At 51.0% G+C, this 69,930-nt stretch overlaps 3 protein-coding genes across 3 annotated transcripts in view; 2 read left to right on the top strand and 1 right to left on the bottom strand.

Moving 5' to 3' along the window:
- Positions 1 to 935: 935 nt before the first annotated feature.
- On the top strand, positions 936 to 51,193 carry VEPH1 (ventricular zone expressed PH domain containing 1; the record flags this gene model as incomplete). The annotated part of the gene is made up of 13 exons (XM_084212317.1): positions 936 to 1,073; positions 1,624 to 1,839; positions 4,108 to 4,282; positions 18,290 to 18,456; positions 19,492 to 19,701; positions 23,415 to 23,635; positions 28,603 to 28,812; positions 29,776 to 30,161; positions 37,785 to 37,924; positions 39,678 to 39,812; positions 44,414 to 44,531; positions 49,874 to 50,010; positions 50,957 to 51,193. The coding sequence occupies 13 exons, from the start codon at positions 936 to 938 to the stop codon at positions 51,191 to 51,193; spliced, it is 2,490 nt and encodes an 829-aa protein (XP_084068443.1).
- PTX3 (pentraxin 3) lies at positions 8,123 to 13,032 on the bottom strand (the record flags this gene model as incomplete). The annotated part of the gene is made up of 3 exons (XM_084212318.1): positions 8,123 to 8,736; positions 11,886 to 12,407; positions 12,885 to 13,032. 3 exons carry the CDS (start codon positions 13,030 to 13,032, stop codon positions 8,123 to 8,125), a joined length of 1,284 nt encoding a protein of 427 aa, XP_084068444.1.
- A 16,227-nt stretch (positions 51,194 to 67,420) lies between the features above and the next one.
- CCNL1 (cyclin L1) overlaps positions 67,421 to 69,930 on the top strand; it is a 12,653-nt gene continuing 10,143 nt past the window's right edge. Inside the window, exons 1-3 of the mRNA XM_084212681.1 lie at positions 67,421 to 67,724; positions 67,915 to 67,989; positions 68,150 to 68,259. Coding sequence (XP_084068807.1) covers positions 67,467 to 67,724; positions 67,915 to 67,989; positions 68,150 to 68,259 — 443 coding nt within the window. The 5' untranslated portion in view covers positions 67,421 to 67,466. The remainder of the gene's footprint in view (positions 67,725 to 67,914; positions 67,990 to 68,149; positions 68,260 to 69,930) is intronic.

Raw genomic sequence — 69,930 nt, forward strand, 5'->3', positions numbered from 1 at the left:
GGCTGGCACTGGATGGGCTTTAAGGTCCCTCCCAATTCTTTAACGTTCTTTGAGTCTGTGGTTATATTTGACTTTTTTTTTTTTCTGAAAAAGATCATAAAATAGGGATTAAGGGTACTCCATATCTCAAATAGTAAGTGATGTATCTTGTGGCTTTGTCAACTCCAGAGAAGAATCCAGAGGAACTGACACCCAGAGTGAATCCACGTGGGACCTAAGCAGAGTTTTGGGACGCAAGTGCAGGACATTTCCCAAAGTGTGAGCCTGGCTCAGCCTCTGCTCCACTCCTCAGCCAAGGAGAAGAGCAGAGTTTCACCTCAGCCAAGGCTTTGTTTTACAGGAGTTTAAAAGACCCTAGGGATCATTTTAACAACAAAAGTGGCATTTTTTTCCTAAACAAAGCTCGCTATCTTCTCAGTCTTGCTAGTAATGTTTTCCTGGAGTCAAGACACAACAACCCAGGAAAGAAAGGAAAGGCTTCACACTCCTCTTCCTGGAGCTCTGCTCCTGACCAGGGAAGGGGTTTGGAACCCTACAGACATCAGCCTGCTCAGGTAACATGCACAGAAAGGAAGAAAACCTTGGGTTCAGTTATTATGTATTTTTAAATCTAATTTTAAGCTACTTAGTGTTTGAAGATAAAAATTCACATAAAAAGTTCATGAATGTGCTTAAAGATGTGCCTGGCTCAGGGGTCCTGTCTGATGCTTTCACACACATTTAAAAATCTTTGCTAAACTGGAATATGGCAATCAATGCATTTGCTAATTTTATTTATTTTTTAACTGTATTCTTTAAGACTGGGGCCAAGGAAGCCTTGAAATACAGCCCAGATTTATCCTTCATATGAACCTGATTGCTCCTGGCCGGGACTGTCCCCGTTTTGTGCCCAGCTGAGTGCCCATGCTGCCTGCAGAGGGCGGCTGAGCAGGGCCATGCATCACCTCTTCGGGCTGGTTTTGGCACAGAAGGACCTGTCCCGGGCGGGGGATCTCTTCTCCCTGGAGGATGCTGAGATCGAAGGAAGCCTCTCCGAAGCCCTTGAACAGATCAGAATCATTAGTTCAGCTGCAGTGAGTGAAACATTGTCCTTAATAAATTTTTAATGAGATTATATTGTCTAAATAAGGGGTGGTATATAAACAATTTAAATTTCTGATAAGACTTGAAGAGCAAATATTTTAAGTGTATTTATAAATTTATACAGATTTTAAATTTTATTAATATGTATATAAAATATATAAATGTAATAAATTGTATTGTCTATATATATTTTTATATATCTATTTAAATATTAATATTTTAAATATTTAAAAATATTTTTAAACGTGCTGACAAAATCCAGTTTCCACCAGCTTCAAAGATATTTCAAGTTCATCTTCCTAACAGCTTTTATTCAATAGTTATTTAAAGCATATTAAAGATTATATGAGATTACAGGGGTCCATACCTTCCCAGTAATGAGAATTAAGACCTATGGGATGACAAATGCTGGAGGTTTATCACGCTGAACATTTGTTGTAAAGGTGGACGTGGAAAAATGGACACTGGACTGCTACAAAACCTGAATTTGGTGGGGTCCTGGCAGCCCATTTCACTGCAGGTGTGTTTTGCTTGCCCCAGGACTACCAGACCAACGACAACGACCAGGCCGTGGTGGAGATCTGCATCACACGGATCACCACGGCCATCAGGGAGACTGCCTCCATCGAGAGGCACGGCAGGGCCCTGGTGGCTCTCTGGGAGTCCTGCCTGGAGCACAACCTGACCCCCTCTGGCAAGGATGAGGATGCCCCACATGCCAAAATTGCATCTGACATCATGAGCTGCATCCTGCAGGTAGGGCTGGCCTGAGAGCAGCAGTGCTGTGATCTCAGTGCCAATTTTTTTGGTTTTACTCTTTAAAATGCTTTTGTAACTCTCTTTTTGGGTGCTTGTGAGTGGTGATGTTTAAAACTCAGAGCTTGGGGAATTGCACTGCTCTGATTCCTCTTGAAATCACAGAGGCAACTCACAGAATCCAGGAATGGCTGGGTTGGAGGGACCTCAAAGCCCACCCAGTGCCACCCTTGCCATGGCAGGGACACCACCCACTGTCCCAGGCTGCTCCAAGCCCTGTCCAGCCTGGCCTTGGGCACTGCCAGGGATCCAGGGGCAGCCCCAGCTGAGTTATAAAAGTACATTTGCTGCTCCCAAAACCAGAGCTTTTATTGGCAAATTCCTTTGCATTAAAACAAAGAGGTATAAACTGAGGTTTTCCAGCAGATGTGGGGGACAGTTGGAACAATAATGAATATCTGCCAGCTGGGCTGGATCTCAGGCAGGTCTCTGTTGATATCAGCAGCAGGGAGGTCCCCAAGGTTTGCAAACATCACTGTTTCACTTTATTGAAATCTGCTCTTCATTGTCACCTCCACATCTTCTGAGTTTGCCTTCCTGCCCTGATGTTTATCATGGAACAAATGAAACCTTTCTGCTTCCCTCTGAATTCAAGCCTTTTCTTAACTAAGGATTTTATCTTTATTGTAAGGGGGGGGGGGGGGGAAGAAAATTCCAAAGAACAATTCTTTCTTAGATCTTTTAAATCCTAGTCAGAGAGCCAAGCCTTATCTTCCCATTCTTTGTGTGGAGTAGCAGAGCAATAACTTGGAGCAGCATTTGGCTCCTGCTCTGTGGTGTCTCAGCCAAACATAACAAGGCATTATGTTGATTTAAACATGCTGCTGCAGAAAGCTCCATTTATTTGAAGGTCTTTTCTCATTAAAGATGCAGCTTTTGGTCATATGGCAGCTGCCAGGATGATCTGTCCTGACACCCAGGGGTGGCTGCAGCCCCTTCATCCTCAGGGGTCTCTGGGAGGTAGTGTCCCCTGCTTGGCAAGTCTCTGCTCTGAGGGAAAATCCTCAGAGCCACTCAAGCTCTGTGGAATAACAGATTTGGGGTTTCTCAGTCTAAATTTATTCTAGTCAGAGCTGCTCCAGAATGAAAGTCCAGAAAATCTGCTCTGCCTTCCTTCACACTGTTCTGTTGCTGTCTCAAACATCTGGGTTCCAGGTTTGCCTGGGACTTCAGCTGCTAATTAGACATGATCACACTGCAGGATTATTTTCAGAACAGGGATATGCTCCAGTTTCAAAGATCTGAGTGGAGAGGAGAGCACAGCACTGGTTAAGGAGGCTCCAGAGGAATGTGGGTGCTCAGTGACACACAAATGTGTCCTGCTGCTGTGGGAATTCAGCAGGCAATGGATCTGTGTGCTTTGTACACACAATTTTCTGTATAAGCAATAGCAGCAAACCTTTCCTGACCTTGATTCAAAACCCTGGTGCATACTCAGGGACCCTGAGATTCCAAAAGCTTGGAGCCATTTTAGTAAGAAGAGTTTGCACTCCTGAAATATCTCAGTGTTCAGAGGAATTGGCTGGAGGTTCCCAGAGCAGCTGTGGCTGCCCCTGGATCCCTGGCAGTGCCCAAGGCCAGGCTGGACACTGGGGCTGGGAGCACCTGGGACAGTGGGAGGTGTCCCTGCCATGGCAGGGGTGGCACTCGGGGGGCTTTAAGGACCCTTCCAACCCAAACCATTCTGGAATTCTGTGAGTTTAAATTAAAAAATAAAATCTTAATGATTACAGAATAATTAATGATCAATACTAGAGCTGTTACACTGTGAGCAAGTGTCCAGTGCAGCTTCAGGGAGTGGCTGCTCCAAGGTGTTTCCTGTGCTTTGGGATGATGGATTCAGCCTCTGTATTTCCAGGGAACACCAAACACAGAATGTCTCATTAGAAATGTTAGCAGGTAGTTAGTACACTTCATATCTTCTATATTTTATTTATATTGATTTTTGTTTATGCACCACATATTTTGTTAGTACCCTTCTGCTTCCTCTAGCAGAAGACAAAAATAGAACTATTCTTAACTTTTCCTGCTGCAGTAGTTTGAAATTTCTGTATTTGCTCTTTCTTTGACTCCTGCCTTCAGTGGTGGTACCAAAACATGACCTTTCTTGACAAGTTTTTTTCTTTTTTCCCCCTGTTGCTTTGACTTTGGTTTCCCTACTCTGCCTAGCACTAGACTTTTTATATAATTTTTTTCCTGTTTTTGCAGAATTACAACCAGCCTCCAGTGATGGCCTTGGCTGTGCCAGTGGCAGTGAAATTCCTGCAGAGGGGCAACAAGGAGCTGTGCAGGAACATGTCCAGCTACCTGTCCTTGGCTGCCATTGCCAAGGCTGAGCTGCTGGCTGAGCACACAGAAACCATCGTCAGGAGTGTCCTGCAAGGTAGGCCCAGCCCTGAGCTGGGGTTTAATCCACTTGTGTGACCAGATCAGGCTGTGCTAGGCAGGTACAGAACCATGATCTTACAGAATCAATCAATCATCAGGGTGGGAAAGACTCCAGGATCAATCCAACCATTCACCAAATCGTATGAGCTGTATAAAGCAGATCTATGGAAATATCCATAAATGTGATCAAATGTATTAATCACACTCTAACAACAGGCTTTCTCAAGGAATATGTGAATTTACTGCGCCTCTGCAGGTTTTGGTATGGATTGGCTGACCCACAGGGCAGGAAATACATCTGTACTCGTTAATATTCCCTGCTAATGGACTCCAAATTATCAGCCCTGATATGAGGCACCAGCCATGGAGCTCTTAGCCTTCCTCTTAGTGTCACTGGCAAGGCTCCAAAAGAGAAATGGGGATGAAATTAATCCCATTCTGTGGTGGAACAGTCAGATGGAAGATATAAAAGCTCTGTAGTGGTTCTTTCATTTTGCCTACGTTATTAGCTTTATATAGAACAATGTTGCTAATCTCTTTACATTTTATCTTTTGTGGTTTAAAAAGCCAAAAATATTCATTCCTCTATAAAAGGAGGTCCAATTGAATTGGAGTAATAAAGTTCACACTGTTTGTTGCAACACAGTGCTACTGCAGTGGTAAAATCAGTGTTCTCCTTCGAGTAGAGGTAATAATAGCAGTAACTAGCAATAACTAATTATTGAAAGAACGTTGTTATGAAGGTGTTATGCCCTCAAATTAAATTCTGCATCCTGCATTTATTAATTTATAAATTAATTTATAAATTTATTCGTTTAAGACTTACTAATGTCCTAACGTTATGTGTTGCCACTTGGAAATGTTGGGTAGTAACAGAAAGAAATACTGACTGTATTAATGGTTTTGGGAAAAGTGGTGCACACCACAACGGAAGGTTTCAGCAGGGCTGAGCTGTGTATTTATGTTCTTCCACCAGCAGATGTTGCTGTGGATATCAGGTTTGGGACTCCCAGCCTGGAAGGGGCCGTTCCGAACAGGCAGAACGATTTGTTTCGCGTAGTGACTTAATTACCCTGCACATATTTGGTGTTTGGGGCTGGGTTTGCAGCAGGCTGCGAACTGAGAGCTGCCCTGAGAGTGTTTGCTGAAGGGAGCAGGAGGCTTGGCTGCTGAGGATGGATTTCCAAGGCAGTTCTTGGAGACAAAGCCGTGTTGTGGGGCTGCACAGACGGGGCTCAGCCTCGTGGCACCAGGCTCAGCAAACTTTGGCCCCTTGCCTGCAAATGCTGGAGAGGAACTGGAGTTTTTCATTACTTGGGGCAACTCTTTGGCTGCACAAGCAGGTTCTTATCTCATTAGCTAAAAAAGAGCTCTTTGGGAAGGGTTTGACTGCTCTGCCCCATTGAGCGTGGGCTCTGAGCTCCGTGCTGACACCGCCCGTCAGCGCCGGGGTCACACGGATTTATTCCCGTTTATTCCCGAGGGACAGCAGCAGCTCTGCCCTGTAATCCGAGAGTCCCGCGGCTGCTCCTCCTTCCAGGGCAGCTCAGGCATCCTGCGGTGCTGTGGCTCAGCCTCGCTCCCCCCTCTGTGTTGGCAGCGCAGGGCTGCAGAGGCTTTTTCATAGCTGCAGCCCGAATTCCCAAAAATGCTATTTCCTCCAAACTGCTGACAAAGGAAGGCGCAGCTGAGCGAGGAAGGAAGGAGAGAAGTGTGCTGGAGGAGGTGGGCTGTGGTGCTGGGCTGGGGGAGAGCTCTGCTGGTGCTGGGGGTGATGAAGGAAGAGCAGAGCACTCTGGAAAAGGGAAGTGTTCCAGCTGAGTCAGTGAGGATGGAAGGCCTGGCTTAGCCTTTGGTCCTCTGCCAAACCTGAGCTGAGACAGGAGAAGGCTCCTTCCAAGACAAAGCATTTCAGGTATGAGCTGCAGTAAGAGGAGCAGCCAGGAAGGATTTCTGGAGATCTTTTTGAGGATTTTCCTTTTCCTGCTGCATTTCAGGGACATTTGTTTTCACTTAGTGGAGGGCACTGAGCAGAGGGAGGATTTGAGAGTGGTTTTGCCCTTGCACAATGGTGGGACCCTGAGTGTTTTTGTTACTCTGAAGATGTGGGTTTTGGCTGCCAGAGATGAACAGAGGTAATATTTCATTGTTCTCTAGCTAAGGTTATTTGCAGATATTACTTAGTGAGGGATTTTTGTCAAGTTTACTGCCAAGCATTTGTAATGTAGATACATTTTTATTGCAGCGTAACAGGAGAAATCCCAGCAATCAGAGCAATTCTTTTCCCTTAAATAAGCAGTGCTGCCAAAACTTTGGAGCAGGTCTCGTATAACTTTAGGTATGAAGCACAACCCTCTTGAATGGCACAGGAAAGTGGAATTTACCTTTTTTTTACTACTTTTGTACCAGGCAGCAAGGATCTGTCATAGTCAGGAGGAAGCGTAGCAGCAACATGTCAAGAAATTTGTCAAAGTTTGCTCTCAGGACATCTGTAGAGAACGAGAGAGACAGGGAAACATGGGACTAGACAAGAAGGATGGGCTGCTTCCAGGGGAAATAGGAATTGTTTGAATAAGACATTCCTCATGATAACTTCTTCAGAGGCTTCAACAGGTAGCAAGTAATGGTTCTTGTTATAAATGGTTACATACTCATCATTCTCTGCTTGTGCTCTGTGTTCTACATGAGAATCATGAGCAGTTCCTTGGCTCTCTGCAGCTGCTGCTGTGCTCTGTATCCAGCCCTAGGCTTTTAGGGGATTTGGGATAAGTTTTTGTGAGAGAGAAGAGAATCACCGGCACTGAGCAGCAATTCTATCTTGTAAAGACCCCCTGAAGACAGCAGATAAGTCCAAATGTACCTCAAAACCTGGCCCCAGAAGGCCAGGATTGTGCATGGGGTCCCTGCTCCTGTGAGATGTTGCTATTTGTGTTTTCTCTATCAGTAGCTAAAACTACGTGGTTCAAAATGTGGGAAAAGCCCCGCTTGGGACTTGGTTCAGAATTGTGGTTTATGAGAAGAGTGGAGAGTTTTAGTCTAGTAAAGTATCTTTATTTACAAAACAACTTTACAAAAATAATTTCAATAAAATTATCACAAAGTCAATGTACAATATAATACAGCTGCATTTCCTCCCAATGTCATGTCAGATTATGATGGGGAATATTATTTTTATATCAATCCGTGGCAAAAATAATGCTTTAAACAAGGAACTAGCTTTCTTAGAGTCTACACATTACTAACAAGGACTAATAGACAACATTTCTTGATTTGGGTGGTTCCTCTGTAAAATTCACATTAACACTAGAGAACCCAAGGACTGGAGGGAGCCTGGAATGGTTTGGGTTGGAATGGACCTTAAAGCTTTTCCAGTGCCACCCCTGCCATGGCAGGGACACTTTCCACTGTCCCAGGTGCTCCAAGCTCCAGTGTCCAGCCCGGCCTTGGGCACTGCCAGGGACCCAGGGGCAGCCACAGCTGCTCTGTTTTGCAGAGCCAGGTCAGATTTTCCTCATCAGGGATGCTGGGAGCTGCATTTGGCTCCCGAATGTCCATGGTGACCCTCACTTTGTACATCAGAAACCCTGCACTGGAGAGACAGAGCTGCCCTTCCCCAGGAACAGCTTTCCCAGTGCCATGCCTTGGTGTGTGGCTGTGTTTTCAGGGTTTCTCCAGGACAGCAGGCAGAGATCCATCCCATCTCCACAGTGCCTCCTTCTGTGGACTTGCAGGGCTGCTGTTCCTTGGGAATTCCAGAGGCAGGGGCTGCTGCACTCTGGCTGTTGCAGTGTTGAGGTTCAGCTCTGTGCAATCCATTCCCGTGCAGCCCCGGGCTTTAGGACACGTACTGGGCCCCTCCGTAGGGCAGCACCTCGGTCACCCCCCAGCCCACCACGTTGCCCCTGGTGCCACAGGTGTCCCCCGTGCTCTGGGCTGTCACCTCGGCGGGGCTGAGCACTCGGTCCCACAGGTTAAAGCCGGTCAGCTTCCCCGAGAAGGCCAGAGCTTCATCAAACCCCCCTCCCACGCAGCAGCCATTCTTCTCCTGGCCCAGCTGCAGGATGCCCCCGTCGGGGATGGTGTGAGCCCCAGCCACGTGCCAGGCGCTGGCTGCCAGCTCCCCCTGCGCCCACAGGGATGCAGATCCGTTCTCCGAGCTCCAGGAGCCGCACAGGTGGAGCCACTTGCCGGGAACAACCACGTTGGTGGCCGCCAGCTTGTGCTGGGCGCCGCCCACGGCGAGCACGGCCGAGGCCCGGCTCAGGTACAGCTGGATCTCGTAGGGGTTGAACCTGGTTCCGTAGGAGAAGACGATGGTTTTGTCCAAGGCCTCGGTCACCTTGAGCCAGATGCAGGCAGTGAAGGAGCTCAGGGTCATTCCAGAGGTCGGGTGCACGCTCCCAAAGATCTTCCTCGAGCGCATGGGGAACAGAATTGCGGTTTCACAGCCTGGAAGGGTTTAGAAGAGCGTCAGGTAAATAAGAACTGGGTTATTTGTACGTGCACAGCTGGGACCTTTGACATTGCATGGCATCATTAAGGTTGGAAAAGAACCTCTGTGATCACCAATTGTGGCTGCCCCGTCCCATCCCTGGCAGTGTCCAAGGCCAGGCTGGACACTGAGGCTTGGAGCAACCTGGGACAGGGAAAGGTGTCCCTGCCATGGCAGGTGGGATTGGAACAAGGTGATCTTTAAAGATCCCTTCATCCCAAATCATTCCGTGATTCTGTGAACTGCCAGCCCAGCACCACCATGTTCACCACTCAACCAGCCCCTCAAGTGCCACATCCACCCATTTTTGAGCTCTTCCAGGGATGGGGACTCCATCACTCCTCTGGGCAGCCTGTCCCAATGCCTGATCCAGTGCTCACTTCCAGGTTTCCCAAAGGGGGCTGAGAGCTCAGCTCATCCAGTAGGATGCAGGAACGCACCCCAGGAGGATTGGAAGGAGCTGTCACAGCTGGTGGAGGAATTGCTGGACACTATGGCAAGGGATAATCCGGCTGCAGGAATCTCTGGGCTCTTCCCTGCCTGCACAGGGGGCACTGTGCAGTCCTGGGACATCCAAAGGGTTAATGCAGCCTGTCTGCCCTGCTGCTTCCTTTGGGCAGCTCTGAATGGAGCACCACCCCTGGGAGAGGGACTCTGTCAGCCCCTGGAACTGGGTAATTCTGCCAGGTAATTGGGTAACCCTCCCTCGGCGCCACTGGAGTGTTGTTTTATCCTCTAAGTCTGGAGCAGTGAAAATACCAACGTTGTGCTGAGGGAAGGGGTCAGGGATCCCCTCAAACAGCAGGCTTGGCATTCCCAGGAGAGGGGGGAGGCTGTGCCTGGAGAAGGGAACTGCTGGGAGGCTGTGCCATGGATAATGGGCATCAGGGCACAGGAGCTGCTGAGAGCAGAAAATGTTGGCAGGAACATGCTGAGATGGGCTTGCTTCCTTAATTTACATGATTCCCTTTCCTGGCCCTGCCTTTAGGATTTTTTGCTCAGGAATTTTTATGGGCACTGGTTAAATGGGGGAAATTATGAGACAAATGATACTTTTTAACCAGCTGTTCTCTCATGTCCCATTAATCAAAGTGTTGATAATAGAAATTAGATTAGTTAAAACCACTAATAGAAATTTATGCAACTTGGGAAAGTAACTGGTGATCAGTAAAGCCAAGACATTTCTGGTGGTTTCTGTGCTGCTCCCTGGTTGCCCCTAAGTTAATATCCAAGGTGACAGGAGGGAACAAGCAGCCCCTTCTCCAATTAAGCTGCTTCATTTCCTGTTTAAAGAAGCTGGAGGATCCGAAATGTCTAAAACGTGTGTGGAAATTTCTGCTCTGGGGAATGAAGGTCTCTTTGTGCCCTCCAGGACTGAGCTGCTGTGGTATTTCATGGGCTGCTTCCCTCCAGCTTTGAGCAGATTTTACATCTCCCATTGACCCTTTTGTGGAGGGGCAGGGTCAGTGAGTAACTGCTGGGGATTCTCCTTAAAATGCTACTTAGGAGCACTATTGTGAAAAATATTTTAATTAGCAGGCTTTCAGGCTGTATTATCAAAGCCTAAACAAAATTAAAACCAGCCTCAGTGAAGAACAAAAAAGTGTGATTAGAAAATCCCTCAAGAGTATGGCTGGCAGTAAGTCAAGATGTGAGAAATTAAAGTCAGTTGCTAAAAATTCCCTTGGAAAAAAAATCCAGAGAGATACTCTGGAAGTACTTAAAATATAGCCTTTAAATTTACAAGTATGGTTGTTTTATGTAAAATCATGTAGGAAGCAGTGGAAATAAACTGAATTTCCACTGATGATCCTCAATGAAGATCGAGTTTGTTGCTCTCACCTAGGGCAGAGTAGCTGCTGAGGCTGGCTGGGGGACAGGGAGATAAGGAATGAGATCATGCTCTCTGCAAGGTTTGTGTTTGGGGAAAGAGGAATATGCTCCAAGACCTCCTCCCATCCCACAAAGATTTCTGAGGAGGTGTGATAAAGCAATGAAAACAATTTACTTCTAAAGCTGAGCCTGCCCTGCATGAAGGGATGGGCTCAGGTTAGGCTGTAAAGGCTTTGATGTGAACAATTCTGTGGCTTTTGTTGCCTTTGCTGCAGCAATTACTGCTCCTCTCTGCTCCCTGGTGTGAGAGTTCCCTCTGGAGATGCTGCACTCCCTCCTTCCTAGGCACCCACCCTGCGGGGGTAGATTTTGGGAGGGTTTAGGTGGCAATAATTCATATTTGTGGAAAACAGAGCCATTACCCAGCAGTTAGAAGCCTGGCAGTGACAGCTCGCTGGTGGGCAGGGTGATTTCAGTGCAGTTTATCGTGCACATGGTGATTCTGCACCCACATTTAAACAAATGAGGGGCTGCTCTGCCACACCCAAGCTGCTGCTGCCTTTTTGGGTGTCTCGTTGCCCTGCACAGAAAAACTGAGTTGGGATTTGAGGAATGAGCCCACCTTTCTACAGCCACCCCACTGATCAGTGCAAATGTTTTGGAAAAGGAAAAATCCCCCAAACAACAGCAGCACGGGTCACTGATTTCTCTGTGCCAGTGGGAATATTCGGGGCACAACATTCCCGCTGGCATGCAGGGAATGTGCCCTCCCTGCCCTGGAAGCTGCTTGGCTGGCTGGCAGCAGCATGGCCAGCTCTTGGGCACTGGGATGGTGAGGAGATGTTCATGGAGGAAGAGGAGGGAGTGGGAACATGCAGGAGAACAGGAGAGCTCTGTGACTGCTGCAAACGCACACGAGTCACCAGCTGGGAAGGCAAAAGGTGAGAGAACATAATCTGGATGTCTAAAATACATTTAACTGCTCTCTGACAATGGCTTTGATCTGGGAGAGCCTGGAGGAGGTAGGATCCTGGCTGGCTCTGCCCTGCACGAGGATTTTGATGAAACCTTTCTTTGATCCCACGTTTGAAAAGCTCAGTGCCTCTGTTTCCACCAGTTCTGGGGTTCCCCCCTTCACACAGAGCCTGTTCAAAGCTCTCCTGCTGCTCCTGGGGCTGCTCTGGAGCCGCTGCAGAAGGAGTTGTCTGGGAGGGGGTTTGTGGATCCCTGTTAGTCTGGAGTGGCCTCCCCAGAGCTCTCAGGCTGGCCTTACCTGCTGGCAGCAGGTGCTGAGCTGCCCATTGCTGTGATGCCCTCAGCTCAGCCCGGGTCTGCTGCAGCTCCTTCCACAGCGAGCTCAGGATGGGGCTGTCCCCCGTGCTGCCGTCCCGTCTGTCCTGCTGCAGGGCTGTTTGCTGCGCCTGCTCCTCGGCCCTGCGGCGCCAGGCGCTCTCCAGCCAGCCCAGCCTCACCGACACGTTGTGGCTCAGCTGCAGGACGTGCTCCAGAACCTTCCCTTGCTCCGACTCCTGCAGCCTCCTGGCCTCCTCAGCCTGGTCCCTGCTCCTCAGCAGCCCCTGCTCCACCTGGGACACCACGCGGGAGGTGACGGTGGTGAAGGTGCCCGCCAGGCTGCTGGCCAGCTGGCTCAGCTCTGCCTTCAGGGTCTGCAGCTCCACCCTGGGCAGCTCATCCAGAGCCTGCAGCATCATGTTCTCCTTCATCTGCGAGTTCTCCAGCATGATGAACAGCTTGTCCCACTTGCTGTGCTCCCGCTGGCAGTCGCACGAAGCAGCTGGAAGGGAACGTACAGATGTTGCTGTTCCTTTGTACCGAGTTTTACACGGCAGCGTTTGGCAAAACCTGGCTCTGTGCAAGGCTCCTGTCCTCCAGACTGTCACTGAGCCGTGGACTCAGACTGGTTTGGGCTGGAAGGAGCCTTACAGACAATCTGGTTCCAACCCCCTGCCGTGGGGGCCAGCGCCTTTCCCTCTGTATCACCACAGAACAGTGCAGGGGTGTGATTACAGAGATCCTAAACCCCTGGGACAGCAGCAGCCTTTTGCAGGAAAACTGAGAAATCAAGAGCCTAAAGCACAGCCCAAGGCACCCCATCCCAGGGCTTTACCTTTACTGCCCATAATAACCCACTGCTACGAGCACGAGCTTCCCCCTCTGGAAAAAGTAAATTATGCTTGCAGTAATAACTCTTAGGAGAACTAGGCAGCACCGCAGGCAGTTCTGCACTTAAACTCAGTTTAAACTTACTCACCTTCCTCAGTCGCAGGGGCTGGACCTTCGATTTCATTATCCAGGTTCACGTACATGAGCTCGTAGTCATCGTCTTCATCCACCACAGAGCCAGAAGCCCTGAAAGCACAGAGCAGCGTGAGCAGGGACAGGAGCTCTCGGGGCAGCATTCTCCTGGCGATCCCGGGGCTGTGCAGGAGCTGCGGGGCTGCAGCGGTGCGGGGGCTGTGCAGGAGCTGCGGGGCTGCAGCGGTCCCGGGGCTGTGCAGGAGCTGCGGGGCTGTGCAGGAGCTGCGGGGCTGCAGCGGTCCCGGGCTGTGCAGGAGCTGCGGGGGCTGTGCGGGAGCTGCGGGGGCTGTGCAGGAGCTGCGGGGCTGCAGCGGTCCCGGGCTGTGCAGGAGCTGCGGGGCTGCAGCGGTCCCGGGGCTGTGCAGGAGCTGCGGGGGCTGCAGCGGTCCCGGGGCTGTGCAGGAGCTGCGGGGCTGCAGCGGAGCCGCGAGTGAGCGCTGGCAGCGCCCGAGCCCAATGAATGAGCGAGCGCTCCCGGCTGCGCCTTTTGGCCGGCAGGGGAAGGAAGGGAAGGGAAGGGGAGGCGAGGGGGCGGGCGGCTCGCTCAATCCCAGCCCTCCAGGTTGGCCGGGGGGATGCTCGGAGCGGCCAAGGGGAGAGCCGGGCTCGCCCCCGGGCGGATTGGGACGTGCGGACTGCGCGGGTTGGGTTGTTTTGTGTCGTTTGTGCAAAAGAAAGTGTTCCGTGCGCGTTCAGTTTGTGGTCGGTGTGTGCCAGGGCTCTGGAGGGGATCGGTAGAAAAATAAACATACCTGGAGTTGGTTTGGGTACACGTGTCTGGTTTAGCTAAATAGTGCAGTTTTTTTGGAGGGTTAAGACGCTGCTGTATAATAAATTCTATTATATACCAACAGTTTGTTGCTTTAAGCAATAAAGGAGAGCTCTTAAGGAGTTCTAACAGCTTGTTAGGGTCCTGCTTTTCCAGCCCTAATTAGCACTTACACCCCCGTTACTCCGTGGATAATCAGTTAGTGCTGTATCCTGTTTTGGGAACTGTAAATCTGTGGCTGCACAATCAGACTTGTGTCTGTTACCTTTGAAAAAGCAAAACAAGGTGCTTTTGGATGAAACATTAATTTAGTCCAAGTCTTATTGGTATTAATCTGGTTTAAATTCTGTAATCCTATTGGTTCAACAGACCATTAATCATGTCAGAGATGCTTTGCTTAGGTGAGATGAGGGGTGATCTCATACAAATTGTGTATAGGCTATGAAACATCCAGAGAATAGCAAAAAACCCCTGCTGTAATTACATCTGACTTGGAATCTGTGCTCTCTTTCCATTTGTGTCTCTGGTTTTGCTTATACAAACATGCACTACCTGTGCCTTGGATACTGGGGAGGAATTCCTCCCTGGGAGAGTGGTAGGGATGGGGCACAGGTTGGACTCTGATCCTGGAGGTCCTTTCCCACCTAAATGATTCCATGACTTTCCAGCAGGTATGTGCCAAACCTGAGTCATCCTGGGGGAAAAATTAGTCTTGGTGCTTGAGTTTTGCCTTTAGAAACTCCCTTTGGAGTGAAAATCCATCTGCCCACGGGACGCTGCAATGTGCTCCAGGGCCCTCGTTCTTCCCGAGCTCTCTGTGCTGCTGGGATGGGCAGAGCTGGAGCTCAGGGCAGCCTTTTCCAGGAGTGGGTGCAGGGCTGGCACCACCCCACCACGCCCCTGGGGTCCCTCCATGGAGTGTCCCCAGCTGTAGGACACTGTGTGCTGGAATTGTGTCATTCCCAGCGTGTGGTCTGCTTGGGAAGGGTGAGGAAATCTAATCTGGAAAGCATTGGGGGTCAGGGTGGCAGGGAAGGAACAGGGAAGGAAGGCATTTAGGGAGTTGGGTGGGATGTTTTTCCATTCTCACACAACAAACATTTTCTTAGTTTAGACTGAGGCAGCTGAAGCAAGATTGGGAACGAGTGAATTATTCAGAGTTCCCAATATCACCTCTGGCTGTCGGAGCTCTGGGAATTTGGTGGTTGGGGAGCTGGGTGTGCATAAATCCCCTGGGAGCCCATAAAGATGTGACAAACAGCTCTGAGTGTCTCTTGCTACCTCAAACACAAAAAGAGCAGAAAATGGCCAACTGGGTTGTGCCTGCTGACCTTTCTTGAGGTCTCTGAAGAACAGACCCAAACTGGGATATCTGGGATTATTTACGTGTGTGCACACAGGTTCTTCACTTAAAAGCAATTCCATGTCTGTGAGGTCACTTCAATCTCACTGCAGAGGAGGGGATTGCTCTGATTGCCTTTGCTTTCCATTTATCTTGGTTAGGGAATATCAGCCCAGCAGTGTTTGCTGCAGGAAGCTGCCCAAAGCTGTGCTAGCACAAAGTATTTTTTGTTAGAGAGGCTTGGTGGCTGCAGTCCATCATCTGTGATTGCATCACTCCTCTGATACACCCCACACTCCAAACGCTCCTTTGCCAGACTAAATAATCAGTCTTCCCTTCCAGATCCCTTCCTATCCCTGACATCCCAGCTTAGGCAATAGCATGGCTCAGGTTGGTGTCTTTCCTTGCTTAAAGCTGTTATTTTTGTTTCTGCCTCTTGGATTCCTTCCCATCACGCTTCTATAGCTGCGAGGAAATTTGCCTGTCCAGGAATAAGGGAATTTCATCTTTTGCAATCATTGCTGAAATTTGACTGGAGCTTAAGGGCTCTGCTCCATGTGGGCAGAAAACTCCCAGTGCAAAGTAAGCAAGGGCCAGTGCAAAGAAAGGACTTAGTGCTGGAAGCACGGTGTCATCTGGAGAGAAAATAATGTTTGGTGTATTTGGTACAAAATGTTTCCATTTCAAGCTATGACATGAGTCTATGAAAGTTCCAGTGAATCCATCCTCATCCTGGGTTGGAAAGGACCCACAAGGATGCTCCAATGATCCTCCCCTGGCCCTGCCCAGATTCCCCAACAATCCCAGCCTGGGCATCCCTGGCAGCCTCGGGGCTGTGCCCCTCCCTGGGGCACTGGGCAGTGCCAGCACCCTCTGGGGGAAGAACCTTTCCCTGATCTCCAGGTTCTCCTCTGGGGGAATTGGTTCTAGGCATCAATCCCATGGAATGTTAGTGGTGACATTTTTATCCAGATCCAGTGGGAAGACCCAGGGAACATGGTTAGAAAATGGCCAGAGTGGAGCAGTTTGTGCCTCTTCTCAGGGTGATTCATCAGCAAATCTCTTTCCTTTGCCCCTGGTCTTTGTGGCTGTGTAGAACAGACCAAGATAAATTTGCTGTGTCCGTGGGGTGGGAGTGGGGTCTGGCCTGGCCTTTGGCACTGCTGGGGCTGCACGGGGGGCTCGGAGCAGCCCCTGGGAAGCAGCCAGGGATTCTCCAAGCAGGACAAGGTGCAGAAGTGTGGCTGGCTGGAGTGGAGAGCCACTCCTGTGAAGGATGGGGACCCTCAGGGATCATTATGAGCTGTTGGGCTCAGAGCTGTCTGAACCTGCCCTGAGTTATGTGCTCGTTTCTTGGCTCAGGGGGAGGTTGTGAGACCCAGCCGTGTCCTGGGGTGCATTTTCTGTATCTGGCAAGAGCCCCACGTGCTCCAGCCTGAACCCAAATATCCTTTTCCTACCATCCATGAACAGATCTGCTTATCTTCCAAAGTTATCCGGCTCAGATGTAAATGGGAGGAAAAGCAGCAGGCCAGAGAGCTGATTCCTCTTGGAAACCAAATCCAAAGAGGCTGTGAGGACTTCCAAGGGTTTACAGAAAGAGCCATACTAGGTTGCAATAGGCAGATGTTTTCCATATGTTGCTCAAGTGAAACTTAAATCCATTGAGGCAGGCATGTACTGCGATGTGAAGTTATATATTTTGGTATGAGCCTGGGCTTCAAATTGAATTATGCACAGACATCTTAAGAAAATGTGTGAGAGAGGGTTTAGCATATCTCTGTCTGTCTGCAGTTGGCTTTCTCTGGCTCCTTCTATTCCTGGAAATGGCATCCTTAACTATTTCTGTTCAAATGCATGTTTAGCTCTCTGTTCATCAGCTATTCCTTCCATATGATGCTTATTTAATTTGAAAATCTGAATCTCAGCAAAGGAGAATTGTAGTTTTTGTCTTTTGTTGTTTTTGTTGTTTCTTTGTCATTTCTCTCCTTCTTTCTTGTCTTGTTTCTTTGTTAATTGAAATCACACTTAGTTTGGCATAGGACTCAACAGAGCATCATCCAAAACTGAAAGCTCATTAAGCAGCGTTCTCATGATATTCAGAAATAAAATTATAATTAATAGGAATTAATGTTTTTTTTTTTTTACACAATGTTGTTACGCCTACAAATATTTGCTCTATTTTGAGAATTTATTTGGTTTCTTGGCCCAATGTATAATTTTCTACAGTTTTATGCCTACCTGGTTTTGTACTGATGATCCTTCCAGGCCAGGTTGGAGCAGCCTGGTGGAAGGTTCCCAGGGGAGGGGTGGAAGGAGATGAGCTTTAACATCTCTCTGACCCAAATGTTCTGTGATTGTTAACCTGCCGTCTCCAGGAGTGTGCTGGTGCTGTGGGACTCTGCCCACTGCTGGGCACTGACTGACAGCTGGTCCCTGTCTGTCTGTCTGGGTTTGGAAAGACAGGAGTCTGCTAAGGAAGGCAGGAGCCTCCCCTGAAATGGAAAATGCAAACCCCCTCCCTCTGAATTATGATTTTGAAATTAAGGGGCTCTCAGGCAAAGATATGGGACTAGGAATAACAGTTCTTTACTAGGAAAATTAAAAATACAAAAGTACAAAAAAGAAAACAAACCTCTGCCAGAGTGAGAGCAGTCCCTGTCCTCTGTGTGTCAGGGTGGGGGCACAGCCCCATCCCAGGGGGGCTCAGCCCTCCTGCAGTGCCAGCTGTGGCTCTGCTGCAGCGGGATCCTGCACAAGGGGGGAGTTTTCCTCTGCAGCTCCAGGGCTGCTGGAGATGGGCCTGCTCTCCCTCTGGGAATGCAGGGCAGGAGAAAGCTGCTCCTCTGGGAATGCAGGGGGCAAAGGCTGCTGTGCTGTTCCAGGGCAGATTGTATCCAGGTAGGAATGTGTGAAATCTCAGATTGTATCCAGGTAGGAATGTGTGAAATCTCAGATTGTATCCAGGTAGGAATGTGTGAAATCTCAGATTGTATCCAGGTAGGAATGCTTGGCTCCTGCCCTGGGCACAGCATCTCCCCATGGGATGGTGGAATTTGATCAGCCCTGCAGGGACACTCACTGGCCATGGACAGCAGAGATCTCCTGGAGGGACGATGGGCTGTGGAAGGGATAAATAAAACTGCCCATGGACAGCAGAGAGCTGCCCCAGCTCTGACAGATGGTAAATAGGATACACCCCCAGCACAGCTGCCGGGCTGAGCCGCTGTCCCCGCTGTGTCCCCAGGGAACTGGATGCTGCTGCGCGTGCTGCCCGCGCTCTACGAGAAGCAGCCGCGGCCGATCCGCGCCCGCCTGCCCGAGCTGGTGGCACCCATGGCCCAGCTGGACCCACCTGAGCAGCTCCACCTCCTCAGGCTCCTGCACACCGTGGCCAGGAAGAGAGAACTGGGGGTAAACCACAGCGGGAACCTGCCCCTCCTTTGGGGGGTTGTGTCTCAGGCTTGGTGAGGGAGGAATGGCACCATGCAGGGCAGTGCCTTCCCATGCTAATTCCCTGTCAATTCTCTAATTCCATCCCAAGTTCTCCACCTAGACATAAGGAGAACAGAGCAAAGACTCTGCTGGACTAAAAGGTTTGGGATAAACCATTTGTCTCCAATGTTTTTGGCTCTTCCTCTGTCATCTGAGTGTGAATTCCCCTAACTGTGTTTCTGTCAGTGTACATGAGCTGTATCAAAATCCATGTCAAGCACAATTAAAATGATTTAGGAAGTGATGAGAACTGATAATCCCCCCCAGAAAAGAACAAAAGAAAGGGTTGTTTTGTACCCCATGTCTGTGTCTGAATGTCTTTTCCACAGCTGCAGCAGTTTCCCTGAATCCAGGGTGCATTAGTGTGCCTGTGTACCCTGAATTAATCCCTCAGTACACAACTGCATCCTGTTTGGCAGGTGGCTTCGAGGACTACACCCTCAGTCTCCCGAAAATTGGATTCTTACAAGAAATGACAACTTACCTACAGCACATTTATTATGCAGTGAGGGTCTTGCCCACTGTTTTTCCCTCTATTCCAGCTCCTGACCTTGTCACATTGTTTAGTTTCTGGAGAAGCCCAAAAATTTCTACAAGTACTTTAATTTAGGAAGGCTGAGTCTTATGTTGTTCTAATCAATAAAACATAGACTGGCCTGGAGCAGGGAAAATATTTAGTAAAGGTGGTTTTTGGTATTTTTTTTAATTGGGCATTGCCTTACTTATTTATGCATAACTGCCATATTTTAAAGCAGAGCTTACCCTTATTCCATATGTTCAGTTGAACTTGGATTGACCTCAGTGATAGCTCTATGCAAAGGTCACCAAGGGTGGAAAACTTCTATTAACTCAGTCTGGTGGCTTATTTTTATCACTCTGGTGGTTGTATCTCCTCTGGTTATATGTGTTCACAATTCAAAACAGAGATCCAATTTGTTTCTGATTTTTTAACAGGTGCTGAGAGAGTGTTTGCCATTTTTATTTGCACACCTGAGGGACCCCAACCACAGCGAGGTGATTCTAAACATCCTTCTGGAAATATCCAGCTACGAACCTGAAGCCTTGGCCCCTTTCCTTCCCACGCTGAGGGAAACTGGGGAGAGTTTTCCCAGTTTGATTGGGCAGACAGCAAAGATCTTTGGAGCTGTTGGACATCTCGATGAGGTAAGGTGGGAAACAAGAAGACTTGCTTGGGATTGGGGTTGCTTTTATTCTTGTATAAAGTAACACATCCACGTATTTCTTATCTAGTAACCCGACTGCCCTGCCACGCAATCATGGAATGGTTTGGGTTGGGAGGGACCTAAAGATGATCTTATTCCAGTCCTTCCCCCTTTGGCAATTAATTTGGGTGTGTATTGGCTGGGCTCGTGTGTCTGAGCAGCACAGGAAGACACCATCCTCGCTGTTTCTACTGATCTGGAGCTTTACATTCATGTAAAATTAAATTTATCTCAGAAGAATCAAAACCAGATTTGGTTTGGCTTCATAAATCTTATTTCTGTTGTGTGGAAAGAGGAGCCAAAATCCCATTAAGGCCTGGGAGCCAAATGAAGTTTTTTGTTCTCTCCTTGTTTACTTCCATCCCCCAGCAAGTTTTACTTTTATAAGACCTGCAGGTGACCACATTTAATTCTGTGTTTAGTATCTGAGTGTCAGCATTTTCTAGAAACTTTACGGTTACTAACCAGCCAATCCTCAGCTGAGCACAGCTGGGCTCAGAACTGAAGGATTTCATTTGGATTCTGTGTTTTGGGGTGTTGAACCAGCTCTCCCCATCTGGGTGTCTCTGAGGCTCCATTTCCGCTGAGTTCTGCTACTTCAAAGGGCCTGAATTTATTTATTTTGCCTTTTGTTGCTGTGATTGTTTTATACCAAGCTAAGACTAAGCGAGGAACCAACTGGCCCTGTTGGATTCCATGTGCTGCTGGAAATTGCACACTAGAGTAAACTTTACAAAGACATGATTCAAAGAATATTTTCCCCTCGTAATTTTAACCTGTTGGTTTGTGTGGCTACACCAATCTACTGAGTGGAGCACACAGAGCCTGCACTGAATAACTCCAATCTCCCTGGAGTAAATGCTGAGAAAGCTCTCACCATGTCCTGTGCCACGAGTCTGGTTTTTTGGGAAGCTGCTGACTCAGCAGCATCCCAGCCCGTGGGGAGGACACATTTGTCATTTGTTTGCTGTGTTTGTCACTGACATCCAGGGACCCTGTGCTCCAGACTCAAAAACAGGGATAAAGACAACACACAGAGGGTGGCAGAGGTGAATGTTCCTCCAGGAGATCAACGGCCCCTCTCTTCTTTTGCTCTCTAAAAGGTTAGGAAGTGTGAATAGTTCTGAATTATGGAAGATCTTAGAATGACAGGGTGGTTTGGGTTGGAAGGGATCTTGAAGCTCATGCCATTCCCCTGCCTTGGGCAGGGATGCTTCCACTAACCCAGGCTGCTCCAAACCCTGTCTAAGCTGGTCTTACAAAAATAGTCACCTCACCTAAGAGGGAAAGGAAATGCCTCCATGGCTGATTCCTGAGCAGAGGTGAGATCATGGAGTCATAAAATCTGCCAGGCTGGAAAAGTCCTCCAGGACCATCGAGTCCAGCCACCAACCCAGGTGTGCCTCTGACAGCCTCATCTCACAGCCCCCTGTGTCAGGGCCTTCCCAAACCCTCCCTGATCCCTTGTCCCCCTCTCCCCTGTCCTGACACGAGCGTGCTGTGGATGTTCTGTCACTTCTCAGACAGGAATCGGCGTCCCCTGCCCAGCCAAGCAAAACAAGCAGGCAAGGAGACATCAATGGCAGTGCTGGAACTTTATTTGTTGATGTTTTATTTCACTGGAAGGCTTGCCTGGGGAAAAGAGGTGGCAAGGATTGAGGCTTGGCCCTCGATGGTCGAGACTGTGGATCTGAGCACCAAATCCTTTCTGGCTCCTAGAAAAAGCCTCCTGTGCTTCCAGGGACCCCGGGAGAGAGGAGAGCTCTGGATTTGAAAGGTTGCCCCTTGTTTACACACACCACTTCTGCTGGTGTCAGCGACACTCTTGGGGGCAAGCTGGAGTCAGAACTTGTCCCTTAACCATAAACTTGTGCAAATGAAAAACCATCTTGGGGCTCAGGGCAGTCGGACACTTTATTTTTTCCCCTATGTTTTGAACCACCTGGGAGTTGGAGTTATTTCTGAAAGCCTTGTGATCTTTTTGTAGTCTCCTGAACCTGTTTTTAAGAAAAAAGCACAGTTTGCCACACCTCATTGCTTGTGCTTCAGCTCTTCACCTTCTGGCAGATGTAATGCCATAAAATGCAAGGGCTGCTTACGAGAAAATACACGAATACATCAAACAGGCATTGCTGAAATAACAAGGGGTTACGTGCATCCAAATAGGCTTTGTGAAACATTTTGGATAAGAACTGTGGCAGGGATAACGGCTGCTTTCATGTTGAGCTGTTTTGCTGTAATTTTGTTTTGTATAACAGTTACATATTATATTACTCAGGCGAGTTTATTGTTCTTTTACCTCACTCCAGGCGAGTAGCAGCATTTCAGCATGGCTGGAGACTCTCCAGCTGGATCAAAGTGACAGGAAAATGGTCAAAACTGCTCCTCCATTTAGTCTGCTGCACAGTTTGTTTAGAAAACAAAAATGTGTTTTAAATGTTAATTGAGCCTCTGTTTATCTCTTGGAGGAAGGATCGGCTTTCAAATAAATGAGTAACTGTGCACCAAAGAGTCAGCCTCATCCAAGCCATTGAGGAAAAGCCTTGGTCACATCAGCCCAGCCCAGGGTGTAGCTGGAGCTTTCCCCCATATGGCTGGAGGGGTGCAGTTTGTCTGATCCACTCCTGCCATTTGTCTCTGTCGTGGCACGGCACAGCAGAGCTGCTTTTCCTTGAATTACGTTGGTTTGCTCTTCAAAAAAAGTCTCACCCGTGATGCAGGGCCATGTCCTGCCAAAGCCTCCCGGGTATTTTTATAGCCCAGCTGGGTCTGGAATCAACCTTTCAGCAGATTTTGCTCTCTGGTTACGAGGTCCCAGAAGAGAGGAGGAAATGGTGCTGGGACCCTGCAGAGCCCAGAGCACGTGCGTGGCACATGAGCTCCCTGCTGGCCCTTGGGAAGAAGAAAGCTGTTTGTTTTTGCCTTTGTTTGTGTTTCAGCACAGGCTGAAATCCAAACATCTCCCAATTTCTCCATCAAGGACTGAGGACCAAGTGGGCTTCCCTGAGTAAAAGGATTCCCCCAGTGAAGGATCTGATAGGAGTTCCTGAGTTAATTGCTGGTTTTTGCACTGCTTTTCCCACTTGGGTGTTTTTAGGACTATGAAACCCAATCTAATTAGGACAGCTCTAACAGAGGAACCCTAATCTGGAGATGTTCAGGTCCAGGCTGGATGTTCCCCATTCCTGGAGGTGTTGGTGGGGCTTGGAGCAACCTGTGGAAGGTGTCTCTGCCCATGGCAGGGATGGGACTGGGTGGTCTCTCAGGTCCCTTCTCTGGTTTTATGAAGTAGCTGAGCCAGACTCATTAGAGGCAAAAGGGGAGCTTGGTGCTGCTGGGGCCCTGATCACTGAGCCAGGCTGATCCACCAACCCAGAAGGATGCAGGGCCCTTAAAGAGCCTTCAGGGATCTGGCTCTAGGTCTGAGGAGGAGACAAGATGTCCTGAGTTAGGCTGGGTTAGGTAACACCAAGAGGAACAAAAGTCACTTCAGCGTAACCACAAATAAACTGTGTTTGAGGCAGCTGCCTGTGTCGTGGTGGGGCAGCCACTCTTGCCCAGGGACGTGACTCAGCCCCAGCACAGAAACCCCTGAGAGCAGCAAACAATGAATTCGTGTGTTCAGCCCTGTTCTTATCTCCCCACGCTGCCCAGGAGCGAGCCAGAACCTCCCTGCTGTATCTGGTGAACCAGCTGGCCAACATGGAGCACTCCTTTCACCACCTCCTGCTGCTGGAGATCAAGAGCCTCACCGACAGCTTCTCGAGCATCCTGGGCTCCCAGAGCAGGGACATTTACCGCATGAGCAACAGCTTCTCTGCCATCGCCCGGCTGCTGGCGCGGCAGCTCGGCTCCGACGGCGCGGCCGCAGCCAGGTACTGCTGCTCTCACACAGCCTCTGCTCAGGCCTGCAGCTTGGCTTTCACGGTTTCCAGATGCTGTACTGCCCTAGTGTGTGACTCTGAACTCCATACACAGTGTCAGCAGTTCCCTTGTCCAGCCCCAGAGCCAAGGACAGCGCTGCAGCTTCAGCCCAGAAAGTGCAAACAGCAGGGGATGGAGGAGAGCAGCTGGGAGGGTGGGACTGCACAGCCTGGGCTGGAACTGGGCAATGAACCCAGCATGGAAAGGGACCAAAACCTGTAAAAGGGTGAAAACTGCTGACCCAGGGTCCATCCTGGGTGGAGCCTCACCAGGCTCTTGTACTGCCCAAGTTCCTTTGAAGGCATTTTAATAAATCCCTACTTTATTCCTTTAACACTGCCCAGCCTCTGTTCCAGGTGACCTCTCCAGGCATCACTGTGAGGCACCAAAATTCCCATTAAATATGCTCCCATTGCCATGAAGAAAGCCATGCCCCAGATAAGTAGATTTTAAGCAAGCTAAAAAAGTCTCGGTTAAAAATAAATCAGTGAAGTCAGGCCTCACAATTATCAGTGAGTTTATTCTAGAAAATGCCCACTGAGGGTGAGGAGAACAATGGCTGGCATAGCTCCCTGAAGAAGATTTGCCCAAAAAATAGTCTGAAAAGAATTTCTGAAGCATCCACAGCGAGATGTTCTGCTTGCTCAGCTGCTTCTGGCTGTGCATCCTAAGGTTGAAGCGTTGTGATGTTTGTCACAGTGAGGATAGGAATGTTATTTAAATACAGGGTGGCAGTCACTTCTAATTACTGAGAGACTGAGAATTCGAGTTGTGTGTGCTGCAGTAGGTCAGGGGGGCACACAGGAGTAGTGATTCTTTGGAAAAATGGAACGCAGGTGTCAGAAAACTCCTGACTGTGAAGGCCAGCCCTGGAGCCAGACTGGGAGCAGTGCAGCCAAAACACTGAGGTCAGTGGAGAAACAAATAATTGGTGTCCTGGAGAGAGGTAAAAATGAGAAAAGAGAGGAACCCAGATAGAGCCCCTCATCTGACTACAGGGCTGTGAGACATGTCCAAGCCTCACCTGGTGGCAGAACCTCAGCAGAAACCAGCCCTTGGCATTCCCAACCCATCATGGTCCCTCCATTTATGGTTAAAAATTACTTTGTTCGTTAAAATACTGTGATATTTCTATTCCTTATTATATTCTGGGCTTAACATTTATCTCTAGAGCTGCTAAGAAAACCCAGTTAAAAACAAGGTTTTCATCAAAATCTGGCTGTTTGTAGCTAAAATTCTCTTTGTTAAGGACTGGCTGAAGCTTCATTGTCTGTGTGAGTGTGGTTACAGATGATTTTCTCTCTCTGCTCCTTGATTTTATTTATTTCTTTATTTATTTTAAATTTCATTCCCTCCCCAACCCTCTGTGTCCTCATTATCTCAATATGGCTGTGAGAGATCACAGCAAACTGCTGTTTTTTTCACAGTTTTTAGCTATTTGGTTTTACATTTCACGCAGAGTGTCAGCTAAATCAGACAAGGCTGAACGAGAGCTCTCTGCTGATTTAAGCAGAGCTGGTTTCCACTCCTGCTTGGGGAGTGGGACCAGTCCAGATGTGAAGGTGGAAGTGCCCCCCCAGCTCTGGAGCTGCTGCAGTCACTGAGCTCAAGAGCAGCAATCCAGGGTGTTTGTGCTGCGAAGGGAAAGCAGGATTTTAAACTGTGGGCCTGGATTATGGCCATTCCTTCCAAAACTCCTGTGTTTACATAAGGAGAAGCTGATTTCTTCAGAGCCACGGCTGGCCCGGCGTCGTTTGACACAGGGAATTTTACATGCAGGGACTGGGGAGCGTAATTAAAGCCAGGCCATGCCCTGCTGCTCCTTACTGTCCCAAAATTGCAAGTTATTCAGTCCCAGAGGGGCTTTTAAAGAACATATGCAGGGTTTTAATGGACTTATCCAACCTAGAGGGGCAGTGTAGTCAATTAAAGGGGAAGAAAGCTTCAAAGTCCTTGCTCTGGGTAAGAGCTGAGCTTTTGGGGCTGCACCAGTGCTGCTCCTGCCCGTGCTGTGGCTGCTTGGAATTGTTTGACGCTGGCACAGGAGAGATTTAGGTTAAATACGAGGAAGTTCTTTACTCAGAGGGTGCCAGGCCCTGGCACAGAGCAGCTGTGGCTGCCCCTGGATCCCTGCAGTGCCCAAGGCCAGGCTGGACAGGGCTTGGAGCACCTGGGACAGTGGAAAGGTCCAGTGTAAGGGAGGGAATGGTTTGGTCCCTCCAGCCCAAACCAGTCTGGGATTCTGCTGACAATTCCATTATTTTTCCTCCACCACTTGCCTTCGTCAGACTTTCTTGTCCATCCTGTTTGAGGAGGTGATTTTCTCTCCCTCAACAAACCAGGAACACCTGACCCATCCTTGTGACCTCCATGGGCACAGAGGTGGGGCCCTGGCCACGACCCCAGGTGTATTTTCATCCATCTCCCTTTGGGATGCTCTTTTCCCCACCGTGAGCACCCCACTGCTGTCTGGAGAGATGCCCTTTGTGTTCCTGCATCACCTGGGCACTGAGGTGCATTTGCCCAGAGGATTTAAAGCATGAAGCCATCAGCAGCCTGGCACTATTTTTGGCATGATGGTTTCCCCATGAGCTTGTTGTGCACCCTCCTCCTCCTCCTCCTCCTGCAAACAGCTTTGGTGTAAACTGATCCTGCTCCAGCAGCCTCAGCAGTGCCTCTTGCCAAGACTGCAGACAATGGCTGGTCTGAGAGGAGCTGGAAGGGGAGCCCAGCAGGAAGGGCTGCCAGGGCTCCCAGTGGGGTGGGATGAGCCCTCTCTGAGGGTTTTGTGGGGGTTTGTGCTTTTGGCTTCCCAAGGAACTGATGTGGGCACAGGGCTGGTGCACAGGAGAGCTCCTGGGCACTCGGAGAGCCTCTGCTTCCCACTTGGGAATCCTGGAACCAGCAGGGGCAGCAATGGGATGGTGGCTTGAGGAGCCCACCCTCCACACCCTAGGAGTGACTTTTTTCTGCTCTACATACAGGAAATAGGATTCACCCACGTTTCTTTTCCAACCACAACGATTTTGTGGTTCTCTTCCTTGCAGTCCCCTCACAAAGCCACGGGGGCTCAGCAGGAGAAGGCTGGACAAAGAGGTGCTGTTTGAAAGGCCATTTTTAATGCCAAACATCACCAAGGCTCCCTGGCTGGGGTCTGTCACTCCCAAGGCCCATCAGTCCATCAATCCCCTCTCTGTGCCCCGAGGCTTTGCCCGTATTTACACAGGGAACAGGAGTTTTCCTCAGAGCTCAGCTCCCACAATGGGAGCAGTGTTGGGAGCTGTGGTGGAGTGACTGCTTTCCAATAAATTAAATCTTGTCTTACATCCCCAGAAAGATTTGTTAGGAAAGGTCACATCAAGGGTCTTTATTACAGAAGAATATTTTTCAAGTGCTCCTCAGTGTTAATATATTATGAGATCTTGCTTGAATTAAAAACAAAGCAAGACAAAACTTGCCAGCTCCCCTGAGAAATATCCTGAGCTGCCTTTATCAAAACAAGTGAAAAAGTGCATTTTGTGATGCCACATTTCTGGTTGTTTTGTAAAAACCTGGCTTTTTACAATTGGTAATGTGCAGTTTGGGGAGTTTTTAATGGGCTCCCCACTGCGAGTGTGACTGGTGAGACTCTGCTGCTTTGGAAGGGCTGTGTCAAAGCCCTCATTTGTGGTTTTATTTATCCATGTTTTACAGATTTAGCTATTCAGATGTTTGTTCATCAGGGGAAAAAAGAAAATCAAACAAAGAAACTTGTTTTAGAGCTGTGGATGGAGTTAAAAAAGTAAATACTGTCCAATTCCCCTTGATTCTCCAAGAGATTCCTGTTTGCTCTGTGCTGCTCCCTGGTTTTTGGTGCCAGTTCCTCCCAGCTGCAGGAGTGAGGTGGGAATGTGCACATATCCCAGCAGGACAGGGAGAGGGGAAGGAGCAGTGATGCTCTTGCTGGGAAATCCAGCCCTGCTGCTGCTGCTGCAGCATCTCCAAGGCAGAGTAAAGGTTCTCAAAATCCAGATTTCCAGCAAATGGCCAAATATTCAGGGGAGCTGAGTCTCTGTGCAGGCTCTGAGTGATGCAGGAACCCAGAAAAAGCCATTTCCAAAGCTGTTTGAGGGAACCCAGCACGTTTGTATCTTTTCCAGCAGATTTCTTTTTGTCCTGTAAGATTAACAGCTTCCCTTCAATTTATTTGAAAGTTACCTTTGAATTTTGCATTAAAACTTTCCATGTTGTGGCTGCCCATCCGTGGCAGTGCCTAGGGCCAGGCTGGACAGGGTTTGAGGAAGGTGTCCCTGCCCATGGATGGGCTTTAAGGTCCCTTCCAACCCAAACCATTCCCTGGTTCTCTGATTCTGTGATTTTAGGACAAACATAAGGAATCCAAAACAGAACTACTTTCCCTGCAGTCCTACAAGTTCATTTTAACTCTTCATTTTCTCTTTGCTGAGCTGGAGTCACATTGCTCATAACTTTTCCAGAGTTTTAAAAGGTACTTTTCTTTCTCAGAGGGCAATAATTCAGTAAGAACTGCATGTACTTTGGTCAAAGCTTTAAAACCACAGAATTCTATAAAGTCTGCAAATAGCTTGACTTTTGCCTTGTGAAAATAATGCAATAAGTCAGTGTTTAGCAATTTTGAGGGAATGGTTTGAGTTCAGATGAAAAACCTTTGACTGTCAGGGACAGAATTGTGATTTGCTGGTGCTTGGCAGTTTCCAACCCAGGGTTGTCAGAGATGTTCAATGCTTCTGATCCACCAGAGATGTTGATCTAGAAGATGTTCCTGAAAATAACCTCAGGGAATCTCTGTTTAAGCATAAGTATTTTACCAGATCCAAACCACAAGTCCCAGACACAGACACAGCATCAGCACAATGAACAGAGTGTGCCAGAGTTAAACCTCTGCTTTCTGCTTCCTCAGGGTGGAAAAGGACCCTGAGGCAGAATGTCCTGCACCACTGGATGATTTAAAATCTGTTGTGAACGGCAGTGAAGAGGATGAAAAGCTGCAAGTTAAAATCCAGGCTTTTGAAGAGAAAATTAATGTGGACAACAGCACCCCCGGCTCAGTGAGGAGATACAGCCTGGGCCAGGTCTCTAAAGAAGAAAGGAAGGACATGAGGTTTAACAGGTATGGCTCTGGAAAATGTGTGAGGGGTTCAGGGAGATCAGTTCTGTCACAAAACTTCATCCAAATGTGGAGGGTTTGGTCTGCTCCTGGAATACCTACAGGCAGCACAACCCTAAATGTAGCTAATTTTTGCATCCATGAACTTAAGAGCTGGATGAAATCTTTCTAAATCCCAGAACCCCAGAATGGTTTGGGTTGGAAGGGACCTCAAAGCCCATCCAGTGCCACTATGGGCAGGGTCACCTTCCACTGTGCCAGGCTGCCCCAAGCCCCAGTGTCCAGCCTGGCCTTGGGCACTGCCAGGGATCCAGGGGCAGCCACAGCTGCTCTGGGGAGCCCATTTAATCTTTTCTGTGCCCTAAAGTAGCTAAAAGTGCAGGGAAAACAAACCTGCATTGAGATATCACAGACAGGAAGGTCCTGAGAGCTTTTCTGGGGTGTGATCACTAACAGGATTTATCAGTGACAGCGACGTGACCCACAGGCTCCTCGGGCTGTCCCTGCCCACAGCTCCACACAGAGCTCTGCTCCTCCTGCTCCAGGATTTGCCCTTTCAGCCACTTCTGCCCCCTTTGCTCCCCTCCATCCCCAGCAGGGCTGCAGGGCAGGGAGGGCTGGAGGCAGGGTCCTGGTTCAGTGAAATTGCTGCTTGCCTTTTTTGTGGTGGGATTGGTGCAGCGGCCACACCAGCCCAGGGCTCTGGGATCCTCACAGAGGGGCTGGAGGCTCCCCCATGGCTGATGCTGGGATGTGTGGATATCATTTGGATACTGTTCCATTTCATTTGCCTTTTAAAGCTGAGGCTTGAGCCTGGCTGAGGAAATGCAGATTTCCCAGAAGGTTCTTGCCCCTGGCTCCGTGAGCCCTGCAGTGGGCTCTCTGAGGCAGCTGCCCAGGGCACATTTTGGGGGGATTTTTGTGCCCTGCCTCTATTCCAAACCCTTTTTCCTTTCCTCCCTGCAGGTCCAAGAGCCTGGCCCTGCACACGCTCAGGGTGAAGGGGCTGAGCTCGGAGGGAGGGACAGATGAGGACAATGGGGACATCCCTGCTGGCATCTCCTTCCCCGAGCTCTGCCTCAGCCAGGAGCACCAGCAGGTGCCTTTTGGGGAGGCAGGGCACCTGGGGAGCTCCCTGCTGTCACAGGCAGGTGCTGATGGCCCCCAGGCAGCCAGCCTGCCTGAGGTGACCCTGGAAGAGGCTCTGGAAGGAAGGGCAGAGGCAGCCATGGGCCCTGTGGAGCACCAGGACGAGCTGTACCTGCACCTAAAGGAGAACCTGGGCAAGGTCAAGGAATTTGTGATGGAGATGGGGAGGAGGATTCCCATCCCTGAGCAGTGTGTGATCGAAGGTAAGCACACTGAGCCTCCCAAGGACTGCTACACCCACCCAGACCCCTCAGGGCCAGAGGGGAGCAAAGACCCCCAGCACAGGCTGGGAGGAACAGCAGCTGTAGCAAACAACTTTTCCCAAATGGAATCTCCTGAACCCTTCCAGGATTCATTTCCTCCAGGGACACATCCCGTGCCTCTCCCAGACTCCCACAAAGGCTCAGCTGAACATTTCCTCCTGGATGTGATGGGGACTGAGCCCCGAGGGTGGCAGAGCCTCTGGGCACAAGGGCAGGGTGGGAAGGGACATTCCCAGCTCCAGGCTGGGTTGGCTTGGGGCAGAACTGGGGCTCCTTCTCATTACCAAGTCATTAAATCAGCTGGATTGGGACAGCCAAGGTCAGGACCCTCAGGGCAGCTCGTTCCAACCACAAAACTCCCTGAGGGCACAGGGGGTGAGATCCCCTGGGCTGGGCTGGGCTGGATCCCATCTCACCAATGCCTGGGCTGCCTTAATGTTTGCTGCTTTCATCCCTGGTGGGTCTGTGATCTGCTCCTCTTTGAAGTGAGTGCTTTGGGCTGGGCTGGGCTGGGCTGGGCTGGGCTGGGCTGGGTTGGGTTGGGTTGGGTTGGGAGCCTCCTTCTTTATTCCCTTTGAGGTGAATTTGGGTGCATCCAACCCCTCAGTGGTGGCCATGACCTGTTCACAGCCCAACCCTTCCATGGGCTGATCCCAAAGAGCAGCTGCCTCAATGAATTAAATTAAATCCAATAAATTAAATTTCCAGTCATTTCAAACATCACCTTCTAATACAGCATCACTTCAGCTCCAACAAGCATCAACTGAAGTTGATAAAAGTTTTATTTCTTTCCTTTCTCAGTGGTAAAGAAGTGGAAAAGCAGTTTCCACTCATAAAAGGGATATAATTCTTTCTCTCTATATATTTTAAAAGCTGAGTTTCCTAAATACCTTAAATTCCAGGGTTAGTAGTTGAAATAGTTATTTGGTAGAGTTAAGGATAAAACTTGTGTTGCATAAAATTCCAGTGAAAACATGAGAGTGAACAATGTGGTTTTTGAAGTGCTGACTGCTCTGACCCCACATTAATGAAATCCCATATATTGAATATTTTTTAATGTATTGCTCAGTTTCCTCTCTGCAATACCTCTTATGATACATCCTAGGCATGTGACTATTTCTAAATTCATTCAAACTATTGTAATTTCCTGAAAATCCTCAACTAGCATTCCTAGGGAAATTCCTTGAGCAGGGACACATGTGCAGAGCAGAGATTTATGGCGCTCGTTCTAAATCTGTTGGAGAAATGCAGCCCTGCTCATTCCACAGGGGACAGCTCTGTTAATATTCCAGATATTGCATAAAGCTCTCCAAAAACCTGCAGTTATTGCACTTCAGAGATCCCCAGACTGTACCAGGGCCCACTCAAAGGCGTGTTTTACATTTCACCAACGTGTTTAGCAGAAACAAACAAGATTAGAAAACATTAATAAATAGAGTTGGATGATTTTATGGTGGCTGTGTGGGAGTCTGAACTGGAAATTTAATGTGTAAGACATGGAAGGTATGAAAGGATAAGAACCCCAGAGCAGCCCCTTGTGACAGAGTATTTGAGGGAAATTGTGGCAAAATGTGTTGCAAGAGTGCACATTTCCCAGCCTTTCCTGGGATGCCAAGTGTCAGCTCTGGGGGGTCGGCAGGGTGTTAGCAAAGAAGAATTTAGAAGAATTTCCGAAGGGTGATGGAACAAATTCTGCTCTCCTGCCCAGAGTTCCAGCCCTGCTGGCATTTCTGCTGCTGGTGGTGTCTGAGTGGGGCAGCCTGTCTGGGGATGGGGAGAATTCCTCAATCTCAACCCCAGAGTGGGGCTCCTCCCAAAGGGGGTGTGCTGCTGAACACAGAGCCTTGGGAATATCCCAATTTTCCTGCAGGACCCTCAGAGCTGGGCACTAGTGACACAGGGGAAGGTGTCCCTGCCTGGGAGCTGGAGGGGCTCTAAGGTCCCTTCCAACCCAAACCATCCTGGGTCTGCCTGCATTAATTACAGCCTCATTTGGGAGGATAAAGGATGAGAGTGGCTGCAGGAGTGTGAGGAAAATCAGAGACCTCCATGTGGAGATAAATGGCCTCTGCAGCCTGGAAAAGAGATTTGCAGTATCACCAGTGACTGGGAGGATTAACTGAGTGTCTGCCCCCATCCAGGTGCTGGAGAACACGCCATGAAGTTGTCAGAGGCAAGTTCAAAACACACAAAATAGGCACCTCTGCTCTGCTAAATTGTCTGTGATTTGCAAATTGGCTTTTTTGCTCTTGAGTCAGATGTTTGCTGTGTAGGTCTTACCCCTCACGGAGTGTTTTTGCTTTACAGGGTGTGATTTGCAGGCTCCTTGTTGACTTCTAAGCTCATTCAATTTATATTCCCTGTCCAAATGGATGCAATATTAACTGGAGTGTCAGATTTTACAGCTGGGAAGGGCTGCAGGTTAAGAAGTGTCAGGGTGGATCCATGAACTGTCTGTGACAGTTTGAAGATGCCTCATACAGACCTTGAAAAATTGCCATGTCAGCCCTGTTGTTTAATATTTACTATTTTTGGCTGGCTGTGCCTTGGGCAGGAGAGAGCTGTGAATGGGGTGATGATCCTACAGCAGGAGCAGTGCTAGCACTGGGCTGTGGGCCAGAAGGTTTTATCCTAAAGAAAAGGGCTAAGCTGGGGGTGTTTCACAGAGCAGACAAGCTGCAACACCAGACTCACGTGCATAAGGGAATTTTTTTGGAATAACACTGCAGTCAGAGAGGGGATTTGAGCTGGGGCAGAAAGAAGGAACAAACCCCACAAAAATCCATTTATTGGTTCAGTTGCTGCTTAGCTTGAAGCCTTGTGCCCTGACCCACATCTCTGACATATCTGATGCAATCTGAGCCATTTTTTTATGTCACGTTCATCACTTAAAGCCTCTTAATCCTGGAGATCTTTTCCTCAAAAGAAGAGAAAAACAACAAGCCACCATATTTGTCAGGCTCTTCAGTTTTCACAGGGCTCAGCAGCGTTTTCCTTGTTTTTGGGATGGGTTGGGATGCTGTATTCTCCTGGTAGATCAGGGTTTCTGGTCAGGATTTCTGATCTGCTCTCCCTGTTTCCCACCCCTGCCAGGACAGTGTCTCAGAGCCACAGCCCTGTGCATGCTGCCCTTGGGAGGGGCTGGGTGCAGCCATTCCCTGGCAGGACCTGCCCAGCTGCTGGCTCTGGGTACAGCAAGGACAGGTCCTTGTTCTGCTCCAGTCCTGCTCCGTTTTTGGGTAATTTGGATAAAAAAGCCGCCATGAATGCCCAGAGCTTTGAATGTCGAGTGAGCTGCTGGAAAGGAAGCATCTGATGATATCAGTGTGTCAGGGATGCTGAGGGATCAGGGATCCTCTGGAGGATTTGCCATCTCCAGGCTCCTTTGGAAAGGACAGACCCTGGGACACCCCGGGGTCATTTCCCCTCGCTCACTGCGGCCGGTTCAGCGGCACCCAGGGAAAAACACGGGAACCATTTTCCAGCAGCCCCTCCTGTCCGTGGTGCCATGCAGGAGGAAATCCACCCAGGGAGCATTCCCTGGGACTCCTGGCAGAGGGGGAGGCAGCAGGGGGAGCAGGTTGCAGCGCGCTGGCCCCCAATGTGGTTGTTATTATGTTTTATGTGGTACTGAGGGCTAATGGGGACCAGATGCCGGCGTGGATGGAAAAGCTCATTGCTCCCCTGCAGTGCTCAGCCCTGCTCAGCCCTGATGGGTTCCAGCATTCCATCACCAGCCCCTGATTGGGAACAGATGGGCCTCGGGTCCTGCCGGGGATCACAGAGCGGGGCAGGCTCGGGAGAGCGTTCCCAGGGAGCTGCTCTGCAAACATCAGCTGGCATTCCCTCCGGCAGGGCTGGCATTCCAAACAACCCAGGGGTCAGGGAGGCAGGGGAATGGCAGTGCCACCCTGGGGATGGCAGTGCCACCGCTCAGGATGGCAGTGCCACCGCTCAGAGTGGCCATTGTGCTTCTGGTGATCCACGTTGTCAGACCCAGGAGAGATTCCCAGTGCCACAGCAGAGTGTTGGGGATGCTACCAGCTGTCCCCTGGCTGCCCTCACACACGTGTGGCACATCCTGGGGGCTTCACCTGGCAGCTGGGATGCTCCTGAGGGTCGTGGCATCAACCAGAGGACTTGGGGCAACCTGGTCTGGGGGAAGGAAGGGGAGGTAGAACAGGAGCTTTGAGGCCCTTCCAACCCAGTCTGTGATTCTGGGATGATTTTATGGCTTCTGAGCTCCTGGATTTGCCCCTTGGTTCTGGAGTCCATGCCGAGTGCTTTGTTGTTGGTGTCCATGCCCATTACAGCCCTGCCTCCTCTGTTGGTGTTGGTGTAACTCACACCTGGAACTGTGGTGTTAAGAACAATATAAAGCAGCATTTCTTGAAGCTGCTTGCTTTAAAAATTGCCCTCTCCTCCTATAAATGTATTTATTGTTTGCATATTTTTTGTAACCCAAACTGAAGAGGTCAGGCAAAGGAAACTGAGGAAGCTGAAAAAGCTTAAACCCAGAATTTGAAAAGTTGCATCCATTTCTTATTGGTTCCATGTTTATGCATGGGTTTGATTCTATTCAGGAAATTTATGAGCATACTTTTACTCTTATTAACAGATTTCATTTAATAGTAAAGGATCACCAATGTAAATCAAATAACACATTAATTGTTCCCAGAGCCAGTGACTCTGTACCCTCCTGGTTCAGCCCAGCATGGGAAGCTGGAATAGGTAACAATTAACAGCTCTGCTGACATTCTTCTGGTTGTATTTTGTTCCTTTTCCCCAGGCACAACCACTCAGTTGTGAACTTTAAAACTGCAGCATATATTCCCTTGTTTCCTGTAGGAGGAAGGAGTTATTCCCTTATTCCCTTGCTGGAAGGCAGAGACTCGCCAGGAGCTGGGCTGAGAAATGTTCCTTGGCTGAGGAACGTTTCCTTGGGGTCTTGATCAGCCTTCTGGGGCATTTGGTGACTCTGTGGGTGGGTTTGTGTCTTGTGGTGCTCTTCACCTGTTCTCGTGTTTCAAAATCCTTTTCTTGTGGTGCTTGGACTCTCCTGCCAAGGCTGGGGAAGGAGGAGAACCTGGCAGATAATGAAAGGACAGGAGAAGATGATCTTAAACTGCCAGAGGGCAGGGATGGATGGGATGTTGGGGAGGAATTCCTGGCTGGGAGGGGCTGGGCTGGGATTCCCAGAGCAGCTGTGGCTGCCCCTGGATCCCTGGCAGTGCCCAAGGCCAGGCTGGACACTGGGGCTGGGAGCACCTGGGACAGTGGGAGGTGTCCCTGCCATGGCAGGGGTGGGATGAGATGGTATTTAAAGTCCCTTCCAACCATGGTTCTGCTGACACTGGAATAACTGATATTCCCTGTCAGAGGTGGATCCTGGTGGTTCATCAGGAGCTGCTGAAAGCTGCACGCAGCAAACGTGGGCTGCAGCTCAGCCAGCGCCAAAGCCAGCACATCAAACAGAGCAGAGCGGCCCTGAGGAGCTGCTCAGCTCATTCCAGAGCCTGGGAGACGGTCTGGGAAGGAGCTTTCTGCAGTGGTAGTGACAAATGAGGGCTGCACTTTTCCAGGAACTTCGTGCTCAGCCAGCCAGGGCTGTGCTCTGGAGCTGCCGTTGATTTTGGCACGTGTCCTCAGCCTCCGTGTGCTCCTCGGTGTCACCACAAATCCTTGCTGAGCACTTCCTCAGGAGCTTCTCCATGGATCCTTTGCCATTTTTATCAGTGCTCAGGAATGTCCTTCCCAGCCCTCCAGGCAGATCCTGCCTGGGTGCCTTTTCTCCCCAGGGGCTGCAGCCCTGTCCCTCCTGCTCCCAGGTTTTTTGTCAGTCCCTGTGTTTGTAACTGGGACAGCAAGGGCTGTGCTCCAGGGAAGAGGAAGGACAAGCTGCCTGCTCCTCTTCACCTTCCTCTTCACGTGCTTTGGGGTCATTTTTAGCTAAGAGTCATTTCCCATCTTGAAACATCAACTTTTCACACACATGGCCCCAGGCCAAGCCTGATTTCTGCTTGAGTGCATGAGTGAAGGTTATTTCAGCATCTGTGAGGGGTCTGCAGTTTGGAGGAGCATCTGTCAGCAGCCTCCTTGGAAATGTCATTGTGTGCTTTCATGTGCCCCAGGATCCAGGATGGCTCTCATTAACCCCTTTGGCTTCCCAAACTCCAATGTTACAGTGAACACGAGCACTGGCAGGTTTGGGTGGTGAAACTCAAGTTTTCCCCACAGCCAGTAATCCAGGTGTGTGCATTTTATGCCATACTCCAGGAGAAGTGGGTTCATGCCCCTTTTTTCCCTGCTGGGGTGTGTTGCTCGTGGGCCAGCCATGCAGGGATGTGAGTCAGTTTCTTGCTGTCCTGGTGAGTCACCGTGGGGAGAAGGGGGAAGGAAGAAAATGCTCAAAGAAAATCTCCTGACTGGAAGAAATGAGTTGTGACTTTGGAGAAAACGTGAGTAAGCAGAGATGGTTTCTGGATCTCCTGACAAGGAGAGGCTGAGAGCAGAGGCAGCCTGTGTGTCCACAACAGACAGGCTTGGAGTGCTTGGTTTTAACTTTCTCCATCTAATCAAGATGTGAATGCATGGGAGGGAAATGTAGTAAGTTCAGTGTTTCGTGTAAAGGTGTGACATGTGAGGAATGAGTGTAGCAGAGTACAAAAGAATGTGTTTCCAGGACAAAGTGTCACAGATTGTCACTGAAAACGCAGAAAATCTCCAAGTGGGATGCTGGAACCTGCCAGAAATGCTACAGAGAGGCCAGGTGGCTGTGAGGCTGCGAGCAAACCTCCAGAAGCTGGCAAGGGGAAACCATTTTATCATCCTCAGACCAAGCTGTTTGGGTTTGCTGAGGAAATGGTTTCACAAGGACAGAGGACAGGGTTGGATGGGATTTTGGGAAGGAATTCCTGGCTGGGAGGGTGGGGAGGGGCTGGGATGGGATTCCCAGAGCAGCTGTGGCTGCCCCTGGATCCCTGGCAGTGCCCAAGGCCAGGCTGGACACTGGGGCTGGAGCACCTGGGACAGTGGGAGGTGTCCCTGCCATGGCTGGGGTAGGGCTGGATGAGCTTTAAGGTCTGTTCCAACCCAAACCATTCCATGATCTATAATATTTAGCAAAAGCAGAATTGAACATCTCAATTTCCAGTTCAAACCTTCACCTCAGCAGGGATCCCACAGGTGTCAGCCCCACCTGGTTGGGATCTGCTAGGGCAGGGGTTTCCCAACAAGCTCTTTAAACAGGATAAGGGACACACAGTTTGGATGGAGCTGCTGGTTTGATATCCCCAGCACTTCAGAAAGCACAAGGACTATGAACAGCCTGGCTGGGCTTGCTGCCCCTCCTGCGTTTGGCAGTAAAGGGTTGCAGGGTAAGATCTGAAGCCCTGAACACTGATTTTCTCTCCTCCTTTAAGGGTGCAGACACATCAGCGCCCTGCTGGCTGCAGGAGTGCCCCAAACCCTGAGTGGAATGTTCTCCCACGTGGCTCTGGCACCCCAGCCCTGTTTCCTCTCTGGTTTGTAGCTGATTTTTGCCTCCCATGTTTGCCTTTGCAGATACTGTTCAAAGCTGTGTGGCAAAGCTGTTCTTCAGCTGTGCCCTGAAGGGCCACTACTGCCTGTACAGCAAATCCAGCTTCACCCTGGTGAGCCAGCAGCCTCCCCTCTGGATCCACATCATGTTCCTGTTCCAGCAGGTGAGGGCCACAACAACCAGGACCCCTCTGGGCTGCTCCCGTGCCCCTTGGACAAGAATGTTTCATGGTTAAACTCTTGAAATGCACCCCTAGCTCACAGCCATTGGTGACCCTTGTGGTCCCTCAGGGGTCCACTGGGCTGAAGTTATTTTGTGCTCTTTAAGTTTTTATATTTCTGTGAAATACCCCAAATTCAAACTGGCTGGGGAGATTACAGAGTCTGGGGATGAAAAAGTGGGACCAAAGCATATTGTTCTTATTCAGGCAGAACTTCCAGGTGCCTTGGAAGCAGCCAGGAGTTGGATTTTAGGGGAGCAGCACCACCCCCAAGGCTGCAGGAGGAGGTTGGAGGGGCAGAACCCACTGGGGGGTTACTGCAGAGGTTTGGACTGAGCAGAATTTGTAAATCAGCTCCGTGCTGTTCTGCCACCCTTCAGGTGCCTTCCCTGTGCTTAATTTTGTTTCCAAGAACAGCCCAGGACTTGCACAAGTGTGGAATTTCCTAACAGGTTGCAAATGGTGTGAAACTAAGAGAGAGCCCTGCATTCTCACTTCGAGATGCAGCAGGTGGGGTTTGAGCTGAAATACAATGTTCAGTTCCTTAACACACACAGAGCCTTTCAGTGCAGTTCATCCCATCCTAAGGCAGCCTTGGGAGCACCCAGGCTTTATCCAAAATTAACACAGCCAGGGATGCTGTGGATGGAACAGCCTGAATTGCTCTGCCCTGTGTGTTTTCCTAGAAATGAAACTATTCAAGAACACTGGTCAGTTAATTTAAAAAATAATAATGGGGAGTTCTACTGTGTTTCAAAACTCTTGGATAGAAATTGGGAAATTATTAGTGCAGGACAGCAGGATTAGGCTGGGTGGGTTTGCTCAGACAGAGGAGACAGAAAGTCCATCCAGGAATGCCACATTGCCCATATTGTGAAATCAAATATTTGCAGTATGGAAAACCAGATTTGTTGTGCGCTCTTATCTTGGCTCCTGCATGTAAGTGCATTCTTTAATTAGAAGATCACAGAGGAGGTGGAGGAGAGGCACAACTGTTCCCAGGCTCAGTGCTGCTGTCCCCTGCCTGCCTGAGCAGGGGTGCCACAGCAGCTCGGGAATGCCAGGCTCCCTGGCCAGGCTGGCAGGCTGGAGCCTCCCTGTCCTGGGGGAGCTCAGAGGGGACAGCAGCCACCCAGCAGGGTGACAGACATCGTGTCCTGCCCAGGGGCTGAGCCCCTGCAGGCTGTGCTGCCCGTGCCTGCCGAGCTCTCCCTCCTGTGCTGCATCCTGCTCTCTGTCCGCCAGCTCTGCTCCTGCTGCTCAGGGACTGAGAGCTGGAGGAGCTCCAAACAAACTCCCCGAGCCCTGCAGGGGTGGGAGGCCCCCCTCCCTCTGGCTGGAAAGGCCAGGTGTGCCCAGGTGTGCCCAGGTGTGCCCAGGGGGATGCAGCTCCCCCAGGTCTCTGAGTGTGGCTCACAGTGGCCAGTGCTGCTGCCTGGTGATAAATTCACATTTCAGTGCAGAGCCAGCTCGTGTCGTGGCCATTGAAGGGGAATCCTCAGAGCTGTGGGATGTGCAGTAAGCTCAGGAAGCCCAGAGGAAATGAGATGTTTGGTGTTGTATCCAGCTGTGAGCCCGTGGATCCATCAGAGCTCACCCCTGGCTGCTCTCCTGGCTGTCCCACTGTGAGCACAAGATGCTCTCTGGTAGCAGCTGAGGGAAAACCACCTGAAATCCTTCCCAATGTTTCCTGCAGAGCCTGTTTGCAGAACCTTTGTCCATCCACAGCAGCTCTGTGCGAGCCCTCAAGGCCCTGTGGGAGAAGACGCAGCAGGAGGGCGCGCGCAGCTTTGAGGCTGCCATCATCCAGTCCACCTTCCCCCCCCAGAAGGTAAGGGGGCACTTTCCTCGCTGATTAAAGGAGCAGGAGGGCTTGGCCCTGCACTTTGGAGCCTTCTCTCTGTTTGGGGTGCTCTGTGCTGTGCTTTATGAGGTGCCCAGGCAGGTTCTCCTGTCCTGAAGTGGCCCGTGGCACGAGGAGCAGGGCTGCTGCACCTGGGTTTGGTCCTGCTCTCAGTCTGCAGCTCCAGGCTCAGCTCAGCTGCTGCTGCTGTGGAGTGCTGGGCAGCCCTTGGAAGTTCACCCAGCTAAAAACACAGCCCTGGATTTTATGGAGTTATTTGTCTGCACATGTGCCATTAGTTACCCCCATCAGCTGAAGGGATTGCAGCCCAAAGCTCTTTTCTGTCTCTGGGATTTCAGTGAATGCTCTTTCCAAGCTATTAATCAGCTGCTTGGAAAAGGCCACTGTAGGATTGGAAAACAAGTATCTATTTATTCCTGAGCATCTCCATCCAGCTCAGTTGCATGAAATAGGCTGTCAAACATGATTTTAAAACACTCTCTCCCAGAATATTGTGGGCATGAAGATGTCTGGTGGAATAGGATTAAATTACCAAGACTGTGGCTGATTTAAAACCAGAGTTTTGTTGGGAACACCTTCTGAACTCCCAGGGTAGTGTGGTGAAGAAGTGGGAACTCTTGCTGGGGCTCAGAGGAGTGGGGGACCCCCACGTCTGAGAGCAGCTTTGGGGCCAGTTTTACTCACACACAGAGGAGCTGTGCTGAGGATCTGAGTGCTGTTGAATCCAGGCCTGGCTCATGCAGAGGCTTTGGAGCAGCTTTGCTGCTCAGCACGGGCTGCACTGGAGCCCTGGCAAGCTGCAGTCCCCCAGAGGCAGAGCTGGTGCAGGGTCTGGGGCAGCACAGAGCTCGGGCAGGGCTGGCTGTGGGCACCAGTCCCAGCTCAGGGGGTCTGCAGGACCCTGGCACTGCCCAGCTGCAGAGCCCAGCCTGCCTGGGGAGCTCTCCTCACTCCGTGGCAGCATCTCGGGGTACAGTCTTGGTTTCTTTTTGCCAGGCTTGGGATTAAATGTGTGAGATATTTCTTGTTGGGACTCAGGTGTTTGTTAGTTCTTATCTCTGTCACAGTCTCACAAACCCTGAGTTCTGCAGCATTTCACTCTCACAAACTAAAAATAGAGCCCCATCTCTCTCTACAAGGCTTTTTAGGGATAAACTGTCCAATTAAGAAATGACACCTCAATTATTTTTACTGTTAACCCAATAACCAATCACCTGTACCATGCAATGTGGACTTTTTATCCAATTACACAAAAGCACCCAAACCCAGGGAGAAGAAGAAGAAGAAGAAGGTGAAGAAGAAGGAGCAGCCTCTACCCTAAACGTCCCTCTAGTTTTATATCTCTCACTACATTCTAAACCCTTAAACTCTGAGTTTCCCCCCCTGTGACATCACTCTTCTATCCAAACTCCACACCCACAATCCCAGTTCCATCATTCCATTCTGGAAGCTTCTCCACAGCCCCAGGTCAGGGCAGTGTCCTCTGGGGGTCAGTGCCTGGCAGCACAGACAGTCTGGAATTCCCAGTGCCAGGGTTCCAGCAGCTCAGGGTTCCCCAGCAGCAGAGCTGGGAGGGGATCCTGGTGCCTGCAGGCTCTGGGATCCAGCAGGGCTTGGAGCAGGGAGCAGCCCTGGGGGCTGGGGACAGAGGGACAGCTGGAACCCCCTGAGCTGCTCTGGCACTGCAGCTCCCCTCCTGGGCTCTGCTCTTTGCTGCTGGATTGACTTTCTGGTTTGGTTTTGTTTGTTAGCACAGAACCAGAGCTTGTTCTGGTTTTGTTTACTACTGAGAGCCCGATTCCATTCAGTTTTCTGGGAATGGGAACTAGGACTGCCATAAAGAAGGTTTTCTTTAGCTTTTGCAATTCCAAAAAAATCTGCCTGGAACATTCCCTGCATGACCTAGTCCTTACTTTCCTCAGCTTCTGTCATAATTGCAATTTGTCATCTCAGAAGTTCTTCTCACTGCTAACAGGACTTCAGACATTGTGAATTATTGGACAAACTATTGTATTTGTTGGTGTCATTCCTCTGCCAGTAGTCCAGGAAGCAAAATTCTGGGGGTGTGGTTGCTTCATTAAGTACAGCACTTTTAATTTTCAATGGCTTGAAGTGTGCTGCAAATGCAGCATCCACATTGTCTGCTACATTTGAGACCAAGTTTTATGCATTGTGTTCTAGCAGAGTCTGAAATGCTTTTTCAGGGCTGGATGGGATATTGGGAAGGAGGAGGGTGGGCAGCCCTGGCACAGGGTGCCCAGAGCAGCTGTGGCTGCCCCTGGATCCCTGGCAGTGCCCAAGGCCAGGCTGGACACTGGGGCTGGAGCACCTGGGACAGTGGGAGGTGATAAATTTTTTCCAATATGGATTCTAAAGCATTTTTCAGACCTGGAGAGCAACGTATGACATCAATGCTTCGCTCCAGACTGAATTCTGAGAAATGCCTTCAGCTGTGGGGATCCCTGGAGCTGCACTGAGGGCCTGGCTCACACAGAGCTCACTGTGTTCCACTGGGCAGCCTCTCCATGCCACACAAAACATTTATTTATCCATCCAGCACGGCTCGAGATGTGCCAGGAGCAAAGCACTTCCAGATGTGGCTCCTCCCGGGCTCTGCAGAGCTCCCTCTCCCAGCCCTGAGTGTGCCCAGCACAGGGAGCTGCCCCAGCCCTCCTGGCTGCTCCCTGGCAGCCCTGGGCTGCTGGCTGCTCTCCTGGCCCCAGGTGATGCCCTCGGGGATCCCTTTGTGGCTGTAAGAGCAGAATTAACATTTTTGGGCTCTCCTTTCTGTTCACCCTGGCACCAGGGGCTCTCTGAGCTTTTCAGGGTGGTGGAGCACAGGGATGAGATCAACCTCTCCTCTCCAGTTAGGCTGTTTTCTCCTGATTTGTGGCTCCTTGCAGGTTATTTCAAGTGCTGGAGTGCAGAGTGGAGCAGGCAGGTTTCTGCACTGATAGTTCAGTGAGATTTGCTCTCTTTCAGGCTGGAGTTGCCTCATGGCAACCACCACCAGATTTTTTGATGGGATGGGGAAGCTCCCAAGCTTTCTGTCAGCCTTGTCCCTGTGTGCTGCCATGTCCTGGACTGCAGTGCCTTTGTTCTGCCCATCTTGTGTCCCCCAAGGTGCCACAGCAGGAGCTGGGGGCTGGACAAGGCACTGGCTGTGCTCTGCTCCCTCTCCTTCAGTGCAGCCTGGCAAGGCTGGGATCCTGCATCCTTCCAGCCTGTGCATTCCTTCCCAGGGATGGGCTGGGAGTCCTGCCTGGGGCTGGGGTTTCCCCCAGTGCATCAATCTGTGTTTCCTTGGGCTGCAGGAGGGTGCTGCACCCTGTGACCCCACAGCAGTGCTGGCAGGGTCTCCAGGGGCTGGCAGGGCCCTGGGGTGGCAGTGAGGGGCTTGGTTGCTGTTAGTTAACCCCAGTGTTTGTGTAGGTGTGAGATCAGAGGCTGTTTGAAATGAAATCAGGGGTTTGAATCCCCCTGGACTGTGCAGTGGCACTGACTGCTCACAGTGAGCATCCTCTGCCTTTGCTGAGCTCAGGGTGCAGAGTTCTGTCTGTCCCTTGGGGCAGGCAGGTGTCCCAGTGCCCTGGCTCTGGAGGGGTGCAGGGACAGCAGGGTATGCCCAGCACTGCAGAGTGTCACCATGGACCCTCCTGAAACACCTGGAAAAGCCTTCAGACCACTGAGTCCGACCTTCCCCAGCACTGCCAAGGCCACCACTGACCCCTGTCCCCAGGTGCCACATCCACACAGTTTTTAAATCCCTCCTGTGACTCCACCACTGCCCTGGGCAGGCCTTTCCATGAAGAAATTTTCCCAATATCCCATCTGAGGCTCCCCTGGCAGAACTGGGAGCCATTTCCCCTTGTCCTGTCATTTATTGCTTGGAAGAAGAGCCTGACCCCCCCCCAGCTGTCCCCTCCTGCCAGGAGCTGTGCAGAGCCACAGGGTGCCCCCTGCTCCCCCTTTTCTCCAGGCTCAGCCCCTTCCCAGCTCTCCCATCCTGTCCTCATCACTCTCCTGCTCCAAGGTGGTTCAGCTGTTGGGAAAAGTGCTGGGCCAGGCTGCTGACAGGGGCATGGAAGAGGAAAACAAAAAACCCTGACCATCCCCAGTCCATAATTCATGGATCAGCTGTTACTGCTGGTGGAGAGAGAGACCTGTCCTGCCCAGCTCAGTGCCCAGCTCAGTGCCCAGCTCAGTGCCCATTCCTGCCCAGCTCAGTGCCCAGCTCAGTGCCCATTCCTGCCCAGCTCAGTGCCCAGCTCAGTGCCCATTCCTACCCAGCTCAGTGCCCAGCTCAGTGCCCATTCCTGCCCAGCTCAGTGCCCAGCTCAGTGCCCATTCCTGCCCAGCTCAGTGCCCTGTCCTGCCCAGCTCAGTGCCCAGCTCAGTGCCCATTCCTGCCCAGCTCAGTGCCCAGCTCAGTGCCCATTCCTGCCCAGCTCAGTGCCCTGGCCCTTGTCCCTCTGCAGCAGACATGGGAAGGACCCCCTGTGTCCCTCTGGATTTGGGGTTCCAGTGCTTCTTCACCTCATGAGTTTGGTTTCTCTCCTCCCTGCCAGGAGCTGGAGAACGTGCAGATGCACCTGGAGGAGGTGAGGTTCTTTGATTTGTTTGGCTACAGCGAGGAGGCAGGAGCCTGGCAGTGCTTCATGTGCAACAACCCCGAGAAGGCAACAGGTACAGAGGGGTCCTGCCTCTGTCACTGGGGGCTGCAGTGCCCGGGGTGAGCTCACTGCTCGTGCTGGGTGTCTGGCCATGGTGGGGAAAGGGAAAAACAAACTTTCCAGTGGCTACTTTAATTGGAATTCTCCATTAAACTCATCTTTGGTGAGGGAGCCAGGCCCAAACCTGGTTTGGTGTGTGCTTAGAGGGACACAAACCCAAATCTGCACCATCCCTGAGCCCTGGGGGGAGAGAGGGCTCTGCTCCCATCCTCCAGATACAGGATTGCATCTCCTGCACCACATCCCAGATACAGGACTGCATCTCCTGCACCACATCCCAGATACAGGACTGCATCTCCTGCACCACATCCCAGATACAGGATTGCATCTCCTGCACCACATCCCAGATACAGGACTGCATCTCCTGCACCACATCCCAGATACAGGACTGCCTCTCCTGCACCACATCCCAGATACAGGATTGCATCTCCTGCACCACATCCCAGATACAGGACTGCATCTCCTGCACCACATCCCAGATACAGGACTGCATCTCCTGCACCACATCCCAGATACAGGATTGCATCTGCTGCACCACATCCCAGATACAGGATTGCATCTCCTGCACCACATCCCAGCTCCCCTCGAGCCTACCCAGGTGCCACAAGTCAGGGCACATTGGCCCAGAAACAACACCTGGTCCCTGCTTTCTTCATTCTCAGAATATTTTGCTTTAATATAATTTACTCCACAGTGCACATCTCCTTAGGGACATGTGTTTAAGTCTTATAAAGGCAGAATAGTTCAGCTGTACTGGAAAAGAGGGCGAGTGGAAAATGGGGAAGACCAGCCTTTTTCCCAGGTCTGAGCTCCTGGAGCCCTGCTTTTGAAGCTCTCTGGCAGGCAGCAGTGCCAGATCAGTGCCCTGACAGGCAGAGGAATGTCTTGTTCTCAGATGCTTTCTGCCACTCTCTAAGTCTGACCAGTCCTGGCCAAGAATTTGGACTATTTTGGCCAAGTTCTTGAATAATTGGCTGTTTCAGAGGTTTAGTCTAACAGTTAGTGTCTCTTCAGACTGCATCAATGCCAAATTTAGGAAGTCTTGCAGGAGAGGCAGCTGCTGCTGCAGGCTGGGCTGTCCCTGCTCACTCCATGAGTGTTGGAGCATCTTCTCCTTCCCCAGCTCCCCTGGGACTCCAGGAGCAGGACACAAACCCTGCTCTGAGTTAAAACTTCATCTCCACAGAGCTCTCAGTGTGGTTTCCATCACGTCAGGGATGTTGAGGGATGAGGAAAACGAGACTCTTGCTTAAAATGTCAAAGCTTAATGAAGCAACTTTGTCTGAATTTCCAAAGACATTTAAGCAGTCCAGCCTTGCTCACTCCTGCTCTCCTGGCTGTAACTGTCCTTTTCATCAGCAGTTGCTCTCTTTGTCTCACTTTAAAAGAATTTTTGTAAGAAAGGCTCATTGTGAGTATCATGATTTGCTTTAGAAAACCAAGAAAATAAATTCCCTGAATGGGTCACGTGAGAGCTGAGGAAGGCAGCATGGAAGAGGGAGCTCAGTGGAATGAAAATTTGCAGGGAGTGACAACTCCACCTTTGTGTTGTGGCTGCAGAGCTGTGGCAGAGCTGGAGACCCTGCAGGGTCTCTCTGGGTTTGTAGGATCTGACACAAGCAAGGATTTGGAGGTCTCCTTGGATTGGTAAGGAATTTAAATGCTGTGAAACATCTTTCATTTTCATTCCAGAGTGTGAAAGACCCTTTGACATCTGAAATACTTCTGAGAGGCGAGAAAGCAACTTCTTCCTCTCAGCAATTCTGTTTAGCAACCGAATTCCTGTTGAAGAAGGAATTCAGAGGCAAATTTTTTTCTGTTATTGTCTGCTGGGGTTTTGTTGCATTTTTTGGATGCTGTGGTGCAAGATGCCATTTATCCTCCAGACTTGGGCAAACACTGCCTTGAAGCCCTGGCCTTGCCTTGGATGAATTCCCAGAGCAGCTGGGGCTGCCCCTGGATCCCTGGCAGTGCCCAAGGCCAGGCTGGACACTGGGGCTGGGAGCCCCTGGGACAGTGGGAGGTGTCCCTGCCGTGGCAGGGGTGGGGTGAGATGATATTTCAGATCCTTTTCAGCACAAACCATTCCATGTTTCTGTGATTCCTGTTTGGCCACAGCTGGGAGGCATTTTGGGGCTGGAAGCCGATCCTGTGTGGAAAGAACCAGTCAAGCTGGAGCAAAGTGGGTGATGCACCCACAGTGACAATTGGAGAAAGTTTGACTCCTTCTCATGCATTCTTCTGGTGCCAAAGCATGTCTTGTACAGCCACACTTCTCCAGAAGTGCTGTTAAATCACCCTGGATTGGCTTCTCCTGCTCTGAGGAGCAGCATTCCCACAAACCCTGCTGAGCTGCCTGGGCTCAGGGCAGGAGCAGCAGCCCACACCATTCCAGCACAGCCAGCAGGCACCTGGAGAGCTGGAAAGCACCAGGATTCCTCCTGTTGGGACAAGCTGCCTGCTGGGAGCCTCATTCCACCACAACCCCCTGGACTGGGAGTTTGGCTCCACCAGCTCTTGCACAAAACATTCCGCAAAACCACCGGAGAGCCGGCGAGGGAATTGAGGGAATTCCAGCTCCTTCCCCCCTCTGGAAGCTCACAAAGACAGGCAGGGATCCTTGGGGGCTGCAGAGGAGCCACGGGCAAGGATTTGGGACTGGGGAAAAACTGAGGATGTTTGGGAATTCCTCTGGAAAACTGCAACTCCCTGGGAAAGCCAACACCACCTTAACTTGGGAATACATTTATCCCCTCCTGCAGTGCCAGCTATCCAGAGAAATGATGGAGCCCAGCTCTAATCCTCACTGGGAAATCATAAAAAGTGGCATCCAGTGATGTGTTCCTTCCAGGTTTTCAGCAAAACCCACCGTGGTGATTTATGGAAGAGAGTGAATCCATATTCCCCGAGGTTAATTGCATTTATCTGCCACACATTCCATTCTTTCAAGTTCATAGGGGTTTATTATCACTGAGATCATTCATGAATTCTTGTGGAGGATTTTATGTTTCATCAAATTCAAGATTTAAAGCTTTGGGTTTTATCTGTCTCAAGTTCATCTTGGAAGAGTTTGGAGGGTTTTTAATTTTTTATTCAGTACCCAAACTACTTAGAGCTGGATGTGTTGTAGTTCTGCAAAGAAAGCAAGATGGAAAGTAGAAAATTCCAACAGACACATCAATGGGAACTCCTCAGGGTTAAGCTGGAGTCAGTGGCTCTATATTAAGATGATTTAAGAAAAAATAGGTGTTTCATGACCTTTGGATATTTCATGACCTTGTCCAAGTGAAAGGAGAGAGAGAGATTTAGAGGGGAGATTGGACAGAATTGTTCCCTGTGAGTGAAAGCTTTCCCACCGTGAGGATATCAGGCCCTGGCACAGCTTGCCCAGAGATGTTGTGGATATTTTTCAAGTCCCACGTGCATAAATCCATGAGCAGCCCAGTCTGACCCCGTGGGTGACCTTGCTTGGAGCTGGAGGCGAGACCCCTCCAGCTCTCTTCCAGCTGAGCTATTCTGGGATTCTGTGAAGTCAACCGCAAGGAAAATAAGCAGAAGGGCTTAGAAAAACATTGGAAAAGAGCTTTATTCTTATCTTGCTTGGATCTCTCTCTCCTAATCAGCCCCTCAGACACACTGGCATCGGATTCATTACGGCCACTTTGGAAGCTGCCACCAGAACTCCCCGGGCTCCTCTGTGGATACACAGGAGAAGTCCTCTGGTAGCATTGCCTAAAGCCACTGGCTCCTTACAGAGATCAACATTTCTTAGCAAATCCTGGGTTTGAAAGATTTTGGCCATAAAAATTCACTTTAGGCCAAAATTGCACGTTCACTTCCCTTCTCATGTTGTGCTCCTGACCACAAACTATCTCAGTATCATCTGGTCCCTGAGCCTTTTGTGCTTCACCCCTCCTAGTTTGGTTGAAACATGTTCCTACGGCTCTGGAATGGGATTGAAGATGTTCCTGTGGAACCAGGAGCCGGGCAGGGAACAATATTTAACAAAATTACAAAGTTTTTAGTGCAGGGGACACTAAAGCGTGGTTCTGTCCCCCTAAAGAGCCTGGGGGGAGAGGGTGCAGCCCCAAGCCAGCCTCCTGGGAAATGCATCCCCTTTTGCAGTGACAATATCTGTACAGGGAGAAAGAAGCCCTCTGCTTTCCTCTGCCCCGTGCCAGGCTGGGTGCTGTGCTTGGTGCTGGCACAGAATGTCCAGCAGAGCCGTGGGCTGGGGGCTGCAGTGGCTGCGTGGAGCGGAGCACGGCCGGCTCCTGCCGTGGCAATCGCAGCTGCAGCTCCCCCCGGCGCTGAGGCTCTGCCAGCCCCCTTTTCATTCATCCATCTCCTTCCAGGCGCTCCCTGCCTGCAGAGACAGAAATATTTATGGTCTTTCCTGAGGAAATTGCACGAGTCCACACTGCAGCCCCCGCCAGCCTCGCTGCCAAGGAAAACAGCGCTGGGGGAAGGACACATCCTTTATCTACAGCTGATGCCGTGTCTTGGCGTTGGTTTGCCCTCTTCCAGACAGGGGCTGGGTGCCCAGAAGGCCACAGAGCCTTTGGCACTCCCTTAGGTGGCACTGGGGCACCTGGGCAGCTCTGGGCTCTGGAGCCGCCGGTGGCAGCGAAGGCTTTCAAGGAAAAGCGGGGCTGGAGGGATGGGGGGCTGGGAGAGGAGCCAGCCAGGGATCACTGCCCCTCTGACAGATGCTGGGATGGGCTCCAAGGCAAACACCCCATCCAGAAACATCCCTGCTCACACTGCCTGTGCCTGCACTGCCCTTTGGTCTATCTGGTCCTGTGTGTCCCGGCCATCGATGTAAAGACAGAAGAGAAAGGAAAAAGGGACCCCTAGGAGATATCAGGGCTTTAAACTGAGAGAGAGCAGGGTTAGGTGGGATCCTGGGAAGGAATTCCTCCTGGGAGGGTGGGCAGGCCCTGGCACACGGTGCCCAGAGCAGCTGTGGCTGCCCCTGGGTCCCTGGCAGTGCCCAAGGCCAGAAATGGGCACTGCAGGACTGAGGAGCAACTGGGAGGTGCAGTGGTGGGGAGAAGTTTGGGATGGCTGAGGGAGTAGGAGAAGAGATGGAAGAGGGGTCTGAGCCGTCAGCTCCATCTGCTCGGCCTCCCCAGCAGGACATGGCTGGGGGCTGAGCTGTCTGTGAGAAGGGAGAGCTGAAGGCTGGAGGTTGGGAGGATGAGGAAGGCAGCACGACCTTCCTGCAGCACGGCAGAGCCTTTGGCTGGGAACAGGAGGGCAGCACTGACCCTGGCCGTGTGCTCCCCTCCCCAGGCATGAACCAGGACGGGCAGCCCCTGATGGAGGGCAAGCTGAAGGAGAAGCAGGTCCGCTGGAAGTTCATCAAGAGGTGGAAAACGCGCTACTTCACCCTGGCTGGCAACCAGCTGCTGTTCCGCAGGGGCAAATCCGTGAGTCACGGAGCAGCCCTGAACTGCTCCCTGTCCTGCTCCCTGTCCCTGTTCCCTGTCCCTGCTCCCTGTCCCTGCACCCTGCACTTCTCCCTGTCCCTGCTCCCAGCCCTGCTCCCTGTCCCTGCTCCCTGCCCTGCTCCCTGCCCTGCTCCCTGCCCTGCTCCCTGCCCTGCTCCCTGCCCTGCTCCCTGCCCTGCTCCCAGCCCTGCTCCCTGTCCCTGCTCCTTGCCCTGCTCCCAGCCCTGTTCCCTGTCCCTGCTCCCTGTCCCTGCTCCCTGTCCCTGCTCCCTGCCCTGTTCCCTGTCCCTGCTCCCTGCCCTGTTCCCAGCCCTGCTCCCGGGGCTGCAGCCCTCACATCTGCCCATGGTGCTTTCCCCATGGGCTGGAACCCCTCAGCTTTGTCTGTTCTGGTTTTCCCAGAGGTTGTCACCCCTCAGCTTTGTCTGTTCTGGTTTTCCCAGAGGTTGTCACCCCTCAGCTTTGTCCGTGGTGCTTTTTCTACTCCCAAAGTGCATGGCAGGGGACACCAAGGGCAGCCAGAGTGCTGCTCAGGAGCTGTCACTGCTGGGTCCCCAATTTTCAGGGGACATAAAGACCAACTCATTCCATCCCCCTGCCACGGCAGGGACACCTTCCACTATCCCAGGCTGCTCCAAGCCCCGTGGCTTTGGACATTTCCAGGGACAGGGCAGCCACAAGATGTGGCGGCAGCAGCTGGTGGCACCTGGGAACATCTCCACAAAGAAGGACGGGTTCATGGAATCCAGAGTGGTTTGGGCTGGAAGGGACCTTAAAGCCCCTCCAGTGCCACCCCAGCCATGGCAGGGACACCTCCCACTGTCCCAGCCCTGTCCAAGCCGGCCTGGGACGCTGCCAAGAGCCCTGGGCAGTTTGTGAGGGCTGCTTCCTCCCTGGGTGACCCTGCCCTGTCCCCGTGCTGCAGAAGGACGACCCCGACGAGTGTCCCATCGAGCTGAGCAAGGTGCAGAGCGTCAAGGTGGTGGCCAAGAAGCGGCGGGACCGGAGCCTGCCGCGCGCCTTCGAGATCTTCACGGACAGCAGGAGCTACGTGCTCAAGGCCAAGGACGAGAGGAACGCCGAGCAGTGGCTGCAGTGCCTCAACGTGGCCGTGGCCCAGGCCCGCCAGCGCCACAGCCGCGAGGCCACCACCTACCTGTGACCCTGGGCCACCAGAGCCTGTGACCCTGGGCCACCACCTACCTGTGACCAGAGCCTGTGACCCTGGGCCATTACCTGCCTGTGACCCTGGGCCATTACCTGCCTGTGACCCTGGGCCACCACAGCCTGTGACCCTGGGCCACCACCTACCTGTGACCTTGGGCCACCACCTACCTGTGACCCTGGGCCACCAGAGCATTGACCTTGGGCCACCAGAGCCTGTGACCCTGTGCCACCACCTACCTGTGACCCTGGGCCACCACAGCCTGTGACCCTGGGCTATCACCTACCTGTGACCAGAGCCTGTGACCTTGGGCCACCACTCAAAGCCTGTCACCCTGGGCCACCAGAGCCTGTGACCCTGGGCCACCAGAGCATTGACCTTGGGCCACCAGAGCCTGTGACCTTGGGCCACCACCTACCTGTGAACCTGGGCCACCAGAGCCTGTGACCCTGGGCCACCACCTACCTGTGACCCTGGGCCACCAGAGCATTGACCTTGGGCCACCACAGCCTGTGACCCTGGGCCACCAGAGCCTGCCCGAGGGGCACCACGGGACGGCCACGAGGCCACCCCAGGCCCCATGGGGCACAGGGAGATGCCTGCAGGGCCAGAGGGACAATGGCACTCACCTGCCAGGATGAGAACCAGCAGAGCTCTGGCAGCGGGGAGACAAATGCCAGGAACACTCAGAGCCCCTGGCGCTGTCCCCCCCCTGAGGGACGATGTCCCACCCTGGGAGCCATGGGGACACTGCCCCGAGGACATCCCTGGGGACATCCAGGGGTGCTCCTGATGTCCTGCCAGCCAGGGAATGTGGTGAGGAACCCAGCCCTGCAGTGCACCAGGTCTCTGACACTGCCAAGAGAACGCCAGCAGTGAGGACTTTCTGCTTTCCTCAATCAACTCGATGTAAAAAGTTGATTTTCCTTATTTAATACCGGTGGACTTTATCCTTTTATTGTGTGTATGTGTCTGTGCTGCTGCTTTCAGGTTTAAATTGGGAAATTTGAAAGATTTTGTATGGCTGGAAAATAATTTTAAGTATTTAATTGGTTTGATTTTCCCTCTTTTTTCCTGCTTTTGCTCTACTTTGTAACTGAATGTAATTTTTAAATTTTCCCTTTTTTAAAATTCTCTTCTCCATTCTGTAACTTTTCAAAATTTATGCAAATCTGGAAAATCCCCAGTTTGATTGATTTTCTTTGTTACTTTCAAATGATTCCAAAGGAGGAAATGCTGTAGAAGAGACTGAAAGCAAAAGAGGGGGGCAAAAAAAGAATGAGAAGCCTGCAAGTGATGAAATGAGCTCAGAGATTATCCAAGGCTGAGTAAAAATAAAATTTGAAATTTTCCAACATAGCAAAATGTATCTTTGGCAAAAAAATGTTGCTGGAAATGTGGAAAAATGAGGAAAAGCTGCTTGTTCCTGTACCTTGCACTCAGTGGGTGCAGGACTGGAGCAGGGATGTTCCTGCCTTCCCAGTCTGGCTGTGCAGTGTGTCAGGAGGAGGAGGAGGATGGCCTGAGGCTGGAAAGGGAGTGAAGGGAGTGGGGTCTGAGGGATCTGCCAGGGTGTTTTGGTTCCTGCTCCCTTGGTGTGGCTGCTGCACAGGTTTCTGGCTCAAAGCTGGGAATGTTGTCCCACCAAATGCAAATGTTTGTCCTTGGAGCCTGCTCCCTCACAAGCACTGAGTGTTCCTGGCGTTTGTCTCCCTGGCTGCCAGAGCTCTGCTGTTTGTTATCCTGACAGGTGAGATGCCAGTGTTTGGGAGTGAGCATTCACCCAAATTAGAATGAGGAAAAATTCATTTCTGGCAGCACGGGGGTGCCTGAGCCACCCAAACAGCCTCAAACCTCTGGGGAGAAACCCTGGGCCTTGGAGCAAGGAACTGCCCAGCCAGGGAAAGGGAAATGAGGCTGAACTGAAAAGGCTGTTTGCTTTCTCCTCTTGGGCTGTCTGCACTCCTGGGGAACTCTGCGTTCCCCTGCTTGGCTTTTTTCCCCATCACTTTTAAAAACTTCCCATTATGGTGGCCCCAGGGGACAGTGGTGCTCCAGGGGACCTGCAGGAAGATGGTGAGGCCACAGGTGGGCTCAGCACGGGGAGTGCAGGGTGGGGAGTAAAACCAAAAATACTCAAAACTGGCTCCAGACTTCCCAAAGCTCTTGGGAAAGACATGAAATGTTCAGATTCCTGAAAATCCTTGCATCAACTAAAACAGGGGGATGGGTGTCAGATCCTGGCATGTGGCAGAGTGATTAGAAGGACCTTGTTAAAGCCAAATTTAGTCACAGGAGATATGCAAGCCCAGCATGGAAGAGCAGCAGGGCAAGGGTGAGGATGGACATGATGGGAGATTTCCACAGGAGGTCTGGGAGATGAGGAAAGGAGATTTCATCCATTTAATCCTCAACACCTGGGCCAACAAATCCTCACCTTGCCCTCAGGACAAACCAAAGTCAATTCATAGGTGAGAATTTGGAATTTATTGCCTTGAGTTCCAGAATCACATCCTGCAATTGACCCTGAGTTCACAGAGAACGGCCAAAAGCAGCTTTGACACCCCAAATACTCCGTGTGTCCTGCCCTCAGAGCCAAGGCTCAGCTGCCACCTCTGAATGATGTCACTGAGCCACGGTGTCACCAGGTGCTGCCTCTCGTGTGTGGGACCAACACAGCTCTGTGTCACCTGCTGTCCCCAGGTTTGTCACTCACAGCCTGATGGGAAACGTGGGATGCACTCCTCTGGAGTCAGAGGCGTTCCTGCCCTGCCAGGAAATAACTCCCTCAAACAGGGAGCCCAGCCACACTTCTCCTGACTTCAATTAAAACTTGGAGGAAAATAAAACAGAAATGCAGCTGGCAGCTTCTTCCAGTCACCCTCCTAAAAGGAGAAACACAGAAATCATCAATGCAGTGTAGAATGACAGCCGGGAACTTCTCAAGCAAATGTATAAATAGATTTTGTTGGTTCTTTTTCAAACAACATGTATCAGAACAGTTTGGATTTAAATATCCAACACATTAAAGATTTAAATATCTGAACCACTTTGGATTTAAGTATCCACAACATTTGGATTTAAATACCTGAACCACTTTGGATTTAAGTATCCAAAACATTTTGGATTTAAATATCCACCAGGAACATGTGGGTAGCTCTGATTGTGCAGCATTTTCTCTGTTGCTTTGCTCATCCTTGCAGGAACCATCCTGGTCCTTGGCAATGACAGCATTGAGAGCTCACTGAGGGTCCTTGGGCACATCCTGGAAAAAGGGCTGGAAGCAAAAACCTCCTCAGAGCCCGCAGCTCCAGGACTCTGCCACGGAAGAGAGCTCCCAGTCCAAACCAGCACCCCCAGTCCCTTCCACATACTGGGGGCACAGACCCAGCTTTGGGGTTTAACCTAAACCAACCCAAAATCCAGCCCTGCTCATTCCTGACCATGAGCAATTTCCAAACCCTCCAAGTTTCACAGATCAGCTTTGCTTCTCTAGGAAACAAATCCTGCCAAATATTGGCTCCCACTTCCATGAGCAGGTTTCTGCAAGGACAATAATCCATGTTTTCCTGAAGAGCCGATGTCCCCTGTGACTCCTGTGCCCCATCCCATGCATCCTTCAGGGATCCTGGGTGGGTGTGTGGCCTCAGGAGCCCCCAGAACCAGCTGGGCTCAGCTGGGACTGATCCCAGTCCCAGGGCTTGGGCAGGGAAGGGCTGGCTCACGCCTCGGCCTTTGTCACCCCCTGGTGCAGGGGGACGGAGCCCAGGAGCAGCTGTCCCCTGGCAGGGAGGGAGCGGCGCTGGCTTCCAGCTGCCTGCAGTGCACACAATCCCCAGGGATCCCCTGGGCTGGACCCCTGCTGCCAGGGGGAGTCTGGCTGGGTGGGATTTCCTGGGAATGGGAGCCACGGGCTGAGCACTGCCTGCCCAGGGCCGCTTTGGGACAGCTGAGCCCAGCTCCGGGGAGCTTCCCAAGGAAATGTTACCCCACAGTTCCCCCCATCCCAAAGAAAGTGTTCCCCAGTGTCTGAGGGGCTAGAGCAGAGCGGGGAGGAATGCTGAGGGGCTGCACGCAGGCCCTGCACACAGCATGGGGATAAATGGAATAAGCTGGACGTTATTTTTCCAGCCGTTCCAATTCCGAGCTCAGCCACCCATGGGACTAACCTTGCCTGCTTCTTGTTGACAAGTGCTCTAATTCATCCCGATGCTGATGACTAATGTTCCTTGGGTAAAATCCCTGACCTTGCTGAGGTCAAATGCAAAACTCCCATTAACTCTAATAGGGCCAGGATTTTCCTTGGATCCCTGTGTGTCCTGGTGGCACCTTTGCAGCTTCCTGCCCTCCCCAGGCTCGGCCAGCTGCAGGAACACAATCCCTCCCTCCCCACTGACAGACCCCAGCACCCGCTTGGCAGCCAGGAGGATTTTGGTGAGAAGAGCTGCTTCCCAAACTTTTAGCAGCATCAGGAGGCAGCTGTGCCTCCAGCAGCCTGCACTGAGGCAATCCCATGGGATCAGGGGATGGGACCACCCAGCAAGGTCACTTCTGCTGTTTGGGGGCTATGACAGAATTCCTGCAGCTTCTGTGCTCCAGTGGCAGGAGCAAACCAGAAATGGAGTTTGATTGGGGATTTTTTCCACAGAAACAATAGAGACATGCCTGCAGCAGTTAGGAAGGGTTTATAGTGCACCTGTGAAGGAGCGGGACATTGATTAATTAGATGTCAAATTACAGCTACATGGAGTTGGCTCAATTATTCCATAAATCTCCCCATTGTCTAATTAGGCAAAGAAAGAAGCAAAATCAGACTTGATTCATTTGACTGCTTCACTGAAATGACCTGGAGCTCTCAACACAGTTTGTGCTGGGGTTGCTTTTGCCAGGACATGGATGTCCCTGGCTGGCCCCACCTGGGACCCCCACCAGGGACCCCAGTGCCCCAGCCCAGGGTCTCTGTCCCACCCCAGTGATCCCAGTCCCAGCCCCTCCAGGAGATCCCCCAGGCAGCCCTAACAGCTCTCACGCTGTCTCAGGACATCAAAAGATTTAGATTTATTTGCTTCTACAGATGTGGACACTGTAATATAAATGTTGTGTCCATCTTCTCTGGATATCCACTCCCCAGCCCTGGAAGTGTTCAGTGGGGCTTGCACAAACCTGGCATAGAGAGAGATGGCCCTGCCTGTGGAACAAGATGGTCTTTGGGTCCCTTCCAACCCAAACTCTTTCATGATTCCACAAAAATCCTGGCATTTAAGTAACTGCAACTTTTAGGACGCACCGAAATCACTTGGTTTTTTTTTAGGACAGAAGTAAAAATACATTTACACAATAGCTATTGTTTGAGAGCCAAGATTTGCCTCTTGATCTCTGCCCCTGCCCTTCCCTTCCTGCTCCTCCTCAGCAGGAAAATCAGCGTGGCCCTTGGTGGCTGTGTGTCCTGCAGGGGACGGAAGGGGACCCTGGGTGCGAGGGCTCCTTCCCAGCCCGGCCGTGCCTGTGCTGGCACTGCCACAGCAGGTGGCTCCCTGGGCTGGCACTGCCACAGCAGGTGGCTCCCTGGGCTCAGAGGCACCACGGCCACCCCCAGGCACTGCTCAGCACTGCCTTGGATGTGGTTGCACCACCCAGAGCGTGGGTAAAGGTCACTGAAAATCCAGGATGACAGAAGCAACGCCAATGCCTCCGGGTTAGGAGCAAAAACCCCTGGTTTTCCCTGGCAGCTCCTGGTGGAAAAGATGTGTGTGTGAGAGGGTTTTGTTTGTAGGGAGTTTGTAAGGGATAACTCTGCATCACCAGCAGCGCTCCCAGCAAAGGCTGCAGGGCTGCCTGAGGTGGGAGCAGACTTTCCTTGGCTAAAGAGCAGCAGGAGGCCACATGTCCCAGGGCAGAGCCAGCCCAGAGGGCGCAGCCCGGCCGAGTGCTCTCCAGCCCAGGGAGAACATGCGTGACCGGGGCGTTGTTTGTGCTTTGAGGGACACGAGTGTCAGGAGCCTTTGCTCCAGCACAGGTGGTGTTTAGGCAACAGCAGAGTCTGTTTTTCCAGCTGTCTGTGACTGTGCCTCAGCTCAGAGAGTCACAGAATCCCAGAAAGGTTCGGGTCGGAGGGGACCTTAAAAACCACCTTGTCCCATCCCGTCCCACACCTTGCACTGTCCCAGGGTGCCCCAAGCCCCCTCCAGCCCGGCCTGGGACACTTCCAGGACAGCTGCTGGCTCCATGAAGTCCCTCTGTGTCCCTCTGTCCAGCCAGCAGGGAGCAGGACAACGCCAGCACCGGGGAAATCATGGAAGCACAGTGTCCACTAACACCTTTGGGCTGCTGCTGATGTTTTACAGCCACAGTTCCCACCAGGCCTGGTCACTGCAGAAGTCCAGAGAGGTGCATCTTGTTTTGATCATTACATTTTGGGTTAGGGAACTCAGCTTGACATGAAATCCATAAATGCCAGAAATGCCTTTTGTCCACCAGCGGTTTTCAGCAGCTTGTTAAACACTCACAGATTGTTTGGGCAGCCTAAATCCTGACAGGCCTGTGATGGAGACATCTTTCCTTTATTTGGGCTGAAGTGTGAGGTTACACAGCTCTCACTCCCTCAGCCATCGCTGCATCCCAAAACATGGCTTGGGAAAAACAGCCCCGCAGTGTGCTCAGCTGGACTTTGCCAGAGCTGTCTGGAACATTCCCATTAATCATGGAGCACACAAGGTTTTCTGAGCTCCTGGAGAGGTGGGCATGGAGAGGAGAGTGCCTGGCTCCCCGTGCTGACAGGTCCAGCTGCAGGCGTTTGGGCAGTAATGTGCAGGTGGCAGAGGGATAAATAATGTGGGCATGGAGAGGATGAGCAGGATCTGCTGATGGAAGGAGGGGATTGAGGCTCAGGACTGCTGGGTGGGGAGATTTTTGGCTCTACAGGCCAAAAATGTGCAGTGGGAAGAGTCCACCTTAAAGAACAACATGCTTGGCTCTGACCCATGAAGCTCCTGGATGTGCTGGAAGCTGGGTGGTGACCTGGAGAAAGCCATGGTGTCGTCTTGGATTCCTTGAGAAGAGTCCCAGGATGTCTGCTCATATCCAGATGGTTTGGGGTTCAGGAGGTCTCAGCTGGTCCCCCCTCCCTGCAGGTGCTGCTCTGCCAAGGGAAGCAGGTGAGTGTCCAGCACCTGGGCTTTGGTGTTACCCAAAGGAGCCAAGAGCTTTAGGGACAGCCTTGCTCTGCTCCAGACATAGAGGGGAGGGGCAATCAATAACTTGGGGGAGCCCAGCCTGTGAAATCCACCTGTCTGAAATCCCAAATTGGTTATTTTGGAGTGGTGTGGGCATGGGAGAGCAGGGACTGCTCCAAGCATGGCTGAGGTTCTGGTGCTTTCAGCTGGCTGAGCCATCCAGCTTTTCTATTCAGCCCCAGTGCAGTAAAAATGGTAATTATGGTAAATTGTGACTTTTCTCTTGATAAAGATGTACACAAATGGGCTTTAAGGGAACAATTGAATTTTGCTGATCCCTTCTGGGTTCCTCTGTGGCACCAGAGCAGACACCTGCCATGGTTTGAGGGTGGGTGGAATCACCACAAGCCTTGTTCTGCTGCACAACAGGGTCAGAAGTCTTTCTTCCAGCTTTCCTGGCAACACCTGCAGGCACAAAAGGGCCACAAAATCAGAATTAACACATTTTGAACCTGACATCGTTCTGTATTGGCACAGCCCTATTTGCAACTAGTGCAGCAGAAATGTGGAATTTCCCTTCTAAAAGACCCTTGAGCTTCCACCCTCCGCCTGGAGGGGCTGAGCCCCTCGGCCTCCCTTCCCTGCCTGGGGAGGATCAGAACCCAGGAGCCGCTCCTGGCTCCTGCACAGCCTCTGTCAAAGCTGCTGCACACAGGCCCCAGACCACGGGTGTAATTTTGACTTTTTCCAGTTTAATTCACCTCAAAATTGAGTTTTACCTGAGGTCACACACAGAAGTTATGAAGTTTTGGGTTGTTTTGCAGTAAAGTGCTGCCTCCTGCTGGGTGCAGGGCCCTGTAAAAGAGACTGCTCAGTAATTTATTATAGAGGATTTCTCTCAGCTGAACTTTGGGAAAGGCTTTGTAGAGATTGCTGCTTGATTGTTATTACATACCCTTGCCAAACCCCATGTTTTCAATAATTTAGGAAAATACTAGAAAATTATCTTGTGAGTCTTTTCAGAAACTAGAGAAGGCCTAAAGCATCTTTAAGAATCCCCTAGTTCAGACTCCGACCTGTTCCCAAAATGAGTGACAGAATTACTCAATAATATTGACTAAAAGGAGATTTATATTTAAGACAAGCCTTACTCTAATGTATGATACTGTACACTGTGGGGCAACTCTGCTCATAAAGGCAGAAATCCCTATTTCTGTCAATCCTTGAACAGAATGTGTTCTCACATCCTCAAAAATTACTTATTAACATGATTTTTAAAAATTAATTTTCTTCCTTTGTGCAATTCCCTTAACTAACAGGAACTGGAAATATTCTGAGATGTGGATACCCCAGACTAAATTTGCACACCAGTACACCCCGGCAATGCACGCCTTCTATATCCTGAAATGCCAATTTTCTCTTGGTGCTCTGGGGATGGAGAGCCTATTGATGACACCAATAACTAATTACTTCACATAACCAATTTATTCTATTTACAAATGGCTCATGGGCTGCCAGTGGCAATATCTGGGTGTGTTCAATATTGCTGTTGTTGCATCAGTAAGGAGAATCTTGCCCGTATATTCTCACTTTGATTTTTCCTCCCTTTCCTGGAACGGCTTTTGCTGTTCATGTCCCTTTTGTCCCGTGATGGAGAGGGTGACACAAAAAAAACCCATCCTGAGGCTTTTCTGCAAAATCGCAACAACCCACTAGATGGCAAACAACCCCTTGAAAAAGCCCACAGATACTGACTACCGTCTTATTTAAACAAAGCCAGTGAAATTCACCACCGGAAAATCGTCAATGGAATTATATTTTGGCTTTTAGTTAGCCCCACACTACAGTGAAGTCTGTCCAAAAAAACCAGCAGTAAGATATAAAATTAAAAGCTGTTTCACATTCTTGGATGCTGAGGTCCAATATGGGCTTTTCCATGAATGGTTTGGGTTGGAAGGGACCTTCAAAGGGACACCTGCACTGTGCCAGGGCGCTCCAGGGCAAGGCACAGCTTCTCTGGGCACCCTGTGCCAGGGCCTCGCACCCTGCCAGGGAGGAATTCCTTCCCCATGTCCTCCTGAGTTCAGCCTCTCACTTGTGCCAGTGTAATACACACCTCAACCAGCTTGTGCTGCTTTTCTGCACTGCCCCACTCCCCCCACAAGGACAGAATTTCATGTTTTATTGCAGCCAGTGGGGAATTTGTCACTGACTCAGAGGTCACTCAGATACTGCTGCAGAAGTACAGTCAGAGCAGTAGATGAAGAGGCAAGGACCTGATGGCCCTGATCTTTCTGCTGTGAATCATTCTCTGAGGAGGAAAAAATAGCATGAAAGACCTCTTGAGGTTAAGGAGACACTTGAAAATGCTTTAAAAGCAGAACAAACTTGCAAAGCCATGAAGAAATGCTTGAAGGGCTCACAGACCATGACAGGAATTCGTTCCTGCAGGGAGAGAAGGGGCCAGCTGACATCACCCCCAGCTCTACCCTCGCTCTGCTCCGTGCCCTCCTTGCTTTGCCAGCTGGTATTTTAACACTTGGATGACAGAAGTAACAGCTTTTTAATAGTAAAGCAGCTTTTTTCCACTTATACACCAAAAGAGCTCTTCCTCAGAGCAGAGCAGTGAGTTGTGGCCACAAAAACCCAGCAGCAGAGCAGGAGAGGGTGTCAGAGCCCTTGCAGAGCAGATCTGAACAGCCAAGAGCCTTCCTGGCCCCTCTGGCCGTGCCCACAGACAGTGCTGCCTTCCTGACCTCGCCTCACCCTCACCCCACGCTGGTCACTGCTCGGGACATGCAAATGTGCAAATGCTGAAGTGGTGACAGATTTGCTTGCTATTTCCATGAGGTGAAGCAGCTCTGTGGCTGTGTCTGTGCAGGGGAAGCACCTGCAGGCACCCTGGGCTGCTGCAGCTCCACGTTTCCTTCCCCGTGATGTGATAAGAGGGGCTGGTGACAGCCCTGTCCCCAGCAGCAGGATGTGGCCTGGCTGTGCTCACACGGGGCCTCTCGGGGCTCACAGCCCCACAGGGCTGGGACAGGCACCTGTGCCTTCTGCTGCTCAGCAAGGTGGGACTGGGGTGTCCCTCTGGGACTGGGGTGTCCCTCTGGGCTCTGCCAGGTTTGCTAACACAGTCTGGGTGGGCAGGAAACGTCCCAAGGCTCCCAATGCCCTGAGCCTGAACAGCGAGGCAATTCCTGGGGAAAGCTATTCCATCTTCAACAGATTTAACTTGGGAATGCTTACCTGGGCTCAGCCTGCTGGCACAGGTGAGCACAGGTGATGCTGGGCTGTGCAGGCTGAGTGCCACAGCCATGACAGAACCAGACATTGCGCTTGGTGGCTTGCCCACATGTTCCTCAGCTCCTGGAGGTGCCTTGTCCATGTCCACGTGTTCCTCAGCTCCTGGAGGTGGTTTTGTCCATGTCCACATGTTCCTCAGCTCCTGGAGGTGCCTTGTCCATGTCCACATGTTCCTCAGCTCCTGGAGGTGGTTTTGTCCATGTCCACGTGTTCCTCAGCTCCTGGAGGTGATTTTGTCCATGTCCACATGTTCCTCAGCTCCTGGAGGTGCCTTGTCCATGCCCATGTGTTCCTCAGCTCCTGGAGGTGGTTTTGTCCATGTCCACGTGTTCCTCAGCTCCTGGAGGTGGTTTTGTCCATGTCCACATGTTCCTCAGCTCCTGGAGGTGGTTTTGTCCATGTCCACATGTTCCTCAGCTCCTGGAGGTGGTTTTGTTCATGTCCACATGTTCCTCAGCTCCTGGAGGTGATTTTATCCATGCCCATGTGTTCCTCAGCTCCTGGAGGTGATTTTGTCCATGCCCATGTGTTCCTCAGCTCCTGGAGGTGGCTTGTCCCTGCTGGCACACACTCCTCAGCTCCTGCCCCACAAAAACTGGGTAAGCCTGGCCAGCCAAGCCAGCCTCATCTTTCTTTTTCTGTCCTTCAAAGCTGCAGACTCATGAGGAAAGCTCTAAAAATAGTTCAGGGGTCTCGTCACAGTGACAAATGTGCTCCTGCCAGAGCTGGAGCTATATCTGTCCCTGACGTGAGCCGTGCAGGATACAGCCTGTTCTCCTCTGTCCCCTCTGTGCCAGTGGCTCTGCTGTGACCTGCTCCAGCTGAACACCCTGAGCTGCCCTTCCCTGCTCCCTCCTGCCCGGCCACCGCTCGGCGGGGACAGACTCGGGCCAGCCACACCTGCACACAAGGACACTGGAGGGGATGGCACCCCAAGGACAAACCCAGGCACGTTCCCCATCAGGAGGATGCGGTGTGCAAGAGCCCCTCGCTGAAGCAGAGCGGGTTTGGGAACCTGGGCCGTGCTCAGCATCATCTGTCCCAGGTGTTTTCCCAGTTTTCTTACCCCAGCTGGGAACCCCAGCAGACCCACAGCATTCTGCCGGGCCGGATGGGATTTCAAGTGACGCACTTGTGGGGATGTCACCCAGGCTGGTGGTGGCCAGCAGGGTTTGTCACCCGCCCAGGACCGGCTGTGCCACTGGGGACATGAAGCAGCCTGTTTGTTCCTGTCACACCTTCACGGTTTCGGGTGTCACCGGCAGTGCTGAGTCAAACCTGGGGCACAGCAGAAACCGCCTCTCCTGGGAGGCACGAGGCAGCAGAGATGTCACCACATCTCTGTCGCTCTGTGGGGCAATTGCCCGCTGCAGTGTAAAGCTCTCCTTGCACCCCCGGAGCTGCCCACGCACAATTCCAGCCACTCGTGGCCAGGCCATGCACGGACACACCCTGTGGAAGGGCTGAGGCTGCTCACACCCAACCGTGCAGAGAGGGGAGCCCAAGGATCCAGCCTTAAAGGTCGTTATTGCTGCTGATCCACGCCCCAGTGGGACTTGATAAGATCCAATAAATCAAATTCCACGTGTGGAAAAGCACTGGAATACCAGTGTCTAAATATGCTGGAAAAGAGGTTTGAACTTCAGTGACTTCAAGCCTGATGTTCAATTTGTAAATGCATCAAACTGCCATATTTGTATATTTGTTTCTATTAATACTACTGTTGCAGATAGTAGGTGAGCTGCTGAACATCAGTCTGTAGGAAAAACTAATTCTAATACATGGTGAGTATTCCTTACTTCCTTGTTTTCCCAATACCTTTGGTGGAAGTTCGAGCAATTTGTGTGTGCTGTGATGGGGAACCTGAAGCCTCGAGTCCATAAACTCATGAACTGAGAGAAATGGGCTTCATTTAGGCACTAAATCTTCTGAAAAATCTGTATAACACTCACAAAAATGCAGATTTACTGAGAAATCAAAAGGCAACAAATGTCGTGCTTTGAGAATGAGGTTTTGAGAGCAGAAATTTTCCAGTTCTACAGTGAATTTTACATTCTAGATGACAGAATAATTGAAACAAACCTGCTTTCATACGTGAACAATGTTTAAATCGTTTCTTGATACTTTAAGCCAGTCGCCAGCTGTGCCTCCACTGCAGTAAATGAGAAATGAGTGAGAGGAATTCTGCTGAAACCAAGGCAGGGAGGGACTGGGGGAACGGAAGGTAAGGGCTCAGTTAAGCTGAAACAGAGAAACATTCAGAGCCAAGTGTATCCCGACTGCCCCGGTTTCGCAGCCGGTTATTCACGGCGCAAACTGCAGGGTGTGACTCCACTGCTCAGTTCCTCTTTTCTCTTTCAAAACCGGTGAGTAAGAGCTTAAAGAACTCATCCTCTGGGAACGATTTCAAATAATCCTCCTTGTTCCTCTGAGCTGTTAATTCAGAGCCCGAAATTGGAGTCTCTATAAATCTTTCATAAAGGTATCTAACGAATTTATAATTTGGCAGAGCAGAACACTGTTTATCCAGCTGGAATAACTCCCATTGCCGAAGTTTTTTTGGCACCAAACTTTTCTATCAATGCAAACCCAGTACTTGACACTTGCGGGGGCTGTACTTGCCATCAGAAGTCCTGCTCCAGCTGATAATGCAGATTTTTATGACTAAGATGGAAGGGAATTCCAGATTCTCAGTTAATTGATCACATTCAGCATGAAGAATTAAAGTCAATCTCCTAAATTACTTGATCAAAAAAAGAAAAGAAACGAACACCTTTCAACTGATGTTTTACTTTGGAGAATTTAGAATTTAATAAATTGATCAATAAGTTGATCTAAGCCTATTCTGCATTGTCTTAGTCTCATCTATTTGATATGACAGCAGAAACTTTTAGATATCAGCTCATGTCAAAATATTTTGCTGCCTAAATTCCTGTCACGTTATTTTCTTACAGCCATCATTCCTCAAGGAAATCAGATTTTTCTGTCATTACAGATTCTTATTTTCCCAAAATAATCCTTTCTTTTCTGTTAAGGTAATTGCAGACTGTAATTTGTGTGTAATTTTCTTAGTAATTTTCTAAGAAACGTCTTGCATTTTGTCCTGGGAACCATTTACTGCCAAGTGTGTAAATCCTGAGGGGATTTAGGCACTGCCCACCAGAACAGAGAGTTTGGGATATCCAAAACTCGCTTTTCATGAGGTGTTTCCTTTTCCCCCTTTTTTTATCGCTCAGCTTTGGTGCCTCTCACTGCAACCAGACACCTGGAAGAACAAAATCAGTTTACATTTGTGCGCAACTGATTTGAAGAGGAGCTTCCATGGCCTGCAGAGCTCCGGGCCAAAAGGCTCCAGGAGAAGCGGGCTCGTTAATGCCTCATCATGACTCAAGCAGCAATTATTGATTGATGCTATTTTCCAGCAGTGTCCTGGCAACAAAGCACTGCTCCTGCTGCCGAGGGGACAGGGCACTGCTCGTCCTTACCGACTTTAAAAATACTCCCATAAAAACATCAAGGATTGGTAAGAACAGTCAGGCGGGTTGAGCTGCGTAAGGAGAGCAAGCACAAATCCCTCCAGCTTTTTGAAATATCAAAGGGTAACCTGGAAAACTGGAGCGCATTAAAAGCAATAAATGATGGGTGTGTGCATGGAAAAAAAAAACCAACAAAAAAACAGGGCGAATTCCACTGTGCTGACACCTGCTGCATCCATGACTCGTTTTTGCTCCTTTCCAGCCCCTCTGGCTCCTTTTATCACAATTTCTTTAACCTCCGGTGCATTCTGTAGGCTGTAAATCGCTTTTGCCATTGCAGAGGTCGTTAGTGCCAGCATTTGGGTTCATAGGACTTTTTTTGGCTCTGTTATCACAGCTCCAAAGTCTGTTCCAGGTGGGTGGGGAGATTTTTTTTATTCCGCGTAAAATTGTTTTTAAAATCTCAGGGATTGTACAGCACATGGCTATAAGAGGGGAGGTTGTCAAAGGGCCAGGAAAATAGGGTGAACTATTCCAAATAAGTGAATAGTAAATGTCCTTTCCAAATAGCCAGGATCCCTGCTGAGCCATGAACCTGCACATAAAACAGCTCCCAATTAAATGCTTTATTTCCATTAAAAACCCACTATTTTATTGATAGTTACAGACTCTGAAGCCTCAAAATATAACAGGAAAAGAAGAGTGAAAAACAAATGTACTGCAGAGACCTTTCTAAAAGATGTCTTTGTAAAACTGGGGAGGTTTATTAGCAACTATAACCGTGGCACAAAACAAGGCACTGCTCCACACCCTGTGAGGAGGATGAGCAGACCACGGGCACGAGATCCAGGCTGATCCTGGGGATCCTGGGGGAGCTGGGAAGGGGCTGGAGCCCCAGGAGAGGCTGAGGGAGCTGGGCAGGGGCTCAGGCTGGAGCAAAGGAGGCTCAGGGGGCCCTTGTGGCTCTGCACAGCTCCTGGCAGGAGGGGACAGCCGGAGGTCGGGCTGTGCTCCAGGGAACAGGGACAGGAGCAGAGGGAACGGCCCCAGGCTGGGCCAGGGCAGGCTCAGGGTGGACATCAGCAGGAATTTCCCCATGGAAAGGGTTAAACTTCGGCAGGGGCTGGAGTGCCCATCCCTGCAGGTGTCCCAGGACGTGGCACTCAGTGCTCTGGGCTGGGAACGAGGTGGGGAATCCGTCATAGCTTAGACTCGACGCTGGCGGACTTTTCCAACCTCTGGGATTCCGCGACTGCTTCCGAGGGCCCCCGGCGGACACGGACAAGGCGGGGCCGCCTGCCCCCCACACAACATGGCGGGCACGGCCCCTCAGGCGCCCTGCCACTCAAACCCAGCGAGCCAATCAGAGGCCGCGGCTGCCGCGGGTGGGGCGGGCTTTCCCGGTTGGCGCGCGCGTGCGGTTACGGCCGCGGAGGGATCTGGGGCGCGCGGCTGTGCTGCGGCCTTTCCCAGAAGTGACGCAACCGCCGGGGCTGTCCCGATGGCCGCGTCCCGCGTGGTCGCGACAGATGGGGGGGATGTCGCGACATGTGGGCCCTGCCGGGAGTGCGGAGACACTGCTGGCGCCGCCAGGGCGGCCTTTGGGAGCGCGGTGTTCGAGGGCAGAGGCTGGAGCAGCCGCTATGCTCTTCCGCGCGTCTCGCCATGTAGAAATGTTTTCTCGTTTATTGTGAATTTATTACCTACAGCAGTTAAGCTGCTGGAGTTGGTTTTTTTTTTTTTTTTTTCTTAATAAATCAATTTGGAGGTAACTTTCGGCCGGACGTTTCCAGTCTGGAAAGGCGTAGCCCACCTTTTGCCATTACTAAACCGCTTATTTTCATTAAAATCTATGGATCTTTTTCCGTATGTGACATATTCCGAGCGCCAAAACCTCTAAGACAGAGCTTGAATCCAGGACCCGAGCCCTGGTTAATCACCTATGCGCTATTTCTACATTTTCATGCCTATTCTGTATCACGTCTCCGCCCATGGCAGGAGTTGGACTGGACTGACCCGGGAAGAGCCTTTCCAGCCGCAACTCCTGCGGTGATTCTGTGGTTATCCGGCTTTATCCAGCAGCATTCCCGCTCCCTCCGTTACTCTGCACTGGTTTCACCCGATCCCTGTCCCGTTCCTGTCCCGGTCCCTGTTCGCGATTCCCGGTCCCGATCCCGGGGCGTGTCCCGCGGACTCTTTTTTCCCGCCGCCCCCCGCGCGCGCGCGGCGCTGGGGCGTGCGTCACACGCGGGGCCGCGCAGTCGGCGCGCGGCCGCTGCCGGGAGCGGACCCGGACTCAGCGCCCGCTCCGCCGCCATGGCCGCCGCGCACCCGGGCCCCGCCGCGCCCGCCGCCCCCGCCCCGCCGCCTCCTCCCGCCGCTCCGGGCATCCTCATCGGCGACCGGCTCTACTCCGAGGTGTCGCTGACCATCGACCACTCGCTGATCCCCGAGGAGCGGCTCTCGCCCACCCCCTCCATGCAGGACGGGCTGGACCTGCAGTGCGAGACCGACCTGCGCATCCTGGGCTGTGAGCTCATCCAGGCGGCCGGCATCCTGCTGCGGCTGCCGCAGGTGGGCCCTTGCCGGGGCTTCCAGGGGGGCAGGGAGGGAGGGAGGGAAGGGAAGGGCGGGCGCCGCCATTGTGGCGGCGGGAAGGGCGTGAGGCGGCGCGGGGGGGCCGCGGTGCCTCACACAAAATGGCGGCGGCTGGGCCAGGGCACTGACTCGGCTCCTTCTCCCTCCTCCTGCTCTGCCCTCACAGGTGGCCATGGCGACGGGGCAGGTGCTGTTCCATCGGTTCTTCTACTCCAAGTCCTTCGTCAAGCACAGCTTCGAGGTGAGCGCGGCCAGAGGGCACCGGGAGAGGGCGGCTGGGGCGGCCACGCGCCACGCAGGCCGCTCGCTTCGAGCCTGGCGGATTTGCTTCTAAGTTACGTAATTCTCACTTTATCTGGGTTGGGAATTGTTTGCTTAACGGAAACGGGGCTTCTTTTCAGATTGTTGCTATGGCCTGCATCAATCTCGCGTCCAAAATCGAAGAGGCGCCTCGTCGGATAAGGGACGTGATCAACGTGTTCCATCACTTGCGGCAGTTAAGAGCAAAAAGGTAAGATCAGCTTCGTTATGAGCATAAGCACCTGTTACCACTAATGTACGCTGCAGTTCTCAATTCACAGTATTTTTCCAGGCTAAGTTCAACGACCTAAAATTGAGAAGGGAGTGCCCGTTGGCTGCTGTGTAGGCAGTACAGTGCAATCTCGGCTGCTTCTGCTTTTGTTCACTTGGTAGACCCGTTTGTCGTTGTTGATGTAGCTACGAGTTACGATTGGCAAGTATTGGTTCTAGTTGTAGGACCATGGTTGTGGTTTCAGGTCTGTTTTTTGATTTTTTGGCGTCTCATAGTTACTGTAAGATAGTCTTAGGTGTGCGTAGCCAGTTAGTGAGTTGCTGTGTTTTCTCCAGTTTTTTAGCCATACTTAGCAGCCCTGATGCTTTTTTTTTCTCGTTAATCTGTTGCTGTCCAAGTGTGGTTGTGGTGTTAGGTACCTCTTAAGAGGGAGCTGAACTTCCAGTGGTGACAATGCCTTCTAGAAAAAGTCATTTTAGAAAGTACCTGAGAAAAGGCCTGGTTTGGCCTGCAGTGTTTGCAGCTATAGTGGTGAGGAACGTGTAATTGAGTCTGGGAGGCTGAAGGCATTTTTAGGTGCAAAAGGTGAGAGCACCGTTGTTCTGGTGTGCTTGTGTAGGTGGAGTGGGGACTCACCTGGCCGTGTGCAGGTGGGGCAGAGCTGTCCCAGATCTGAGTTCTAATGCTGCTCTTTGTGCGTAAAGCAGCGTTTTTAATGTGTAAAGCAAATAACCGATGCATTGAAAGGAGGAAGGCGTGGTTGAAGGGAAAGAGTTCTCTAGGTTTCTATTCAATACAGTCTCCTTAATTCTGTCGGGCAGCAGTGTTACAGCCCGGGATTGGAGACTTGAGCTTCGCTTCTGGTGCCTGATTGCTTTAAGTTTCAGGTACTCTGTAGTTACAAAAGGATTTTGCTTTCAGCTACAGTGTTAAATTCACACTTCATTTCCCTGCCCTGTGTCACCAGGTGACGGCAGGAATTTAAACTCATGTTGTGCAAGCTTTTCTGAGAAACTGAGTAGAAATCCCTTAGGGAAGCCAGCTGTTTGTTGGTGTCTTTATCCTGGTTATGCTTCTGTTAAAGCCTGAGCTGTGGTTTTTACTGCCTCCTGATGGTGTTGTCCTAGTTAGTTCTAGATGCAAGAAGGAAGACTTGGTGTTACACTTTGGAGTTGAGCTTTGTTCTGGCTAGCCTTTAAGGCTGTTCTCCCCGATGGCCCTGAGAGAGCTGTGTGAAGTTATGCCAGGTGTGAATTCAGTGAGATTGTCTTGCACAGTTATTAAGGGAGTCTGGTTATTGGAATTACTGGAGCAGGCTCAGTGATTAGTAACGTTCTGGCCTTCGTCCAGGCAGGGAAGGGTAATTAATCATATGCCTTGCTTTTCTTTACAACGAGAATACAAATTAGTCGTTTCTTTGTGCTGTGTGAAGGATCAGAGAAACTGAACTTAACCTGTGAATTTAAATCTTTCCAGCTAGCCTGTTCCAAATCCCAACTTGTGCATGTTACATGGTGCCTAAAGTGCATCATGTCCAGAGAAATCGTGCACTGCTACCCATTATTTTCGGGAGAAATGGGTATTGTTGCTCTGCGATTCTGAGTGAATCTGCATGAATTAACCTTAAAAATGCTGCAGTCTGACATTCAG

This window comes from Fringilla coelebs (assembly GCF_963513975.1).
Source record: "Fringilla coelebs genome assembly, chromosome: 10".
NCBI lineage: Eukaryota > Metazoa > Chordata > Aves > Passeriformes > Fringillidae > Fringilla > Fringilla coelebs.